The 54,937-nt window shown below is 46.3% G+C and overlaps 3 protein-coding genes across 13 annotated transcripts; 2 read left to right on the forward strand and 1 right to left on the reverse strand.

Moving 5' to 3' along the window:
- Positions 1-302: 302 nt before the first annotated feature.
- atp11c (ATPase phospholipid transporting 11C) lies at positions 303-33,054 on the forward strand. 8 transcript variants are annotated; one of them, XM_037460506.2, is made up of 31 exons: positions 6,483-6,642; positions 11,027-11,146; positions 12,358-12,447; positions 16,390-16,470; positions 17,757-17,864; positions 18,731-18,859; positions 19,235-19,323; positions 19,819-19,869; positions 20,287-20,351; positions 20,453-20,534; positions 20,608-20,758; positions 21,086-21,283; positions 21,620-21,790; positions 22,762-22,958; positions 23,093-23,164; positions 23,259-23,332; positions 23,450-23,553; positions 23,692-23,873; positions 24,538-24,804; positions 24,891-25,068; positions 25,183-25,285; positions 25,632-25,777; positions 26,001-26,060; positions 26,706-26,833; positions 26,992-27,127; positions 27,219-27,284; positions 27,393-27,496; positions 27,602-27,758; positions 28,349-28,439; positions 30,415-30,446; positions 30,738-33,054. In XM_037460506.2, exons 1-29 carry the CDS (start codon positions 6,634-6,636, stop codon positions 28,436-28,438), a joined length of 3,408 nt encoding a protein of 1,135 aa, XP_037316403.2. In that variant the 5' UTR covers positions 6,483-6,633; the 3' UTR covers position 28,439; positions 30,415-30,446; positions 30,738-33,054. The 8 variants fall into 8 exon arrangements, 7 of the variants coding, with proteins under 7 accessions (XP_062416538.1, XP_037316403.2, XP_037316400.2 ...); XM_037460503.2 differs by lacking the exon at positions 28,349-28,439 and adding an exon at positions 29,212-29,321; XR_009949814.1 differs by lacking the exon at positions 30,738-33,054 and having other exon boundaries at positions 28,349-29,321.
- A 473-nt stretch (positions 33,055-33,527) lies between these two features.
- mcf2a (MCF.2 cell line derived transforming sequence a) lies at positions 33,528-51,258 on the forward strand. Of its 4 annotated transcripts, XM_037460871.2 has the most exons (30): positions 33,532-34,047; positions 37,887-37,955; positions 38,042-38,156; positions 38,503-38,593; positions 39,843-39,962; positions 40,424-40,540; positions 40,838-40,987; positions 41,183-41,298; positions 41,383-41,497; positions 41,625-41,744; positions 41,905-42,096; positions 42,170-42,361; positions 42,531-42,705; positions 43,516-43,592; positions 43,888-43,973; positions 44,093-44,159; positions 44,308-44,423; positions 44,642-44,711; positions 44,817-44,909; positions 45,067-45,159; positions 45,444-45,569; positions 45,660-45,884; positions 46,844-46,936; positions 47,111-47,189; positions 47,546-47,609; positions 48,560-48,660; positions 48,813-48,925; positions 49,274-49,386; positions 49,533-49,633; positions 49,717-51,258. In XM_037460871.2, the coding sequence occupies exons 1-30, from the start codon at positions 33,933-33,935 to the stop codon at positions 49,749-49,751; spliced, it is 3,339 nt and encodes a 1,112-aa protein (XP_037316768.2). In that variant the 5' UTR covers positions 33,532-33,932; the 3' UTR covers positions 49,752-51,258. The 4 variants fall into 4 exon arrangements, 3 of the variants coding, with proteins under 3 accessions (XP_037316768.2, XP_037316769.2, XP_037316770.2); XR_005119673.2 differs by lacking the exons at positions 49,274-49,386; positions 49,533-49,633; positions 49,717-51,258 and adding an exon at positions 47,811-47,995 and having other exon boundaries at positions 33,528-34,047; positions 48,813-48,834; XM_037460872.2 differs by lacking the exons at positions 33,532-34,047; positions 37,887-37,955; positions 38,042-38,156; positions 38,503-38,593 and adding an exon at positions 38,631-39,157.
- Positions 51,259-51,366: 108 nt separating this feature from the next.
- On the reverse strand, positions 51,367-54,533 carry f9a (coagulation factor IXa). The gene is made up of 8 exons (XM_037460874.2): positions 54,389-54,533; positions 54,082-54,263; positions 53,976-54,000; positions 53,734-53,847; positions 53,119-53,253; positions 52,748-53,043; positions 52,526-52,649; positions 51,367-52,155 (listed from the first exon to the last, which is right to left on the reverse strand). The coding sequence occupies exons 1-8, from the start codon at positions 54,450-54,452 to the stop codon at positions 51,560-51,562; spliced, it is 1,536 nt and encodes a 511-aa protein (XP_037316771.2). The 5' UTR covers positions 54,453-54,533; the 3' UTR covers positions 51,367-51,559.
- Between the last annotated feature and the right edge of the window lie 404 nt (positions 54,534-54,937).

Here is a 54,937-nt window from a genome sequence, read left to right on the forward strand (position 1 = left end):
TTGGTAAATAATCAGAGCCCTGTAATATTAAAAGTGTATTGCTATATGTTTTCTATATATTATGGATTAAAGAGGATCTGTTGCTTGCTGTTGCTGTGCTTTTGTCCACCACGCTGCGTTGAGTTCACAATCCTAGAGAATAACTTCATAAGACGCCTTTATTCAACGCTCACCGGTCCCCCAAACCGCCAGTTTCTCCGCAGAACGCGCAGCGACAGATCGAAGGCGATAGGTGGAAGTTAACCACCCAGACTACATTTCCCACAATGCACCGCTAGCCGAGACTCGCCGCACCTTCGCCGGGTGGAGCTTGTGAACGTGGGGACGTCGGTGGGTTGCCGCTGGAGTGAGAATTGTTTGACAGGGAGCCGAGGCGACTTGTGCCGAGAGGAGGAGGGACGGAATTAAGAGAGAAGTTAGTTGTTGGTTTTCCGCCTGAGCGCGTGTCTCTTTTTTTTTTTTTTTCGACCGATAGTCTCAGCGAGGCAACCGGCAGAGCGCCACAGATGATTCGTAGTAGCCTAAGCAACAGGGCGACGAGAGCAATCTCAGGGACCGTTCCAGCCTTCCGCGGAGTAGAAGGCGGCAACCGCAACGCGGAAAAATAATTCAAGGGGGGGGGTTGTGGGGGGAGAGAGAGAGAGAGAGAGAATGCGAATGGTGACAGGATACCGAAATCAAACAAAATGGAAACGATGTAGCGCCGCTGCGACGTTTCGTGTAGCTAGAACTAACGGTAGAGTAGAGAGCAGGTAGCTAAGGGGCTAGCAGGTTAAACTAACGCAATACATGTGAAGTTATCACCGGGAAAAGGAGCCCAAGCAGAGCCCGGAGGCGGCCGGGAGAGAGCGAGAAAGAGCGAGCCAGAGCGAGCGAGAGAGTTCATCGGCGTTGCGAAATCAAGGAAGAGGACGCAGAGGAAGATGCTACGGAGAAGACTGAACCGCTTGGTATGTTTGCGTGTCATCAACGCCACGCGCGCGCGCGCGCACACACACACACACACGAAATTGTTAGCGTCTGCCGTCCAGCGGCTTTAACTGCAGTGTGTCCTGAAATAATGTAAATGCTCTTAACCTCACTTCATTGCTCTAAACCAGTTACCTAACGTTAACTGCCAGGTAAAGTTCTCTGCCGAGAAGTCACGACTTTTTAGTATATATTTTTTAAGAGTCACATCTCTGGAATCGTTCTCTTACGAGTGGAATAGTACAGGGATTGTGACCCATAAAGATGTGACTATGTAAAAGAGGAGGCTCTCTCTCATCTTCCTGTCTCCATGGCCCTGGACTCCTTTTCTCTGGGGGACCCCACGGCTAAAAATATGCTCTCTATTAAAAGGCACTATGCCCTGCATCCAAAGATAGGCCTTTCTCTGTGTGGCCTCTATAAGACTGATCCCATGAATGGATCCATAGGTCAGATGAGATGATCGCTCTCATTATTCCATCCATAACATTTGCAGAAATGCCACTGGATGTGGATTCTATACATTTGAGGATCATGTTTTTATACCTTTTTGGATTTTAGACTCCTGCTCATTCAATATAAGAACACAAAACAATATGCAGTCCTGCTTGAGTAGATGGAAAACACCTGTTTCTAAATGCTCCACACTGTCGTGGGTGTCTCCAACGTTGCTCTGCAACCTGCTTTGAACGTCATGTTTTCCAATTGTTCAATTTAAAGCTTAACCTTTTTAAGTTCCCCCCACTGGTTTCACTGCCTGTTCTAATCCATGAATCTGCCATGAGTGGGCTGGTTGAAAAGTGGAGTAGCTATCCTCAAGGCCGGGTTTCTAAATGCTAACCCCCCCTCTTACTGCCTTTTTATAGTGGTCCTGTGATCCGCTAACCTGTTGTCGGCGGTGGTTTGAATCCCCCACAGGCTCCGTGAGCGGTATAGATAGCAGCGGTGAATAAGGGGAAGCAATATAATAATTCTAGTGCCTGACCCTCCTCCTGGCCTCGCTCTTCGCCAGGTCAGCTGATTTTTCTCCTGGAGAGGATTGCTGCTGTAATTTCTCTCCCGTGTGAGCTGTAAATAATATTTTGTGCGCGGCAGCCCGGCCACCTGATCCACACTGCCCTCCACTTTCCCGGGGGGGCGTAGTACCTGTGCATCATGAAGAAGGGGAACAGATAGAGACGGGAAAGTGTGATTGCTCATACCAAAAAAAAAAAAAAAAAACTCCTTTGACTCTTTCACTGTGATGCACTGTGCCACTAAACTCTGCGTGTGTCAGGAACGATGTGTGGGAGCAAGTGCGTCTGGGCTTTTCATGGTGGTGGCTAGGGGAGGAGGAGGAGGAGGAAGCGGAGGGGGCGGAAGAGGTTGTAATGCTCAAACAGGAATGCGAAATCACACAGTTACCTTTGATGTTCTCTCAAGCCCTTGAAGGCAGCCGTATGATCTGCAAGGTTGAGCCTGGCGGAAACGTGATAGTATTCATTGAGGGAGCCCCCTGCCGTGAATGCAAGGAGAACGGCATCGCCGCATGGAAACGCCGTCGCCCGGCCCCAAGTACCTCGGTGTCTGTTTTTTTGGCACCATGGTAACCAGAAGACCTCCTCTTACGCTCTTGCTTGGTTGAAGCCACACAGGGGACGTTTCTGCGTCACCATCTGACTGTTGTAGTACTCTCGCGAGTATTCCTCCGCCTGTTGATGAAGTACACTGAAGCCCGACGGGGGCTCTTACCCTGTCCACAAAGACTAGGAACGGGCAGGGTGAAACAAATGGAATTGCTTTAGGTTAATGAAATTATAGACTTTAGTGCGGAAGCAATTAGCTCTGCAGCCACTTAACTAAACAAGCCTTTCGGTAATTGGTTAATAATAGATTTTTACCACGTACGATGGCACTCTCTTATAGCACTTCTTTTAGTTTGGCTTTCTTAAAAAAATTGTATTGTAAAATTGTACTCATTGATTTGAGTTTTTCTGGGTCTGTACCCTGTGGCTTGAATGCACTTATTGTAAGTCCCTTTGGACAAAAGGCAAATCGTATCAAAAGTTTATTTGCTCCCGTCATCGGGAAAAGAATATCTTTTAACTGAGGACTATTTAATCCAAGGCTGGTGAGGAGATTCCAGCCGTTTTTCTTGTGGTTTTGACGCTCCAGTGATGTCTTGACAGTTGACCCATTTTTTTTCTTCCTGTCCCACAAGAGTTCTTCTCTGTGGCCTGATAGGGCTTTAAAGCACACCTTTTGCACGGTGCAGTACAGTTGTGTTTTAAGGGTTGTGTTGTGGTCTCAAATATTTACTACCTCTGCGCAGGAAGCAGCACAACGCTGGTCCTGCTCTTTCTCAGTAGCCCCCCCCCCCCCCCCTCCGCTCACTAGTCTCAGTGTCGTATCGGTCCCTTCCTGACTGTGACCCCTGCCCGAGTAAACGGGCCCTAGCAGGTCAGGAGATGTTGTTGTGTATGTTGAAGTGTTTCACATCAAATAGGTTTGCGAGCCTCAGGGCTCTGCCGACCGGTTTCTCAACCAAGAGCACTGGCACGTTTGAGGTATGCACACAAACCTGTACACACACACACCTGCATCAACACACTAACACGACATTGAGGCGATTTAATGCTCGTGTTTTGTTCAGCAATCTAAGAGGATTTCTTTTCTTTTTTGTACCCGGTGCTGAACAGTACAGTAATTACCTCTGACCTGCAAGGGTTGGGGTACCCAGGGTATTTCCTAACATTACAAGAACAATTTAATGTACCTGTTGCTTCCTTTGAGTACCTTGGTTTTGTCTGCATGACTTACGCTGCTTCAGAATGGTTCACATTTGATGAAATACAGCTAGAAGCACCTGTTGGAAAAAAGAGCTTTAGGGAGCAGTTGTGTTAAGAGTTGTGTACAAGGCTTCCTCGGACCATTTGAGTTATCAGGTCTCTTTTGATTAGGAGTGATGCGTATTGATTAGAGCTGCGCTCAGTTTTGCCGCCATTAGTCCGGCGCCGGTTATTTGCTCGCAAAGAGAATTGCTTACTCTGATTTTTTTCTCTTCCTTCCCCTTTCCATCTGGTCTCCTGCACGCCGCTCAGTGATGGAAACCCAGCCAGAGGAGTTGATCTGCAACACACAGCAGGATAATAAATATATGTAGTGCGAGGCGGGGTGGGGGCAGTGTGGAGGAGTGGGATAGCGTGCTGATGAAATGTAGCGGGGGAGTAAAGAAAGCCCTTCGTGACTCAGACTGGAGTGAAACCACGGGGTGTACCTGTGGCCTCTTTGCATCCTCTCCATCTCTTTCTCCACCTAATGGACACTCTTTTCAGCTCCCCGCGGCGCTTCACGTTGGAGTGAGCGGGTCGAGTTGGATACAAGGGGACCGTGGATGCCTCTTTATGGTCATTTTCCACTTCTTCTTTTTTTTTTTTTTTTAAAGGCAGGAGAAATTCTCAGTTTGTACCTCTAAATAATTCAAGTGGCTTCATTTATTTTGAATTCTCCTCGCATCGCTTATCTATTTCCTGACCCACGGACCCTCGCCAGGCTTGCGGCACTCCAAATGCATGCTCGCCATCCATATATGTATAGATGCTCGTCCAGAGAGCCTCCGTGCCAGGCTCCAGCTCTAGCACTACCCAGAGAGCATTCGCAGTGGGATGTGAAGAGAATGCTGAAACGCCTGTATGTGGGGGATTTTTTTGTTGTTGTCTGTAGCTCACTCTGTGTCTGAGCACGCAGGGAAGGAGGTGAGACGGCAGCATCTATGATGTTTTCTAATCCCGTTTTTTTTTCCCCTCTTCATTTTTATGCGTTTTTGTCACAGTAAAGCATTCGAACATGTGTGGCAATCTACAGACATACGAACGCGCTCCCTCCCACACTCGCTCGAATGAACACCCAGGTTAATCAACAGCCCACAATTATCGCCGTGCCATCCCCCCCAGCCATGCCGGCACTATTGCTCAGCCACTGGGAGACATATGTGGTCACAATTCAGTGGGAGAAAACCCAACCATCCGAGCAGCAAAGAGCCACATTGATTTTTGTGATCAGACCTCCTATGCAGTGTCTACGGATAATTAATTGAATAGCAATTACAGCTAGTGTAGCTGAGGACATTATTAAAGATAATGTCATCAGAAGGGCTGCAGCTGAGATGGAGATTTTTTTTCAATCTTGTCAGCAGCATTAGGATGCACTGTAAAATCCTTTTTGTTGGTGTTGCATGGCTCTCTGCCAGACATGTCGGGGGGAGGGAGGGAGGGGGGGGGGTGAAGGTGAAGCCGTTGTTTTTTTGCAGTTTAGTTAAGTTACAACCAATACACTACATCGAAATAGCAGCTGGATCAAGCACCTTCATTTGGAGGAGCAGAATCTGGCGATTTGTCGCACAGAGCGAATGTTCACTTGGCTGGAAAAAAACATACTCCATTTATGGCTACACCACTTTAAATTCCCCTTAATTATGGATTAGAGTGTGACTAGGCCGCCGCTCAAGATTTGCTCACTTTGCTCGGTCTTAAAGCACAAAGCATTGCGCTTTTTTCTTTTTTGCATGAGAGCCCTATTTGCTTATGTCATTCTCTCCAGGACTAACTGAGCTAACTTGTCCAGATGGATGGTAGCGACGGGGACAAAGATTCAAGCTGCAGGAGCATGTCATTTCTAAACCAAAGCCTTAGTAAATGAATGCCTTACTACCGTGAACCAGTAAGAAAATCACCTGCCTATACTGAGAACTATACTAGTGAATTTCAGGCTGCCTTCTATTTGGTGTTTGCGTACGGTTCTAATTTGAGGAACCAGTGTACCTCAGATACACAAGTTACCACAGACCTCTGTGAGAAATGTGTGACTTGCTTAAACATTTCCTTCTGTTTCGGCTACAGGCTGTTTTTTTGTGCTCCGCCAACATTTCTCAATCGCCTCTCTCTCTGGTGGCAAAAACTACGTAAGGTAGATTTCCCAGAGCGCAGACATGTTTCCCAACAGCAGTTTGCAAAATTTGTGTTCAGACTTTTATGTTTCTATACTACATTTTACCTCTATATTAAATAGCCACACATTAAAGACTGAATTAAAAACGTATAGAAATGTATTCACAATTTATTCACACAAGAAAAGAATGAATAAATAATCTAAGCTACTAACTATTAATGAGCACAAATGCATAGTAATCATATCCAGAATATGCTTGAAACGATTGAGACAACACTGGGTCATTGTACTTCTATATGATCCCCTCGCCATACGATTCTATTGAAAGTCGATAAGTGATCAGATTATGTTAATCGAACCCAGTCTCTGCTGGTCACTAAATGTTAACGCTCACACTGTGAACCTTTTTATGCATCGCCAAATGCCCCAAAGGATTGAGGCAGCAGCTCCCAGTTGGTGGTCTACATGCGTTTCCCCTCCTCCCCATTGTCGAGGGACCCAGTGAAATGTAGGCCAGTACCAGCCCGTGGTACAGTACGCGCTGTGTCTTGTACAGCTGCAGGGTTGTTCGTAGAACAATGGCCCTTTGCCTTTCCACGGCAGCTCCTCAGGCTCGGCCCTCAGCTTGAGTTGGACCTTTATTGCTCCGCGGGGCCGTTCGCCGCTGAGTGCAAACAGCGGAGCGAGGAGGAGAGCAGTTGCTGGCATGGGCTCTGTAGACCCCGCCCTGGTGGAGCCATGATGGAGGTAACCCTTTTCCTTCACTTGGGGGCAAAGTATGGCCAACCAAGTTGCTCGTTTTAAGATGTGCTGATGACGTGCACCCACTCGTAGTTATAGAAATGGAAGCAAATATCCAACATGTTTTGAGAAGCAATGTAATAATGTTGAATTGTTTATTCAAATTGTCCTGAGGTACTTTGTTTAGTTGTTGTTGTAGTGACACACTCTTCACTTTTGTTTCGATGTTGATGTGTCTTCAAAAGATGATGTAGCATCTCTAAATGCTCTGCGGCCCGGACAATGAGCGCTCTGATGTGCGAGCAAATCTGAGAGCGTTGCAATTAGTGAGACGGAGCGATCGCGTGCTGGAAGAAGAGCGACAAGGAAGCGGATGAAAAGGGAGGCGAATGCACGGATTGAGTAGCGCGGCATTGACTCGACGAGTGCATCTTTCCCCCTCGCCTTCAAACAATCGTCACTTAACTCCGTTCGCCCTGTCGTAAAAGCCACCTGATGTTGCCGTCGGTCCGTTTTCACTCTTGTCAATAACATTTCTTGCTAAGGTTAGGCGGTATTTATCCAGCCATTACTGTGGGGGCACATTCTGATGTTTATCCCTAGACTTACTCCAATGGCAGGCACCTTATCTCGGGACTTCCCCTTTTCTCCTTTTCTTGTGGTGAAGAGGAAACTGCTAATGTGCACCACATCAAGTGGCAGATAAGGTTGACTTGTGACGATTCCACTTAAGAGCGACACCATAAAACCTGATGGGGAAGATAAGGCGCAGCGGAGGCCCGATGTCGTTACGCAGTGGAATACGATAAAGGACTCGTCTCATGGTACGACCTAATGAGACATTAGGCTGCGTGCAGTTCAGTTCTGTGCGGAGAATGACATAAGATGGCAGCTAAGGTCAAAATGGAACAGGGACTTAACAGTGACTGTCTGTCTCGGTGTTATTAGGACACGTGCAGGAGGCAAAGCAGTACAAGCTCAGGGTCCCCCACTGCGCTCTTTTACACACAGCTCCCTCACACCTCATTAAATGTGTTTGAGTAGATTTTCTGAGTGGATTTCTTTTTTCTTTTTTTAAGCTTAATGCCTAAAGCTCCCGCATTCCGTACCGGACCAGCTTGTGTGCGTTTCCGTCTTGTACCCGAGTGACAAAACCACCACCAATACGGCAGGCGAGCTCTGACCCCGCGTATTCTTTTCCACTTGCGTCCGCACTTTTGGGAGAACAAGTTGATGATGACCGTCATGATTGATTTTATTTGACCTCAATATTGTGTGTGTAACAACCACCTGTGCCACATGTCCCACCTGCTGTCCACCCGGCCCCCCTCTGCACGCTGCGGCAGCCCCTCCATTCGCTGGTTGCTCAGAGATTCTTAACTACAAACAAACTTTGCTGGCGAATAGAGATGCAGGCGTTAAAACGCAGCCCCGAGAGCCAGGACCACTCACTCGGTGCTATATGACAGCCCATGAACATGTACAACAATAATTTGTCCCCTGAGGGTTACGCCTGACGACGTGTGAGCAACTTATTTGGATGAGTGGTGATCCTTATCAATAAAACCAGTAGGCCGTGTTCCTTTTTTCTGTGCTTTTAGACTTCAGCTGTTCTTACACCTCTACATCTGAGTCACTTTTGAATATTATATTATAATAAGCCGCGGCTTCATCCATGAAGAAAATATTTGCCAGTCGCAGCCCTTGTTTGTATTTCTTTGAGTTTTATTCCACCATCACTACCTTGCTCATTGTTGAGTTAAATAAAAAATGCTGATTTAAAAGGTTTGGCATGGTGGATCGTCTGCACAGCCTTGTACTAGCCTCTTTATACAGTGTGTGATTGTGGCAAAGCGGGATAGTCTCTGAATAGTGAGATGGTGTGACAGGACGCGCTGTCATCATTGGGAGCTTGACAGTAGTCTTATAGTGCCCCCCCCCCTTCCCGGGCCAATTACACTATTTATACATAATTATATTTCCTGTGTAATCAAATTTTAAGTTTCTGAGTCACCTAATTCGCTAATGCACCATCTGAGCGTTGACCTTATCGATCTTCATCCACAGGGCCTTTTTTTTGTTCGTGGCCGATGCTTTTCCATCGAGGAAGACTCTGGGCAGCACTTTACTTTTGGACACTTTTCCTTTACTTGCTCGTCGGTGGCATTGAATTGCCGTGTTTGACCTTTGACGGTGAGGTATGGATAATGCTATCACCACCCCCCACCCTTCTCTCTACACTCCATATTTCTGAGGTGTGCATTGCGATCACGTAGCTGCCATGCAGGCCTCCGGCTTCAACTCTCGTTCCGCTTTACAGCAAATTTGCCCCTGAATCAATGGCCATTCAGTAGTTCTTACCTTCACGACCCCAGGGCTTGGTCTACTCTACCATTTCTTTTAGAGCATGATCTCCGAGGCCCAAAGATGGCTAATGCCGGTGCCTGCGACAAAGATTCCAGTGTTCCAAGTGGCCCGGACCCTTGAAAGTGATCATTAGCCTAGCTCTCGTGTATAATCGATCCCCGATGGGCACAGGTGATTGGCACTAGCAGAAGCCAGCCAACTTCTACTGTAGACTCTCTGAACTGTAACCCTGCAGGTAGGCGCCACAGCACTTCGAAGGTCCTTTATCTCCTGATTTGTTTTGTAAATAGCTCCTTGCTTGCATTTTGCCTGCACAGCCTTCTTTCTTTTCTTTTTTTCATACCGTCTCCTCTTGTTACATGCGTGTTCGCCATAGCCTAGCATATCTGGATTGCTGGTACATTTGTGGAATAATTCGCGAGTACACAGAGGAGAGATAACTGGCAGAGACACTGCGTCTGATTGGAGCCCATGAGCATGGAGGTGTTGATACAGAAAAAAAGCGTGCATGGTGTCCTTGGATACCGTTGCACTTCCTTCATCCCACTCTCTCTCCCTTCGTTCTCTGGCAGCCAGGTCCGTCCGGCCTCGCTGAAGCAGTGTGCGTGTGTGCCGAGCGGGTAGGGGATGGTGGACCTGATAGCAATGCTGAGGATCATGTCTGCTCATGCATAGGGGAGCATTATGTAAGCCCTCGGGTTCCTTGGGTCTTTGTTTAAGATCTTTGTAATCCATTCCCTCAACCCACATGTTGGTGGTCTTTGTATGAAATGAAGTACACCCCCTGCCTGCATAACCGTGATAATTTCTAGGCACAGTAATAGCTACACGACTTGTACCTGAGCGACTGTAATTGGAGGGAAAAGGCTTTGGCAGTTTGGAACATGCACAAGCTTGTTTACAGTTTCAGTTTAACAATAAATAATTCATTTGATTGAATTTAAAATTCTAGTGAATTATTTAGTGTGATAATTGACCATACAAATAATGTATGTTGGTACAAATATGTTTGAACTCGGTAAAAATCAAAATATTAAAGTCACATTACATGAAATGCCCTTCGATGATTTTGGAAGGCGTGTCCCATTTCCCCAGCATATTTTAAACCTGCAACAAGAGGAAAAGTGGAATACGAGTTAATATCACCAGATTCATTGTATACATTATTGTTAAAACATCTGTCTGTAAAATAAAAACATAATTTCTCCTCCTGGGGAATCTAAAAGTGTAACCACGTTTTATTAAGTTAATGTCTATGTATGAATGTCTCTACTTTTAAGTTAGGGAGCAATGTGCAGCCTCAGGATGTTTCACACACATACGGAGGAACCAGCCCGATCAGAGAGAATGAAGACCTACCTGACACTTTGTTTTCACCGCCAGCACTTTTTGTGAGGTTTGGTTTAAGGCGAGACCGCCGCTCGGTTCTCCCGTCTTGCTCTGTGATTCAACCTGCCTGCCTTTTGATGGGAGAGGATTTTCCCCTGTCCACCTTGTGTCTCTGGCTCCTCCTTCTCCTTCTCCTGGCTGTCCACATCCCTAACTCATTCATCATCGGCGACTGACCACCTGGGAGGGTAGAGAATTAAGATATATTCACCATTTTGGCCTGTTGACCCCCGTCACACTGTTGGCCGGCCGCTCTCTGAGTTATGGGCCGGGGCTCGGCAGTAGAGTGCTTTTCAAGTCTTTAATTTGCTGCACCACTGCAGCAACTCTAATCTCTTAATACCTGACCTCTGGGTGGAATTAAGGCCTCCACAGGCTTTAAAACATTTATGGCCACAACAACTTCTATGTGATCACTGTAGCTTTTCTGCACCTGAAATAAACAAGCTGTTTATTTATCGGAATGTGTTGAGTAATTCTTGTTTCTAGCCTTTTTTATATTTCAGTTTAACTGGGCCTGTTCGCTGCTTAATCTCTGAAATGGAAATACGTCCCTTGAATGCCTAACACCCTTTCTCTGCTTCTCCTTATATCTCTTCTTGTTTCTACCCACCTCTGCTGCTCGGCCCTCCAGCTTGGCGGCGATGAGAGAAGAGTAGACAGTAGGACTATCTACGTTGGTCATCGGTCATCTTCCCCCGGTGAGGCGATCATCCCACTCAAGTTCTGCGATAACAGGATAGTGTCTTCCAAGGTAAGAAACGCACACTTGTCTCGCCTTGACCCTTTACGTATACCTTTTTGCTCGGCAACTTCTCTCTGTATTCTGTTCACCTGCCTTCAAGCATTTTTCTTTCTTATCCGACAAGCTGAATGAATTCTGTGCCGTCCCTTCTTTATTCCTCCTCCCCACTTTCTCTCCACGCGCTTCTCCTCCCTCCGAACGGAAGTCGATTATTTGTGTGTCCCTCTGGCCTCCGATAGACCATGCTCCGCCCCCCCCTCACCCCGCCCCAACCCAACCACAGTACCTCGCTGTGCACTGCAGGCTCGGGCCGACTCGCTTACGGATATGAGGAAAGCGATGAGGAGGGTGGAAGCGGTGTGAGAGTAGGACGGCAGTGGGGATTTATAGTGGTGCAGAGCGGCCCATTGAGGATGGGCCAATCAATTTGCTCCTGCCAGCATGTCAGGGTAAACAGCCTTTAATTACCCCGGCTGTAGTGTTGATGCCCCCGCATGCCTCTGCGCTCCTCAATCATCCTGTTGCTTTTTGCAATACGGCCCCCCCTTTTCCCCCCCCCCATTACTTTCACTCTCTCTTCCATCTTGTAAAATGAGATGGGCCCTTCTGCTGCTGCTGCATTTCAACGCTGTGCCCATGCAGATGTTTCCTCTTATAAACGGTGCTGTTTCCTCTGCAGGTGTGTGTGTAAGTGCACACTCTTGTGTTTGTTGGGGAAGGGGGGGGCAGCATATTGCCGAGCCGTCTCTCAGGGATTTAAGGAGATAATAGTGTTGCTTCAGCCCCGATGGTATCGGCAGTCATGCCCACTTATAACAGAATAAAACGCTCTGTAGTCGCCAACATGATAAGTTCTGTGTTCATGAGTGGCCGGACTTGGGAGATAAATTGCTAATCTGAATCAATAGAATACCTGTGATCCCCCAAAGGCCTTCTGCCTCAGCAGAAGAAAGAATTGAGTCTCGGAGCGATTGAAGTTGCCTTTAGTCTCCCCCCCCCCCCCCCTCCCGCGCGGCTCAGACAGAACATACATACGCAAGAGTCTGTAAATATTCAATGGCTCTAATCTCTCTTCCCTTCCCAAGCTTTTTGTTAACCTCTTGAGATTCTCTATGCCTGAAATGATGCAGAAAAGAGCCTCAAAAGGCAACCCACAAATTGTAATACCTGTTTTATTTTTCTGTGACCTATATGCATGTTTTTTCTTTCTCCTCCCACAGTATACGGTTTGGAACTTTCTACCAAAGAACCTGTTTGAGCAGTTTAGAAGAATTGCCAATTTCTACTTCCTCATCATTTTCCTGGTGCAGGTAAGGACAATTTTACTTGTAATCATTGTTGAATCACGTTTTTGCTGACAACCCTTAAAGGCACCTGTCGCTGATTAATCACGATTGGTTAATGTGTCCGACTTGGCTTCACTACCTGTTGTCACAATGTGTTAGCCCCCTTGTGTGCGTAGGAGTGTGCGAAATGGTGGACATTTGCATACGGGCACAGCAGGTGTGAAACAGATACTGGATGTGTGAACTGTGGGTTCATCATAGCAGCTTACGCAGATGGCTCTCTGTAACTACTGTCTCACAAGGCCCTTCGTTTGGAGGAGGAAATTACGCCATGGTACTGCAGTAACATGCAAAGACATTCCTGCATAAACTGAAATTAACCGTGTCTAGTTTGTGTGAAGTGAGCCATCCCAGATGTAAGTTAGCTGTATGGAACTCAACTCTTCCAACATTTACCTCCATTATTCCAGAATTGTGAAATCGTGTGTTAAAATTCAAAGTGTGTATTTCTATCCTTGTGAGAAGCTGACTGACTGACAGCTGGTCGGGAGCGCCGGCCAAAAGGCTTTGACTGGCATCCTTATTCCCTTGCTCTGTGATCTTAAGTGACCTCTCCTCTCTCCTACCCGGCAGTTGTCAGTTGCTTGCATTTGCAGTTGCTCTTCTATCATCTCTGTACCTTTTTCAAATCCTTGTGGATGGAAACTAGCGTCCCTCCTGTTAGCAGTAACCCCAAACTACGAGGGTCTGTAGTGTAAACAGGTGCTGGCGTTGGGTCTGCTCTGGAGGGATGTGCTCTATCTAGTCGTATGCTGACTGAATGAGCTCACAGTCACTGCTCCCTGTGCTCCAGCAATGTGAGAAATATCCTCTGTCCCAAATCCCATCATTCAAGTCAAAAGCAGATCAAATCCAGACTTTATTTTTCCTCCCGGCCGGTGTCTCCACTTTTATTTACAGTTGACAGCCTTTTATTTTGTTCTGTTTGTTTACTTTAACTCCCTGGGATCCTCCGCTAATGGATAATGGTTCTGGGTTTTTTGACGGCTGTGAACTAATGTGTGAAGTTATCGTGAGCAAATGCAGTTCACTTATGTGGGAGTAAACCGCCGAGCATGTTTGCGTCACTCTCGCAAACAAGCAAGGATTATCAGTGTGCAGTGCCATGTGTGTTTGTGTGTGAATACGTTGTGTGTGTGTGTGTGTGTGTGTGTGTGTGTGTGTGTGTGTGTGTGTGTGTGTGTGTGTGTGTGTGTGTGTGTGTGTGTGTGTGTGTGTGTGTGTGTGTGTGTGTGTGTGTGTGTGTGTGTGTGTGTGCATGCGGTTGTTTGCCTCGGTGGGTGTCCTGGGTTCGCTGAGGGTGTTTACCCAAGCTGCAGCGTGGTTGGTGTGTCTCCGCTAATCCAGAGTCCCTTAAGGGGCTCCTCATCCCAGCCACTGAGTTTTCCCATGCATCCTGCTATTATATGAGGGGGGGGAGAGAAACAGGTACGCACTCCTTCTACAGCCACATCTCAGAGACGGAAACAAACCCTCTCACTTTCCCTGAGAGCCTTCAATGCTCCACCAATAACCCAATGTCCTGCATCCTCCCCGTCACTCGTCGCCTTTCTTTGTGTCGTTCTTTCTCCCTTATTCTCTCGCTCGTTCCACCCGTCCCTCTGCAGCGCTTCCCGGCTGCTGACGTCAGCAGCCGGGAAGCCCTCTGTACGTCTCAGTGCCACAAATAGACACATGCAGGCTGATAAAAAAGCACCACTCTGCTATAAATAGCCCGGTGTGTCTTGGCGTGAATTAGATCGAGTGAGAACAGAGTGCAGCGAAAGAGTAAGCGAAACTGGGGTAAGAGAGAAAGGGGGAGAGCAAGAGGCGGGAGGCAAAAAGACCAAAATAGGGGGTAGTCGTCAGGGCCCACAGCGCCGCCGCGCCAACTCGGGAACCCGCTGCCCGTCGGTCGCTATGACACACCTCCCTGCCCGGGTGAGAGGCTTTGTGCCGCTCTGATATCACACCAGCGCAGCAGCAGCACACAGTTCACTCGTACTGCTCAGATGTTTGGGCTTTGCATTTGGTGCAGAGGAGGAAAGGGTATCGGGCCATCTGGAAGTTTTGGGGTGAGGGGGGGTCGTTGCCAATCGGTGCATATGAACAATGGAAGAGTCGTGTGTTATTTGACCCGAGTACAGTTGATGAAGGTTTTAGTTTTCTCACGAGGTTGCTGTTGCAGTATTTCCATTGCGTCAATGATAATATTGACGCATTAGAGGCAAGTTTTCACCCTGTTCCCAAATTGATGACCGTCCCTGATACAGTTATGTCGGTGAGGCTCAAGTTTGAAATGAAAGGTGCTTTTTTAGAATCGTTGTTTATGAACTAATACTAAAAACAGACAAGTGTGAAATGAAAGAAAGCGCTTTTTTAGAATCATTGTTTATGAACTGATACTAAAAACAGACACTGTCATTTATCTCTTTTTATAGTCCTCCACTGTACGGTTGAGAAGCAAAAATGAATAACTGGAGCGAGATTTCTGCTGAACGTTGGCGTTGTCAAGCATCCGTTGCTGTGGTCGCCCTTTGTCGAGCTCGGCCATCTGGCTGATGCATCACAGGGGCGAGCTGCTGCTCACTTAAACCCCAATCCAATCACACCCGTACCTGGGCAAGGGTTCACCTCTGAGGAGCTGGTCACGACAAAGGGCTACAATGACCGGAGTACACTGAGCAAATCGATGTTCCACTCGCAACCCGAGTAAAGGGTCTTTAACACAGAGCCCCCTCTGCCTCCCTCTTGTGCACACACGCACTGTTTTTTGAAGCATTGAGCGCTCTCACCTCGGGCTCGCCACACCTGAGGCTTCTGCTGCAGAATCATTACTTTTGCCTCCGTCCCGCCACAATCGGCAACCTCGACAAATATAACGCAGACTCGTATGAATCCGCGCCCGTCCAAAGGGGCGATGTGCACTGGTCCGTCTCTGATCCTCGGGTTAACTGTAGTCGCGGTAAAGCACTGGTGGGACAGTAGCTCACTGGCTTTTGTACTTGTACCTGTGTGTGTGTGTGTGTGTGTGTGTGTGTGTGTGTGTGTGTGTGTGTGTGTGTGCACGTGGTTGGTTATGGGCTCAATGTGGCTGTGTTTTTTGCTTTATTTTGAATTCTCAGTTCACGCACAAGTGATCAATCACCAGATACCTCTTCAAAACGCATCTGCTGCTCTCTCTCTCTGTCTGTCTGACAGCTCGTGATGCTCCTGGTTAGAATACCAACGAGCTGGGTGCGTTCAACGACTTCGGGGGGGGCGGGGGCGAAGAGCCCGGCATTCTGCGGGATCAGAAATTCCCGGGTAAATCCATCTTATGATGGCTTTAAGGGACACAAAAAAACACACAAGGCCGTTTGTGCGTTGGGGCTGAAGCTGTCAGGTGGGGCTCGTGAACCAATCGTTTGGGATTACCCGACCACGCGTGTTAGGAGTACACGCACCAATAGATCACGGGCCGTACTGTCGGAGTCCCTCGCGTACACCTTGGGTGAACCCAGCGGCGCTTTGCGTTGGCCCCTCTCACAGGCCTTGGCAGAGACACCGAGGTGCTGTCACGCCTGCAGATGAGGCACGCTGCCCCTGGCCCACTTGATTAAAAATTCTTTGGTCCAGAACACTTGCTCGCTCCATTTCAAAATGTAAATGTCCCCCGTTTCCTGCTGATGAAGACATTTTGGGGGTAGTAGAATGGAAACAGTGGACACCCTGCATTTAGAGGACTCGTCCTTTCCTCTCATAGCATCGCCACGCACTCCGTCCTGCGGAACCGCACACTGCAGTGGCGCTTTGTACTCGTGTCCAGTAGTTAATGCAGAGCTTTTCAGTTGGAAGGCTGTGTGTGTTTGTCTGTGTGTTATCATGTGGTAATGTTAAGCCTCTCTCTGAATTTCCTTTTTTTGTTGTCTCCCCCGCAACAAAAAGGTGATAGTGGACACCCCCACCAGCCCAGTCACCAGTGGCCTACCCCTATTTTTTGTGATCACAGTAACCGCTATCAAGCAGGTAAGAAGCTGCCTAATGATGCTAAGTGTTGATTTCCTTTTTATTGGCATTTTATTGCCATGTTATTTCCTCATAATGCTCCTCGGTGCATTTTAAACCTCTCTCTCTCTCTCTCTCTCTCTCTCTCTCTCTCTCTCTCCAACACAATAAGTCCCCCTGCCTTCATAACCCCCTGCTGTGATTGTTGTATGAAGTACGTGACTAATGCTTTCTTGGTTTTGTAATAATGTGCTCTGCTGGTGAATTTTGATTTTGGGCAGAGACCAAATGGGCTCTCTGGGAATGTGAGCAGAGAGACAGAGAGACTATTAAAGAGGTCAGGGTCCATTTCTTTGACTCTTGCTTCCATGTCCCAGCTTTTAGATGTATTGTTCTGAACATTGGCTTTTTAGATTGTCTGCTCCGAGAACTTTGAAATGCACAATAGTGGGTGTGCTTCCCTATGAAAATATACATGTGACTCACTGATAACGCTGGACTGCAGTCAGCCAGGCTTTGAAGTGGGACACCAAGGCGCTCGGCCCGACTCTATTAGTCAGCCAGAGGTGAACAGTACAGTTCAAGTGACCATCCGTGGAATGCCTCCCCTCTCCCTTTTCATCCCCCTGGCATCGTTTCTCTCTGCATCACTCAACCAGACTCTCTATGTCTCTCTCCCCCTCCTGCCTTTTCCTGGTAATTCTACTATCTGGCTCGGGCACCACCTTGGCACACACTCTGGTCTATCTGTCTATATCTATCTCTCTTTCTCTCTCTGCCCATCTTGCACCATCTCTCCAACACCATCTGAGAATTCCTCTGCTGGCATTGATTACCTCCTAAAAAGTGTTCAGCAAATATTAATGTATTTATTAACTCTTATCCGTGTAAATGGGCCTAATGGAGGCAACCAGGCAGACCTGTTTGAGTCAGATATAATATAATTAAAGTAGAACCGGAGGATGTTGATAGAAAAAAGCTGTTTCTTAGCTGGTTGTAAAGAGGGAGAGAAAGCTTGCTGTAAAGCAAATCAGTAATATTGGCCTTTTTTTAACTTCTATGCATATCACCTCCCCTGTGGGACTTGTACTTATCTTATGCGATCGTTTTGAAAGTAGGTCTTATCTTATGATAGAAAAACAAAATAATTAAGTTAAACACCAAATGTAAAGATTCTACTGTACACACAGACCTTCTTCTCTACCAGATCTTTCCTTCTCTTGGTGAGATGTCCTGTCTCATATTTAGGCAGCTGCTTTGTTGTATCAAGCAAATAACTACATTCTGATTTTGATATGTTGATGTAGGGCTATGAAGACTGGCTGCGGCACAAAGCGGACAATGAGGTGAACAAGTACCCAGTGACAGTGCTGGAGCAAGGCGAGAGGACACGGAAGGATAGTGAGAAGATCAAGGTACCTTTTCCACTGGGATATGCATGGCCAGTATGAAACTGCTGTTTGCACACACACACACACACACACACACACACACACACACACACACACACACACACACACACACACACACACACACACACACACACACACACACACACACACACACACACACACACACACACACACACACACAAGGGAGAAAATGCTCTGCATGACAAACTGATTAGATGTTCAAACATGGGTGTGATGGTAATTAATTTATCCAGGTTGTTGTGTGCAGCTTAGTTCTGTATGTAATGTATTCCTACCTGTTGCTCTAGGAAAAGGTGTTTTCAAATATGTATGGATATGCAAAAAGTTAAACATGCATTGCATGCATGCAACAATATTCAGGTGTGTGTGTGTGTGTGTGTGTGTGCGTTTTGACTCCTGGTTTGGTAAAGGCCCGCTGGTGCTGCTGAGAATCTACATCCAGCTGTAGAGGCCGAAACACTGTTGTTTTGTGAGAAACTTTGTACAGCTGTTTCCTGCACAGCAGCTCACACACACGCTGAGTGTGGGCTACCTCCCAGTGCTAACTGGACAACAGCTAAAGTAAACAATTAACAAGCCAGGGCAAGAAGGAGAATGTTGATCAGTTTTCACACCCCTGGACATTGTGCGTGCTGTTTCTTTAAGTAGGCATGCTAACAAATTAGCCACAACAAGTTGAAAGGAAACTGACGGCGGGGTGTTTATTTTGGAGGGCCTCATCTTCCTCAGGCTAAAGCGGTTATCTTTTAAACTTCTGTCACTCTTCCTGTGCCAATTCCTACTGATCTGGGGCTCAGGAAGGAGAAAACAAACTGAAAAGTAGTGTTTGGTTGTTTTGCTTTGATCAGGTTGGAGATGTTGTGGAGGTGGAGGAAGATGAGACCTTTCCCTGTGATTTAATACTGCTGCAGTCCAGCCGTGATGACGACACGTGTTACGTAACCACAGCAAGTCTGGATGGGGAGTCCAACCACAAAGTAAGACGGGCCCTTCTGCTTTCAACTTATTCCGGCTAGATTATAAAAGTATTTTTTATCGAAATGTTAATTTAGAAGAATAAACTTCCAAATTGTTTTTATGAATTTATATAGTTTTTAGTTATGTTGTTTTTATAAACGTGAAGCTGCTTATGCGATGGAAAGTGGTTAGATTTGTATCTTAACTTAATAGTGTAGTTTTGATAATTAATTGGGATTTTCATTTTGTATTGTTACCAACGTTGCTTTGTAGAACAGTCTAACTTCCTCTCTTGACTAGTTTCTCAAAAATGTGTGTTGACAAAAATGATCCTGAGCCAATTCTGTCTTCTCTCCCTGTGTCTCACTCTCTCTCTCTGTCTCTTTCTCTCGTAGACACATTACACAGTGTCAGACACAGAGAAGGATCTGGAAACTCTCAACGCCACCATCGAGTGTGAACAGCCACAGCCTGACCTTTACAAGTAGGAACTCACTATGCGGCCCCTACAGATTTACACCACGAGCATTTGTGCCTTGTGTTTGTTGGACAATGAGTTCCCACAAAGCCAGTTGAAAAGGTCCTGAATGGCTCTATTGTCAATACGTCAAATGTTTAAGTGGAGAGGTCCTGGCCAGCTTCAGAGGGCGCTTCACATTAGGTTTGGCGATGGTGGGCGTGGTGTCTTCAGTAATCTTAGGACTGAGTCAACAGACAGCCTTTGGCTCCAACTCGGGGCAAAGGGATGGACTGTTGTCGTTTAGCCAGGCATCCGGGTGGCAAATGCATGCTATTCATAGTCAATAAAACTGACGGCATGCTGATTGCTAGCTTCCACTAATAAGCCGGCTCTTGAACCTCCGCACCGGAGTACTGAATTCTTTCTAAAGTAAATGTCCTCTGGATAATTTAGGATACCTTGAGACCTTCTATCACACTGAGAAATATAAACAAATAGTCTACATGTATTTTTTTCCAGGTTTGTTGGCCGAATGCACATCTACAAAAACAACCAGGAGCCGGTCGTGAGGTGAGAGAACTCATGCACAGCAACCTCAGCCCACTTTAAGTGGGAGCAAAATCCCCAAAAGCTGGTGCTTAAGCACCCATTAGTTTCCCTTCGTATCACCAGCAAATCATTATTCCGTTGACTCTTCATCGCCGGCAAACATTAAAATCAAACCGGGCCTGGCTCTAGCCACTGCTTCCAGAGCACTCCCGCAGGTATTTATCATTGACTGCTTTGTAATGACCATACAAACAAAAGCCAATGTCCTTCTCAAGAACACTGGATACGGTGTTGGCTCGGACTCCAGTCCCACTGTGAGTTGTCACTGCATATTTTAGAGCGGAGGCCAGCTTGCTCGACAGGTTTCCATTTGGAGAATAGAGGAGTGTGCGGATTGCACAGCCTCTGTAACGTTGATCTACTGATGTGATCGTTCAGGTCTTTGGGCCCAGAAAACCTGCTGCTGAAAGGGGCGACTTTAAAGAACACTCAGAGAATTTATGGTGAGTCGAGTGATATTGACTCTATAGCAATACAGTTTTTCTTTACTGTGGAGATAGCCTGAAGGGCCAATCTTTCCTCTCCCCTCCTTTCCTCTCACAAGGTGTTGCCCTTTACACTGGCATGGAGACAAAGATGGCTCTCAACTACCAGGGAAAGTCTCAGAAACGCTCTGCTGTGGAAAAGTATGTTTAGAGGGAATTAATAAATTACAAATTTGTGACATTTGTGTAGTTATTAACTTTTTTTTTTCTTCAGGTCAATCAATGCCTTCCTACTGGTTTACCTTTGCATATTAGTGAGCAAGGCCCTAGTGTGCACCACACTTAAGTATGTGTGGCAGAGCAAGCCAGGACAGGATGAGCCTTGGTACAACGAGAAAACCCAGAGAGAGAAGGAAACCAATCTGGTGAGTCCTTGTTTTAGCGAACCTGCCTGTCCTTGTTTTCAAAAACCGAGCCGTGCAGAAACAACCACTTGGGGAAGACTGAGGCACGCTGATAAAACTCAACGAAGTGCCCCCCTGCGGACCTACATTGTTAAACGGTTCATTTTTTTGACTGATATCACCCCCCCCCCCCCCCCACCTCTTTGCCATCGGTGAACTATGAAAATGTTGATCGTCACAATTGTTTTTCTTTTGGATAATCCAGGACAATTTAAGCACATGATGCATTTTAAGCACAATGTGATGAAGTTACGATATGCGTTTAAATATGTGTTTTCTTTACAACAGTACCTAAAGATGTTCACCGACTTCTTGTCCTTCATGGTGCTCTTCAACTTCATCATTCCCGTATCCATGTATGTGACGGTTGAGATGCAAAAGTTTTTGGGATCCTTTTTCATCACATGGGACAAAGACTTCTTCGATCCGGAAATCAAGGAGGGAGCACTGGTCAACACTTCTGACCTCAATGAGGAGCTGGGACAGGTGAGGCACCAAGATAGAGTTGAGTCCATTAAAATGTGGTCTACAGACTTAGAACAGAGCAACCGTGAAATATAAACGGCTTATAATAACACCAGATTGGTCGGGCTGTCCTTACTTCTCCCTTTTTATGGCACCTCTAACTCAAACAGTGCTGCCGTAGATTAGTCACACTTGGTTTGCCAGATGATTACTTCAATTAAAGTTGATGCATCGTTAAACTGATAAATGCACTGTTATTCTTTCCAGGAGTAATTGCCTAATCTTATTGTTGGCAACTGCTAAATTGTACAACTGAATCTTTATTTTTTTTTTAAATTTGTATCACGTTGCCTGCAGGTGGAGTACGTCTTTACAGACAAGACGGGCACCCTCACTCAGAACAACATGGAGTTCATCGAGTGCTGCATCGATGGCTTCCAGTACAAGTACCGGGACGCCAGCTCAGAGTTGGACGGGTTCTGTGTCACAGATGGACCTGTGAACAAAGTGCAGGAGAAAGCTGGCAGGGTGAGTGTTGTGGTGTCCCTCCATCTGTTGTGAAAGTCCCACTCGCAACAACATATGGCCGCTGCATAGCTCGCTGCTCAGAAAAGACCCTTCGCAGGTCAGCCACAAAACCGCCTCCTCGACATGTCAAGCACTCGACTCGCAGGGGAAGAAAAGTGTCTCTTTGCTCTCGGCGTGAGCGCCTGATAACACTTTACGGACTGGGGCACTTCAACAAGCATGCTGATAAGAAGCCCATTAATACCAATGGTTGTAGATTCCTGGGTTTATCTATCGCTGGCTTCTGTATATGGCTCCATTTATGGCTGCAGGTTGATCAATTTTTACTCAGCAATGCAAATCACATTAAGAAATATAAAGTAGATGTTAGTGTGTGGTAGAAACGTGTAATGGCTTGTATACAAAATAAATAAATGAACAGCAGAAAGAATTTAGAGAACTGTGCATAAATGACTCAGTACAAGTACAGTAACTGCTTTTAAGAATAATATTTTAATTCCATATCAAATGTTTTTTAAGAAAAGCTTTTCTCTTTTGGTGTAAAAGATACGTGCAACAAAAGGCTTTTTTTAAGTGCCATTTTGCTAAATAACAAACAAAACAAAACAATCACGTATGTGTAGGAGGGAGAACAAATTATGCAGATTCACAGCTTGAAGATGTTGCTCTGTCGGTGCTGTAGCTATTCAGTAGTAACATGACTACACAAAATGTAACCGTTTGGGCTAAACTCACTAATATGTATTGAAGTGTATAACTCCACAAAATTTGATGTATAATGATCACCACACCAGTATATTAAATATTTTTCACAGAAATTTGACCTTACTGCAGACGCAATATAAAAGAACCATTTTATAAGAATATATGTGTGGAGGGGGAATTGTTAAATATTGTTTGTACCTACACTACAACGCCATCCACTTCATCTCATTTAATTGCGTTACGCCACGTTGACGTCGTGTTATCAGGCGAAGGAGGAGCTGTTTCTGCGGGCCCTGTGTCTGTGCCACACAGTCCAGGTGAAGGAGCCCACAGAGCAGGGCGGAGGCCCAGCGGACGGACTGATGGATCAGGTGGACGCCGGGGTGCCCCATCCACCGCAGGAGCAGAGAGGCTTCATTGCCTCCTCACCTGATGAGGTTGCGCTAGTCAAGGGTGCCATGAGGTGAGCGACGAGCCGTCATGACTCGATGATATTGTCCAGTAGTTCAAAGAGCAAGTGTACATGCTATGCATTCCATTCGTGGAGGGCACGGGTGCAAAAGAAGCTCATTTGAGATGATTTGTCTCCACCTGCAGGTATGGCTTCACATTTCTGGGACTGGAAAGTAGAAACATGAAAATTCTCAACAGGAATAACGATGTTGAAATGTAAGTCAGCAATTTCACAAAAAATGTCTTTAGATTCATGATATTTGTTTAATTTTCATATGCGCGGCTTCTTTTATTTACCCACCTCCCATAGGTATGAACTGCTTCACGTGTTGAACTTTGACCCGGTGAGAAGGCGAATGAGTGTAATAGTCAGATCCAAATCAGGTGAGCTGGAGATTGCGGTTAGGTTTACTGCATCGGCTGTAATTCGAATGTTGACCCACAGCCCTCACTCTGCTTTGGGTTTGTCTGTCCGTATGTTTGTTTTTCTGTAATATCCAGGTGATACATTGCTCTTCTGCAAGGGAGCCGACTCCTCCATCTTTCCTCGCGTCCGACGGGAGGAGGTCGAAAGGATACGCATGCATGTGGAGCGCAACGCCACAGTAGGTGACATGAGCACATTTCTGTTGTGTTCAAAATGATTTACTCTGTGATTCAAGGTTTGGACAGGTTTTATTTGATTAGTAAAATGACCAACAGATGACAGATGGGTTTTCTTGTTGTTTGGTTTCGCTCTTCAGGAGGGCTACCGGACACTGTGCGTGGCCTACAAACATCTCAGTGCAGAGGAGTACGCCCAGGCAGATGCAGGACTGAGGGAAGCCAGACTGGCTCTGCAGGAAAGAGAGGAGAAGCTCATGGCTGTTTACAACCAAGTGGAGACTGGCATGAGTCTAATAGGAGCCACTGCTGTAGAAGATCGGTGGGTGCTCGCGCTACACAACCAGACAGCGGTGGCAGCTGTAGCTGCTCACGTTTGAAGTCGACTAATGTCTTTAGTTATCTCGGACGCGCTTGTTGTTCTTCCCCTCTCACAAGATCAGTGGCAAGAATTAGGGGGCGCTTTATCTCAGACCACACTTAAAATTGTCAGAAGGCAGATGACAGCAATAAACGTACCACAAACGTCCTATTCTTACTCACTATTTTAGAAAAGGCCCTTTGATGTTTTTCTGAATCTGACACATTCCTTCTTTTTATGATGCTTTTCATTTTCTTTTCCTAAATAACTCTTCACAGTAGTGGTGTCACAAGATCCCTTGTTTAAATGCTCTGAATTGGCTTATCTAAGAGAAAAACTGACAGCCAAAAGTCTCCTTTTATTCTTAACTTTTTAATGTAAGCCCAGAGCGCCATCTTGTGGTTAAATTTGGCTGCTCTTTCATAATCCAATTTTTAAATTGTAATAATCATCTGATTCTTGAGGGGGAAAAGAATAGTAGTTCTTATCCTTGTGACATCTGTCTGAGGCAGATCTCATTTAAGTTCCATTTGTTCATTCCTCTGCTGTCATTCGTGGACGTTTGTCTTTTAACACTATTTCTCTGACTTTGTGTAATAATATTTCACTCATCTCATTCCCACAGGCTTCAAGAGGAGGCTGCAGAGACCATGGAGGCTCTGCAGGGTGCAGGCATTAAGGTCTGGGTCCTAACGGGGGACAAGATGGAGACGGCAAAGTCCACGTGCTATGCTTGTCGATTGTTCCAGAGAAATACGGAGCTGTTAGAGCTTACTGTGCGTACTCTGGAGGATGGAGTGAGGAAGCGGGAGGAACGACTTCATGAGCTCTTGCTCGAATACTACAAGAAAGCTGTGCAGGATGCACCACCGTTGAAGGCAGGCGTCACCAGGTGATTTTATGCATCTTTGTTCTTGCATTACGGTGATTATTCCACCAATCTCATGCATATATTGATGGGTACATTTATTTTTTAAGGACCTGGTCTTCAGCAAACCAGGACTACGGTTTTATCATAGACGGAGCCACTCTATCGATGGTGCTCAACTCCTCCTCGGAATCCAACTCGAATCGCTACAAGAGCCTGTTCCTGCAGATCTGTCAAAACTGCACGTCCGTGCTCTGCTGCCGCATGGCCCCTCTGCAGAAGGCCCAGGTCAGAGCAGCCGGGGAACAGTGTGGCCAATATGTGTTCATTAAATACTTTAAATAATTGCTTTCACTCGGTATCAGGTTTTTAAAAGGTTTTCCCTGGGGTTTTTTTTGTTAGATTGTTAAGATGGTGAAGAACTCTAAAGGCAGCCCCATCACTCTTTCCATTGGAGATGGGGCCAATGACGTCAGCATGATTTTGGAAGCCCATGTTGGCATTGGTAAGAAGTTTCATTCGTGGTCTCTTAACTATTGTTCCAAATGGTGAAGCTGGTGTTGCAAGGCTCGAGCTTGAGGGCAAACGAAAAAGATGAAGAATGATTTAAGAACCACTGGCAGGTGTACACACAGCGAGAGGCTGAACTCATGAATGCTATAAGGCAGTTACAATTGCGTCCCAAAGCACTGGTTGTATTATCTGCTGTCGCCGCCTCCTAGCTGCAGAACTTAACAAATAAGTACATTTCTGGTTGTTTTATTAAGTTGTCATGGGACTTGTGTTGGATGGACACGGTACTAAATGTGTGACTGGTGTAGAGTAGTGTGTGATTTCTGTTGCTGTTCCAGGTATCAAGGGGAAAGAGGGTCGTCAGGCAGTGAGGAACAGTGACTACGCCATTCCCAAACTCAAGCACCTCAAGAAACTTTTATTGGCTCATGGGCATCTCTACTATGTACGCATTGCACACCTGGTGCAATATTTCTTTTACAAGGTAGGGGCAACAGTGACTTGACATCTAATGTTCTTCTGCCTAATAATTAATAATAGTTGTTTCAGCAACCCCAAACAAGACTGTGACTTGATTAGAGAATTACATGTTTGAAACAATCCATCCTCTCTGAATAATTCATCATGGTTAACCTATTGAATTATTGTACTAACGTTATAAGCACATGGTAACTTATGAATGAATTTGCATCCTTTTTTTTCTGCAGAATCTTTGCTTCATCTTACCTCAGTTTTTGTACCAGTTCTTCTGCGGCTATTCCCAGCAAGTGAGTATTACCTGAGACGCCTTGAGGTTCAAAGAGGAACATGAAAGGAGGCGGTAACCCTTGAAACCACACATCAGATTCTCTCCTCAGACTGGTCCTCCTCCTTCCCCCACAGCTCCCCTCCCTCTTGTTCTGATTGATATGTTTACCGGCTCTGTAGTACATCACATGTGGATATTACTTAATCATAGTGGCATGTAGGTGTGTGTGTTGTCACACACATAATGCATCATAGAAATGCAGGTATGGATTAGATAACCTCATGGCAAATTGGATCACATTTATGAGTTCATATTGTTAATCAAATTGCTAATATATAAAGTAAATTTATGTTATAAATGTTTTATTGTATCGGACAAAGAAATATGTGTCCATTGATGGATTTTAGATTTCTTTATTTGGAGATTAGTGATTTGCTTTGTTTTTCAGAATTAATATTTCATTCTTACTCATGCCACATGACCCCTGACCAAAATATTCCATAACTAAATGAAATATGTATATAAGCTTGCTTATATGATTCGCTGTATGAATGTGTGTTTGAGCTGGTCCTCTCCACGATATTAACCCCCAGTTGCCCCGTCCCCCTTCCTCCTCCTCCTCATCCCGTCCCCCGTCCTACTCCCGTCCTCCCATCCTCCCCAGCCCCTGTATGACGCGGCCTATCTGACGATGTACAACATCTGCTTCACCTCTATGCCCATCCTGGCTTACAGTCTCCTGGAGCAGCACATCTGCATTGAGGTTCTGCTGGACAATGCTGCCCTCTACAGGTGAACCTGGGAACCTTTGCTACGTTATTTTGTTGTTTCCCTTTTGATAAATTAGATTCTATGCAAACAGTGATAGATATATCTAGATAGATATATTATAGTGGGACTTTTATAAGGACTCTACAAATGTTCTTTTTTTTTTTTGTGACTTCCTTTAGAGAGATAGCTAAGAACGGCATGCTGCGGTGGAGACCGTTCCTCTACTGGACTTTACTGGGAGTGTTCCACGGCTTGCTCTTCTTCTTTGGTGTTCGGTATTTGTTCAGTAACCCAGCACTGCAGGATAATGGCCAGGTATGATTCTATTCACCTTCACAATGAAATCACTTGGATGAAGGCATTGTTTCCGACGTAGACCGGCTCATTTTTCATTATTTGTTTCTAGGTTTTTGGCAACTGGTCCTATGGAACAATTGTCTTCACCGTCCTCGTCTTCACAGTCACCCTGAAGGTAAACTTTTTTTTTAAGAGTTTGAAGATGATTTATTGTCTTAATGAACACAAGCAGTGTGTTGGATATTTAACATGCGCATGTAGTGACTTTTCTCTGCTCTTCCAGCTCGCGTTGGACACCCGGCACTGGACATGGATCAACCACTTTGTAATCTGGGGCTCCCTGCTTTTCTACGTCTTTTTCAGCTTTTTCTGGGGAGGAATAATATGGTACGTAGACAACAGGGCATAAGATGACCCACATAGCCGTTGTTGGCTGAACTGTCCCTGTTGCTCTGTCAGCGAGCTTAAACCAAAGTGTCCTCTCTCCTGCAGGCCCTTCCTCAAGCAGCAGCGTTTGTACTTTGTGTTCGCCAACATGCTGAGCTCCGTGTCGGCCTGGCTGGTCATCATCTTGCTCATCCTGCTCAGCCTCCTGCCAGAGATCCTGCTTGTGGTATTCCGCAAGCCACGCGGGCCCAACTCTCGACAGGTAGAGCCCAGACACACACACGCACTCTACTACTTCTCTACGGATCTCTGTGTGTCGCTGTCTTCCAGGTTATGTTAAAAGTAACACAATTTAACAATGTCCCCCCCCCCCACGGGTTCAATCATTGTTAATGAAGCTCATCAACACTGTCAGGGTAGAGTTACCAGAGGGATTTAAAGTAAATCTGTCACTATTAAAATCAGGTTTTAACGTTTTTAGCAGCAGTTTTTAACTTGTTTTGAGAGGGATTTCCCTCCCATTTCCTCCTGTAGACTACTTTCCCAGAAATTATGTTTTCGAATAGCTCCACGTAAGGCAAATGTGTTTCCACGCTGGTGTTCCGCACTTTAAATTGTATCTAGAGTTTTATTTGGGAAAAGGGAAAAACCCAACCAAATGTTTTGCACATATGTGGTTAATAGTGTTTGTTACCATTGCGTTCAAATGACAGTTGCTGCTTGAGGTGGTACAGTGTAACTATTAGAGTACTTTTTAACATTGTTTTCCTAATTGGGGCCCTCGCTTTCCCTTTTTCTCTGTCTCACCTCTTATTTCCTTCTCTCTTCCTCTCTGGACTTGCCTCCCTAAAGATGAAACATCGCCTTCCTTCCTCGGGGACATCTACTATCTTCATGTTGTCGCAGACCGCTAGCACTCACAGCTTCTCATGGAGTGACTGAGGTCTCTTTTTTTTCCTTCCGTCAGCTCTTAACCTTTAGTCACCTCGTGTAGCATTTCTTTGTCCGCCAGTCTTGCTCGTTTCCTACCTGTTGTGTCCTTCCTCTCTCGCCCTGTTTGACTGCTTCCTTACCCTAAAGTAAAGAAAGCAGGGCTTCCTTTGACCCTTTACCCAGTCTCCACTTCTGTTACATCGGGACATCTTTCATAATTTATATGTATGTAGGTATATAAACTCGTCTGTGTTTATCAAATTGGGAGGAATGTTCTCTGGCGCCTGTGTGCCCGGGTGGAGTAGGACCTGGTGTCCTGACGTGCTGTCACTCTTCCATTCTTGTCTGTCCGGTTGTACCAGTCAGCGTTTCCTCCCAGCTGCCTGTGCTGCTCCAACGCCTGCTGCCTCCGCATGTCGAGTCGGGTGAATGCAGCACGTCAAAGCACTCTAACGTGTGTATATATATGTATATATCTGCATGAGGCTTAGGACAACGACCTCATCCTGGACCCTGCACCGCCACTTTGTCTGTGTGTTATAACATACATGCTTTTAAAGAACTGTGGAAGAATACAAACCCCCTTAATGAAATGGAGCCGTTTCATAGAAAGGAAAGGTGTCTTAACAAGGCACCAGTCCACCTGTCCAGTGTTGTGTGTGTGTGTGTGTGTGAACATGTTCGTTCTGTGTGTATGAATGTCTGTCCGTGTGCAAGAGAGCGCACAAGGTGGAGAGAGCAGCGTAGTGATGTCATCGGTGTCTCTTGCCTCACCCTTCTAGAAGAAGCCGGTTCATTCGAACGTGGGGGGCCACCAGTCTCCCCCGTCCTCAGCGCGGCCCCTGCTCGTGAGAACCTTTTCAGATGAGTCCAATACTGTCATTTAAACCAGGTACCAGACCACCTGCAGGCCACTTAAGCCAATCAAAGACCAGATATCCCTCTCACCTCCTCCCCCTCAGCCAACCTCTCCAGCCTCTCTGGTCACTAACACGAGAATCAAAGGCATATTGGCCTACAGGCCTGGTGTGTTCCTCTGTTCTATAAGCTGATATCGGCTGGCTGAAGAGACGCACGTTTTTCATGTCCAATTCAACATTTTTTCAGATGCTGCACCTTTTGTGCCAAGTCTAGCATCTCTAAGCCTAATGTTGCAAGACCTGAAAACATGCTCCTTTCAGCCTCCCTTTTGATGCCCTGCTTTTATAACCGTCTGCATGTGCTTTTAATGGTGTGAGTGTGAGGTATTTGTTTGTTTGCTTGGTTTATGAAAGTGTTTTTCCCTCCGAGCCGCTCTGTGGACTGTAACGTCCTCGGTCCGACGTGTACCGTTTGCTCCGCCGGTGTTTGGCTTTGGCCGGTTCGTACAAACCCGTCTTGGTGGTCGCCGGCTGCTCACTTACCCTGGCAAAAAAAAGATGGATGCATTTGTAAATGCTGAGCTCAACTCACTGCATGATGTGACGATGCCTTAACCTTGACAATGGCGCCGCGTTACTTAAAGGGGGAGACAAAATTAACGGATATAAGTGCAAATGATCATATACGTTTCTAAAACTCAGATTATTTCTAACAATTCCTAATGTAGTAGTATAGTAGTAGTAATATAATGGTGTTCTGGTTTAAAAGCTAAATAAAATAAAATAAAAACTGTTTATAATGGGCTGAGTTTTTAAATGTGGTGGATTATTTCAGTTTTGTGGTTTATGATGCATTAGGTGTGTATTATTGTACATGTCAAAGACAAGGTAGAGTGTCAAATATTGGACTTGTGGTAGCGATTTGAAGAGCGTTGTGAGGTGTGACAGGCATCTTACACATCTTTGTATACATCGTGTTAAATGTTGGAACGTCTTTGTGGGTCTGTCTGTCACACCTTCCCATCACTGTTGACCGGGGGTCACTAACATCTGTTGCATAACCACAACATCAGGCCGTTTGGAACGTCGTTCACAGTTTAACTTCCATTTCTATTCTCCCAATAGCATTCAAGGGACGTTCTCCTACAAACATCCAGGTAATCTACAGCGAGACAAACCCTGCCTAAACCTCCCCCTCCGTCCACTGTCCCTCAATGAGATCGGGCGCACGTCCTTTTCCTGATTTTGTATTTGTCTGTGGTGGCGGGAAAGGTGTTGTTGTGTTTTGTGGCACGTGGCCCCGGCCTAACTCATTCTCTCAATTAACTTGATTTATTTGCTGTTGATTTGTGTCTGTCTCGTCCCCCCCACCCCAGCCCTCCCCCGTGTGGCCACCAGCTCAGAACGAAACCACTGAAGTGAAATCTGTCTGCTTGTGCTTTTTCCAGACCGCAGCTGTCACACCACTCTCCTATAAGCACCTGAAGGAGGGCCAGTGAAGGGCAGCAAGGGCCGTGCCCCGTCCCCTGCAGGTCCGCTGTCATGTCCGGTCTTAAATGATGATGATGAAGAAGAAGAAAAGGAGGATAAATTAACTGGGGGAAAGGATGCGAGGGGTTTAGCAGTCTTTTGACCTGCGTCTCTCTGTCTCTCTCTGCCCAAAGCCAACAGCGTGTAACCCTCCAACGCATGCCTGCAGAGCAGCGCCCTGCATTATTCAAAAGGAGTATCTGCTTACATGACAAGCATGAGTTTGGTTTTTCTTTTCTTTCTTTTTTTATATATATATACTAGCATACAAACGAATGCAAACATGGCTGCCTTGTCAGTAGCTCTATTCTACTGCTGTGTTGTAACAAGCAGTTGGAATAATGTCCACTTTGAGAATGGTTCCCCCGCATGAAAGGAGGCCCAAAGCAATGCTTCACTCCACTAAAGTTCTGCAAAGTTTCTTTTTTTTAAAATATATATATATCTCATTCTCTCCAGTGGTTCCACTTGAAATGGTTGTTTTACTTTATGCCTATTGTGCTTTTCAACAGTTGTTCTTTAAATGGTTATATATTTCAGTACTTGCACTCATGTACGGGTCTAAATTCTTTATGGGAAAAAAGCTATTGAAGGTGATTTCAGACTGTTTATAGAGGATTATTTGTTTCCGATGATAAATCTGCGTTCCCCTTTGAACGCAGAGCTATTAGAGGAGCTTACAGAGGCCATGTTCACCACTCGATCCAAAGTTTTGTGTGAGTGTGCTGATGCGCACGATTGAGAGATAGATTAGAGATGACAAGCAATAAGACATTGCTCAGCGCGAGACCTAAATCGCCCAACCTCAGAGATAATTTAAAAGTTAATTTAAGATGAGTATTAATATATGTGCTGTACTGTGTTTATTTAGCTTAGATATGTATAAGAGCATCTGCTCAAAGCCAAAAAGATGAGCGTAATGCGATCAGATTCTTTTCACACTAGTGTGACCTAAAAGTGAGGTATGTGTGAGAGCGAGAACAGCTAGAAACGCCCATGTGTCAAGAAAAAACGAATAAACAGATCACTTGAACCTAAAAGTCCCGAACCAAAAGTGCTTAGATGGTTACTGAGTCACACAAACTCACACACACATCGCACACAACACGTACACACTAACGCGTACCTGCACTAAAGCCTGAATGAGGTATATATGTTCATTATCTAGTTTGACACCATTTATCTCAGGCTGGAGTGTAATGACCCCCCCTCAGTCCTGCAGAGTCTACATCGTTAACACCACTCCGGTCTCCCGTCTCCTTGTGGTCGCGTTTTGTGACCAACGGGACGACAGGTGAACCCTTTTGTTCCTTCCTTTATCTTCTTGTGTGCTTCATACATTCCATTTAAACACGCCATGATTTCCAACACTTTTAAATACTGTTTTCTGATTATTCGCTTTTTGTTAATTCCACAAACCTGTACTGTGTATTTGACATATTTATTGTGTACTTTTACTCACAAATGTTCTACTTTTATTACAGCTTTTTTTTTGTATAGTGAAGCTCGGTCAGCTTTGTGCTAGTTGACTCGGCGTGTTACTCCAGCCCCCTTTTGTCATACATGCACCCCCCCCCCCCCCCTCCACGCCCCCCCCCCCCCACCACCGCACACTTCCCAGTGTCCCACCAATGAACCAGTGCCCGTCCTTTTACCAGATATTCGCAACTCTTGGTTTAAACCTACGAGCCTGACATCTGCTGGCTGTCATGGCGCCGGTTGCAAGTTCATCTTAATTTGTTCTTTTATGGAACGATTGAGGAGCTTTTAGGCGTCGTTTTGTTTTCTGGTTTTTTATGTAAGGGGGACATGAAAAAGGCTGCTCCTTACTCCAGGCTTTGCTTTATCGGACGTAAGAGGAGAGAACACACGGGGGCTGTCTGCTTTGTTACACATTATTACAACCTTATGAAACCTTTAAGTGACATCAGAGATGCTATTTTCAGAGCTTAGAAATATCTTGTAATCTAATGTATTGCCTGTCTAAATGAAAAGTATAAAAAGAACGGATTGTATTTTTAATGCAACCTTTTTCCAGCCACTTTTGTAATAAAACGTCCCTAAAAATGAAAAATACAAAGAAGCACGAGAGGCTCTGTGGTTGTGGACACCTTCAGGCACCTGGGACGCCTCGACCCTCCAGACCTCCACGCTGAATGTACCTCTTTGAAACCCGGATTTTGTTCAAAAACCCTGAAGTTTGTCTGAAATAAAGCAGAATGTTTTGAAGTTAAACGTCTCGTGGCGCTTCCTTACACCGTCTGGTGTGTCGGCGGGTGATCCGTGACGTAATGGGCCGTGATGGGATGGCTCAGGGGCTAAAGCTGGATCGGCTGAGTGTCCAGTCGCTGACCACACACACACACACACACACACTTCTATATTGCTTTCTCTATCCTGAGTAGCCGTGGGTTCGGCAGCGAGGAGTCGAGTTGAGAGGCCCTGTGTGTGTGTGTGTGTCCGTGTGCGCACAATGACACCCTTTCACATGAGCTCTGTTTGAATGTGATTGTTGTGTATTAAAAGCTGGTCGGCCGAGGGTGTGGTGGGATTTTTTTCTTTTCCATTTTCATTTTCTCCCCCTACAATGGGTCCATTATCCACGTGGACGCGTCTGCACCACAGCATGCGGCCGCACGGCTTAACAATCCAGGTTCCTTCAGCACAGTCGGGGTTACTCGGGAGGCATCGGACGCCGCAAAAAGGGAGCGCGATGGAGGGGAGGGAGTTGGCACCGTGACAGGAGCTGACTCCTGAGCTCTGCTCCGTGCAAAGCTGATCGAGATAGAGAGAGAGAGAGAGGGAATTACGCACAGCCGGGGCAACAACCAGTCGTTCTGCTCATTTGGACGGGTCACCTCTTCCGTTGCAACCGTGCAGCTCAGGGTGGAGGAGCTCCGTGCAGCTCAGGGTGGAGGAGCTCCATGCGGCTGAAGGTCAGCAGGATCCAGCGGCAGCGCGTCCCGTCTGGATCCGTCCGGAGACCCGCTCGGGCCTTCGTTTCCCTGCTTTGCAGCTGCCTGATGTCCCCGCGGGCATAGGGAGCCCCGAGGAGGGATGTGAGTCGGCGTCACCTCTTCCAGCCTGATCCCGTGATCGGAGGAAGAAGGGGAATGGGCCCGGCCTCGCTGCAGGAGGAGGGGGAGCCCGAGGAAGAGTCCAAGGGGGCGATGGAGGGCTACCGCTGCCTCCTGCAGGCGGGCTCCCAGCTGGAGAGCACCCTGCAGCGTGAGTACACACCATGCCGGCTGGCCTAGTTCACGACATAATCCTGCATTTGCTCTGAAACCTGTTTTTTTGGTTTCCCTGAATGTGGCATCGCTGTTTGTTAGTGCGGTTCTACAGAATGACGTCCATTGGGTTTGATTTACGGTGTTCACTTGTAACTCCTGAGTTCCATTGCGCTAAGTGGAGCGCTGCACTCTGTGTCTTAGTTTATGAGGTCGTATTGATTGCTCCTGTAGCTTTACTCAAACAACCCAATGTGTCAGCTATTTTAAGCCCAAATGCACTGCTATTTATTTACAGTGATGATTTGTGGCCTGACTATTGATAGAATGTGGGTTGGAGGAGACACATGCTGACAAATCGGACGTTAAGTGCATAATTCAGCTTTTTCATACCAATGGTATGTTGTGGTGTCGTCTATTGAGTTACAAGGCCACTGTTTATCTTAAAGCAGTAACATTTAATACATGAAACCAAAAAGTTTATGGGGCTGTTGGTTTAACAATGTATTCAACTTCAAAACATTTCTACCCAAAAGACTATTTTCAAAAACATCCCAAACAACAGGACCCTCCCTCCGTTTTGTAAACTGCAGACATAAAATCGGAGAATGATGATGACAGAAATAGCACCTGACGTGATTGACAGCTCAGCGGAGCAGCTTCCTTCCACCGAGCTAATGGGATTACTTTTGGATCGTAGCCGCCATGAGTAATTGTTTAATTGATGGGCCTTTACTTATTTTATGGCTCCGGTTCTGTGGCCTGTAGGTAACCGAGACCTGCCTACAGGGAGTTTCTATTTATACCACGCAACGTTTTCCCATGAAATTTGACCTCTGTCCGAGTGTACCTCCTAATAGGCTTACCCGGTGATGAGCATGAGGAGCACACTGCTGTATTTCACAATAACCATCCATTACTTTCAATATATCTCGCCATACACAATACTCATGACACTCAGCCTTACACACACACACACACACACACAAAAGTATTCTTTCTTCCACTGACAATTCAACTCCTTGAACTTACTCACATACCCGATCTAAAACTCCAGCCTTCACAGAGCACAAACTTCTACTTTAACTGAAGTGTGTTGCTCACTTCTCAAATAACACTTGTGTGGTCTTTTTTGTGTACTCTTCAACTGACGGTTTCACTGCTTTCAGTGCATTAGCTAGTGTTTCAGGTTCCTTTCATCTCATACTTTAGCTTCAACAGTTTGACTGCTTTTCACCTTTAATTCAGTGGCCTACGGGGCTTTAATGAAACAGAGACTTCAAATGCTTCCATAAAAATGTCAGGGGAACTCGTTTTAGTGCATGAACGTCAACTGACAACTAAAGTTTAAAGAAGTATTACCGTTTTACACTGAGCAAAAATGTAACATGAGTAATATTTGTTTTTTTCATCAGTATGATGAACACCAGGCATGCAACAATATATGACAGCATACGCTACATGGATCAGGATAAAGAACAAAATACTACAAAGATCTGCAGCCCGCATTGGAAAAGCTAAAATAACACTCACACCTGAATATTTTGATATATTTGTGTCAAATCAATGCAAAAAAAAACACCACAACTCCTCCAACCTCATACAAACATTCCCTTCGTAAGGGCTGCCTGGGTCAAAGACGCGATGAGAGGGGTCTCTACCTGAGCCTCTTCGGCCTTGAACCAATTTAGTTTTTGTGTTCCCAGCGAGGAATACACAACTTTCTTCGACCCTTTTCCATCCGAATGAAGCCGCCCACCACTCTAATCCCTTTCAGCATCGAGAGCTTTGTTTAGCCAAACATCCCGTGACCTAAAAGCAGCACGAGGCTCGGCCTCTGTATACTGTGAACGTGTCTGTATGTGCAAGAGGGGATTTCTTTCTCAGCAAGGGATTACGTGTTCTGCTTTTCCGGGTCTCTATATAATCAGACGTCCACGCCGTGCGTGTGTCCTCTTGAATACGGCTTCTTCCTGCTGTATGAGTCCCTAACATTTACTGTCGTATGTAATGTGTCCGTGACAAATCTGCACAGAACCCTGACGTGGATTTCCCCAGCTGTTAATTGTCAAATAGAATTCCCTTTGTTCCAATGTTGTAAAAGAATACAACCTAAAAAGAAGGTGGGTGAGCTGATTGCTGTGTAATAAAATCAGTGGAGGCAGTAATCATTTTGTGGACTGTAAAGGTGAGCTTTGCATGCAGCCTGAAGGCTTTGATCCGTCTAATCTCTGTTTCCGTCCACACTGGCAGACGTTCCTCTTTCTCTTTGTGTGCGCCGAGGAGCAAACAGAGGCCTATTTGACTTTAGCCCGTGCAAACCCTCCTGCGTGCACACCTGGACGGGGAATGAACGCCAGCTCAAAGAGAAGCGCCACGTTTTCCCACTTTCCAAAGCCTTTGTCTGTTTGAAATGTGCGCTTTGAAAAGGGAACGTATCGGTGCTTAAACTTCCTTCTCATTGCTTTGTTTAGATTGACAGACTTCGAACCATTTCATGTGGCAGTGGCCTCAGAATGACTCTGTGGGGAGAAGGGAGAGCACAATACCACAAGACCACACGTTTCACCTCACAGCATTGCAGTTTGCAGCTCTTCCTGTGAGGCCAACACAGCAGAGGTCCTCAGTGTGTGTGTGTGTGTGTGTGTGAGTGTGTGTTTATGGTAACAGCGCTCATAACGTGCATATCAAAATTCCTCCTGGTCTCAAACATTGTTTTATATGTACACGATCCACAGCATAAAATACCAGTTTATTACAGTTAGATGACATAATATTTGTCTCCCCTTCCCGAGGGTCACAGGCAGTAGACGCTGGTGTAACGTGGCGGTAACTGTACCCTGCGTCCGTGAGCGTTGTGTCCGGCTCCTCTCGGTTACAGACGCACATCAAATATTCAGCGCTGCCAGTGGAGCTCATTGCTGTCACTGACACGCAGTCCAACGCACGGAAAAGAACACCTCCCCTCGCTCTCCTTTTCCCTCTGTCCTCTTTTTACGAGTCTGTTTTTCTATTTGTCTTCCCCCAGGTTCATTTGTGATGTCTCTATTAATTATGGCTGATGAAACGACTGACTGGGAACACATTGATTGATGTGTTGCATTGCCTGAATGGATTGAGGGAACGTCAGCGACTCAATGCTGTTGAATTTCTGTTGATGATGATTTTTGATGAGAGAAAGCCGGAAAGCCATGTTGACGTACTCGGGATGAGATAATCCACCACAGGCGTGCACGTATAAGTATTTATCTGACGGCTTCGGTGGATTTAATCTACTATAAATGAGACCATGTGTTGATAGTCGCGACATGTCGTTGAGTCCGTCCTCCTCACCTCTGGCAGAGTGATTCCTGGCTGCACCAAAGAGCAGATGAAAGCCGACAGCTTTATAAGAGACAGTATTCGTTTATTGGCCGCTCAGAACTCTAATGGCACCGAACATGAGACGCCGTGCTGCACCAACACCCCTCCAGATGCTTTACAGTAAATGAGCTAATGCATTTTAATGAGGTCATTGTCTAATTTAAACTCCGATGCAGGATCTACATGCAGCATAGCCGAGTAATGCCATCGCATGTTAGTTATCAATGAAGATCTCCATTGTCATGTGATTCTGTCTTTAAATGGGAGCACTGTGGTGTTAAGGCTTCAGACTTTAGTGTGAACTTCTCTGTTAAAAAGCCTATGAAGTGTCTCACAGACCTATGAAGATGCCCAGTATTCCTTTATTTTCCTTGGACAGGACTGATTCCTTGATTAAAGAATAGGACCGGTTTGTAGAATCTCAGTTTTCAGTATACATCCCTCAAGCCTTAACCTGTGTTTATCTTCTTCCAGAGGTGACCGTCCCTGTAAGCTTGAAGGAGGTAGGGGGCTACATAGAGAAACAGGTGGCGTACCTGTCCGGTGAGGCCTCCTTTTGGTCACGTATTCATCAGTGTGTCCCGCCTGTATTTTCCCGCCTCAAAATCAGATGATATTTTCTTTCTCAGGGGGCCGCGGGGAAGACTCCAGTGTCATCATCACCCTGCCGGAGTGCTCTGCCTTCAGTGACATACCAGAGGAAGCTTTAGCCAAAGTCTTTACATACCTCACTCTCATCCCTCGGTACGTGCTTCTTCTTCTTCATCTTCATCTATTCCTGTCTGATTCTCTCCCTCTCTTCTTCTGCAGTGCACCAAAAGCACAGTGCTTGTATTCTTAGCACAGCTGGGGTCGCACGTCATACTGAGATTAGTAGAGTTTACATTGAATGGTTGCAGTGAATGTTGAACGATATTAAACTAATGCAGGTTTCATATAAAGCACCAATAGATTACATTATTTCACTAATCCACTTGGTCCCGACTGGTTATCTTTTCTCGTTTTCCTTTCTGATGGCTTTAAAATAAGCAAATCATCAAGGATAGAGTGACCATACAGCCATGTACGATTTCCTCTTTTTTACTTGCAGCACAAGGCAACCCGGGGTAAAGTTTATCGTCATTTTAGACCGAAGATTGGACACCTGGGCCTCAATCAAAACTGCACTTGCCAGGATAGCAGTGAGTTTCATTGTTTTTTCTCCATTTCATTTAATAATCAAGGATGTTTATAACTATAATATAAGGTGAATCATTGCATGGGAGCTGCAATATAACAGTGTGCATGGGCTGCTGTTTTATTAATGAGTCTCTGTCCATGGTGCTACAATACCTGGACACCACCCATCAGAAACAATTTTTTTTTTGCACACACACATGTTTATACTTCTGCGCGGTTTGAAGGGGAAGCGTGAACAATCTGTACTCTCTAGTGTTCACTGCTGCAAATGAATGAGTAAGCAAAAACTGTGAGATGACGCGGGCTGCTGAGGGGAGCAGAGGATAAGAAGGGAGGCGGGACGGGGAGGGCAAACACTGCAGTCAGCTACCGGCTACCCTCCGCCTGAGAGGAGGCAGCAGCAGCAGCAGCAGCAGCAGCAGCAGCAGCGGCGGCGGCGGCGGCCGAGGCGCCGCGGGGGCTCTGGGGTCCCACGGGAGCTTACATCCAGCCCCGAGATGGCTTCTGACACCATGACTGATTGCTTTCACCGGCGGGGGATGAAGGCGAAGATGCGCCGGAGCCCGGTAATGAGCTGCTCGTTAGGTCGCAGTCGCAGCGTGAAGGAGTCTGGGTCGGAATGCGGCAGCCTGCGCCCCGCTGTGCGCACTGCGGGGGGGGGGAGCTTCGCACCTCTGCTTAGTCATGCTACTGGCGGAGTGGGTGTGTGTGTGTGTGTGTGTCTGCGGAACCTAAGCTGACAGACGTGCGGCTTTGTGGTGGGTGCGGAGGATGCTGGTTTGAGCGGTGGACCCTTCTTGGTCCCGTTGGGACAAATGAATGTCAGGGGTTGTGTCACCTTCGAATGCATGCACCGCTGATACATTAATAAGAGAAAAAACTAAAGGGCCATGTTGCAAATGAATCCTGCTGCAGGGAATGCTTTTGGTCCCAGTTTTTTTTTAACCTTGGATAAAATATGAAATTTTAATGTGTTATGCTTTGCTTTGTTTTTACTATGAGTCATGCCGGTAGTTACAGTCTTTATAAAGTCGTTGCAGATGCATGCAAAGGAAACGACCTCAAACGACCTGAAGATGAGTTGCAGCATATGACATGTGTGTAAATGGCGGAGTGACTAAACCTGAAGTTTCTCCTGTCAGACGTGGCGAAGGAGAGCTTGCGTTGCTTCTCATAATAATAATAACATTACAAGTTTTACACCAAATCCTCATCATGAACATGACAGCTAACCTCTTATCCGTCCTCAAGGCATCTTTTCCCGGGAACCTCCACCTGGTCTTGGTGCTCCGACCCACCAGCTTCTTCCACCGCACTGTTACTGACATTGGCTTTCGCTTCAGCCAAGAGGACTTCATGCTCAAGATGCCAGTAAGGCAGCTCCTCCTCAGTTACCAAACATGTCCCACATCACAACCAGGTACACCTCGTTCTTGATCCAACCCTGATCTCCATGAATCAAAAATGTTCTGTGGTGGAAACGACCAAGAACACGTGTTGATTTCAGTTCTAGAACAACAAAAATGAAGCCAGTTATGTTCGGAGGATTCTAATGGTTACAGTAACCTACCTTAATTTAGTGAAATATCAGTGGTAACGATATCTGGTGTTTGTCATGCCATTAGACTGTGGCTGATGAGGACAGCCTTGGGGTTTAGTGACTCTTTATGTGACCAATCACACCTCCCTCTGAATGCCCCAACTACCTTTTCTATTAAAGGGAAATCTGTCTTTTCCAAAACACTAAAGATATACATAAGCTCAACTTTCAGAACGTCTCTTGGTGTACAAAGTGTTCCTTGGGAAGTCTCAGATTTGGTCTGCACCTTTAGGTGGTGATGCTGAGCTCTGTCACCGACCTGCTGCGCTACATTGATGAAAACCAGCTTACTTCAGAGTTTGGAGGAACTTTGGACTATTGTCATAGCGACTGGATTGTTTTACGAACAGTAAGATACAAACACACCAGGATTAAACAATAGATTGTGTATTTCTTTATCATCTTGTTGTTTTATTTCATTTGTATCATTACACATACAATATATTGTATGTGTTTGATTAAGCCGCTGCATATATAACCATGAAATACAAAATGCCCTTATCGCTTCCTCCTCCATATGTCTGAGGACACTGACCGAAATCCACCAATGGTTCTCTTTCTTCTGTCTGTGAGGACTTGGGAGCCAACGCTAGTTCCCACTTCACTGCCCTGTGTGTTTTTAGCGTGCGTTCTGCTTCCCCTGCAGGCCATTGAGAGTTTTGCCGTGACAGTCAAAGACATTGCACAGATGTTACAGGGGTTTGGCACTGAGCTGGCAGAGACAGAGCTTTGTGATGAGGGGAAAACCATCGAGTTTCTCCTTGAGTCCCACACTGACAAGTACAGGAAACTCAAGGCAAGGTTGCACCTACATTTATAATCACATATATAAAAAAATAAATGTATTATATATATATAAACACACACACACACACACACACACATATATATATATATATATATATATATATATATATATATATATATATATATATATGTATTTTTAAGTACTATTTTGAATGCTGTTTATTTATGATGTTATTTTTGACAGGATGCAATTCGGTCGGTGTCAAAGGAAGGTCGCCATCTTCTGGCGAGCTTGGAGACCTCCGGAAAGGAGGATGACTCCCAGTGGGATGTGAGGCTGGACTGGGAGACAGTGCAGAGGTGAAAAAGACAAAATGTATAGTTTAATACTTTACTCAGTGCTTTGAAGGTTTGTTCAAAGCCCCCCCCACCCTGTTTTTTTAGGCTGCTTGCTCAGCTCAGAGACATGGAGTCAGCGTTCGATGGTTTCTTCGAGAAGCATCACCTGAAACTCCATCAGTACCTGCAGCTGCTTAGATACGAACAAAGCTTCCACGAGGTGCGGCTCTAATATGTTTTTCACGTTTGTGTGCTTGCATTTCCATTCGAGATATTGTCTCGTGCTCAAGTTTTCCTGTCAGCTGGCTCTAGGGCCGCCGTTTGTTTCACGTGTGCCCGATTTATAGATGGAGCTGTGTCTGGAGCACCTGGCGGGTCAGGAGAGGGAGCTCTCCACATCCGTTGACACCCTGGCTCAAACCGAACAGGCTCTCAAAAGGTTGGACAGCCTGGAATCAAGTGCACAGGTCGATGTAACCAACACCTGCAAATATCACTAACGGCGCTCACGAAGCACTTAACCTTAAGGACACGAGAGCCTCGGTGGCCGCAGTGTGTCCAGATGAATGGACCCCTCTTTTTTGTGTGTGTGTGTGTGTGTGTGTGTGTCTCTGCTGGCCGTATCAGGAGGTGACGTCTCGAGCTCAGATCATCGTCCTTCACGGACACCAGCTTTCGGCGGGTCACCACTACGCCGTGGCTCTCATAATGCAGCGCTGCAACGAGCTTCGCCACCACTGTGACACGCTCAATGCTGCTCTCAAGACCAAGCACACGGTTCTTCTGCTCACACACCAGCTGCTGCTTTGTGTTGGACAGGTATTAAGACATCTACACACATCTACACACACATCAGAACACACCGATTTCTTTACTGTCATACCACCTTCAGGCCCAGAGTTGGTGTGACGATGGAGCGTATCTGCTGGCCAATCAGCTGTTAGAGAAGTACCAGTCCAAGGAGGGGGCCCAGGCGGCTTTGAGGGACATTGACAGGTTCCTGGAGTTGGCGCCGTCTTTGTTGAGCTCCGGACCGGACGTCCTGGCCATCGAGTACGAAGCTGTCATCACACCTCAGCTGCAGGTCAGTGAGGGAGGCGCCGTGTTTGCAGTCTTGACTCAAGGATGAATTGTCGAAGCTGAGGTTGTAACTCAGCATTGACCTCCTGCTGTCATATGGACCTGTTCGTAACCAGAATTATACAAATCACAAATCATCACAAATGCATTCATCCTAGCTTTGTGTCCCTTAGGCCCAGATTGGGAAAACGTTTGAGAAGCACGCAGCGGTGCAGCAGATGATCCAGAGCCGACAGGCTTGTCTAAGGAAGCTGGCCGATAAACACGTGCGACCCATCCAACTGGTGGCCCCCAGGGCGGAGAACCCACCCCGCACCTCCAAGTCCCCGCTCTTCTCCCCCAAACATGGTCAGCTCATTTGTTCACAGTCAAATAAACAGCCTTTTATCTTCAGTGAGCTGCACCGCCCCTCCCCCCCATGTGAAATGAACACATCACAAGGTCCCTGAGAGTAATCCTAAGATGCTTCAGGGTGAGTGGGCCACCTTTACAAACAAGCTCGAATGGGGCCAGAGGTTATAATCAGTCTGCTGGGAAATACCCGACTGCTCTATTAGGCAGGAAGGCTGATATGAAGCCATATGTGGTTCACATGTATTAAAGAACCTTCCATCTCCCTTTGTGTCTCGAGGGACGTAGCATAAAGCTAACAGTATACATACAGTGTTGCCCAATTAATTTAGTGTGTGTTTTTCTTGTCTGTTGTATCCAGCGAAAGCGCCTCTATCCCATAAAGTTTTTTTTAAATGTCCATTCACGTCGTTAATGCTCTGTTATCCGTGATATGAAGCAACACGAAAGAGAATACGAACTGATCATGAACCCTCTTTGATACAAGAGACAGCAGCCGTGTAAGGGAGGAAATGAACAGGACTGTATTCATCACATGCACACAGGTACTCGCACGTATGCGCATGCTCGCACACTGATTAATGCGACGTGCCGCAGTGCTCAGATGAGCTTGGATGACCATGTAAGGATTCAGCTGCAGGGCTCGAAAGGTGCATCTCCAGAGAAGGAAACCTATTAGCATCGATTTCCGGAGATGTTTTGTGTGTTTTTGGTTACTGAGAAATAGAAAAAAAGGTGGAATCATTAGATCACGTGATTGCAGCGGCTCAGTGCAGTGAGTTGCTGCTGACGATGTGACTTTTGCAGGTGATGGGTTGAAATTCACGTTCGACCTCTCTCTGCCCGGGAAGAGAACGTCCCGAAAGAGCCCCAACTCCAGAAAAGTGAGCAAATACCAGAGGCTTTTACTTCTTTGTCTTAGTTTGTTTTAAGACCAAAATGATTTTTCTTTTCTGTAGATATCTCCTTTTTTTTAATGAATACCTTTTTCCACAATAAACGTGTCGTGTGACGTCATGACAGCCCTAATTTCCTTCCACTATCGCAGCTTTGTTGAACCCCAAAATGTTTATTTTCTCATTCTTTTTCTCATCTCCAGTCCAATCATTTGTTCAGTTGATTACATTTTCTTCGAATCTGAACGGAGGTGTCAGCGTTGTCCGTCTGTGTTGCGTTCAGATTGAGGTGATACACGACTACCAGGAGAGCCGGAGCTGCGTGTCCTACGGTCTGGATGGAGAGGACAGCTCCGACATCTTGAAGCGGTGAGAAGACGGCGTCTTGCTGCCCTTGATGTTGTTTGGTTTGTGATTCTCTTTGTTCTCCGCTAATAACGGCCCCGGGGCGTGTGTGTGTGTGTGTGTGTTTGTGTGTTGCATCCCAGTCATGTGATGAGGGAACTAATAGAGACGGAGAGAATCTATGTGGAGGAGCTGCTGTCAGTTCTGCTGGTGAGAAAACACACATTCCCCTTTCTTTAAAAACGGCATAATAATAGAAAAGACCTTATGGTTTGTACTGGATGCCTGTTGTTGACTACATGTCTCCTGCATAAACCACATACTTCCTTGATTATATTGCTGCGATTTAATGCTGCAGGGGTACAGGGCTGAGATGGATAGTCCCTCTCTGTCAGGGCTCCTGCCTGCGATCCTGCGCAGCAAGAGGAACATCCTCTTTGGAAACACGCCTGAGATCTATAACTTTCACAGCAGGTAAGTTATCAAAGACAAATGTGGTTCCAATATATACTGAAGATTAGCAATATATTGATTTAGTGGATCCTTGGAGTGCAGCTTAACATCATTTCAGAGTATTTTTAACTTTTACTTTGAAGTGTTTTGCTTTGAGGGACGTCTTAATGTTCTGCTATTTAATCCTTGACCTTTGACTCCGTTTTCCTTTTTTTTCTTTTCTTTTTTTGCAAATGCAGGGTTTTCCTTCAGGACCTGGAGGGATGCCTGGAGGCTCCTGAGAGGGTGGGAGCCTGTTTCCTGAAACGGGTGAGATGACACATGTTATGTCGTGTGGCTGCTTTGCAGTTGACTCATTCTTGCATTGCTTCTTACCAAATGTGTCAAACAGATTTGTCTTTCCTGTCTCCCTAGAAAGACAGTTTCCAAATGTATGAATGCTACTGCCAGAATAAGCCACGCTCCGATGCGCTGTGGAAACAGTTCTCAGACTGCAGCTTCTTTCAGGTCAGTTTTACCACAATTTCATTTAAAAAAAATGTTTCCTGCCACAAGTACTGTACATTTTTGTGTTCTAGACCATAGCCTAGTTTTACAGTAACAACTAAAAAGCTGTGGACCAACATTGCATTTGTCGATCTTTGTATTCGTCTTCCTGGTGAAGGAGTGTCAGAAGAAGCTGGAGCACAAACTGGGCCTGGACTCCTACCTCCTGAAGCCAGTGCAGCGCCTCACCAAGTACCAGCTGCTGCTTAAGGTCAGTCGTGTGGCCTTTCACAAACATGCACACACCTGCATCATGTATGTGAAGCAGCTTTCTTTTTCATAAAATGTGACGTTAAATTTGAAAAAACACTCCATCCCGGGAGCAGGAAAATGCCTTTATGTCTTTGATAGTTATGCATAATGAAGCCAATAGATTTGATTGACACTTTACTGTTGTTATCACTAGAGTGCACTGTTCAGCACTGTGTTTGTCTGTTCTTTCTGTGTATTCGTGTGCATTCTTCTACCCGTGTGTTCTTTTGATTGTGTGCTCAGGAACTTCTCAAATACAGTGCAGATTGCGAGGGCTCTTCGGAGCTGCAGGAGGCCCTGACGGCGATGCTGGACCTGCTCAAATCAGTCAATGACTCCATGCATCAGATAGCCATCACAGGATATGAGGTGACACCGCGCGGACATCTTCCCACAGGGGGGGGAATGAACTCGCAGCAGAGGCTTCCCGCTGACGTCCTCTCTGTCCTCGCGTTGCAGGGGGACATTTGCGAGCTGGGCCGCGTGCTGATGCAGGGTTCTTTCAGCGTGTGGATCGGCCACAAGAAAGGTCCCACGCGCATGAAGGAGCTGGCTCGGTTCAAGCCGATGCAGAGACACCTCTTCCTGTACGAGAGAGCTCTGCTCTTCTGCAAGCGGAGGGAGGAGCACGGAGGAGGAGGAGGAGACAAGACCCCGCCGTACAGCTTCAAGCACTGTCTGAAGGTCGGTCTCTGTCTCCGTCCCGGGGGGGGGGGGGGGGGTGTACCGTGAATGTTTTTATTTGATACCCCTCTAAACAATAATCTCTTAACGCTCTAAATGTGTGAGCCCATAGCACACAGCGGAATAAATGGAATAAATGTTGTGCACTGCACTGACTCAGATGGGTGTAAACATATTTTTTCTAACCTGAAATATGTGACGATGATAATTGAATCATCCTGAAACACTATTAACTGCTTACTATAGATTATACAATTGGATAACATGTCTTGTGTGTAGTTTTAAAAAGGCTTTAGATACATTCTGAATCTGTTTTTCTTTTAAAAGTTACATTAAGGCGAGGAAAGGCCCATTTTGTACAGCTTATTTCCACTACGAGGCAATACGAAAAGGCTTAATATAAAACTATTTAAACATCAGGCAAAATAATTCAAACAAAACAATGAAGTAACAATACATTATTTTGAACAATAAACCAGATTAAAAGCTGCAGTGGACTTATGAACTAAACGAATCCACTTCATCATTGAATCTGAAAACCCCAGCCACACTAATCCTTTAGTAAAACATTATATTACCTCTGTTAAATGCAACCACTCGTGTTATTATCACTCACTTGACCTCAAATTAAGTTTTAGCGCTAAGTAATGAAGTGAATTATCTTCCGGAGACACCGGGAGTGTGAAGTCGTCCAGCTGCCCACTGAACCCCGTGGATTCCTGTGAGACGTCTTTTGTTGTGCGGGTGGACGTGTGTCACACCAGCAGCTGCCGCTCCTGCTCTTGATTTATTATTGAGGGTGTGGGGAGGAAGCAGTCGCACAGCGGAGGTGTGTGTCTGTGTGTGTGTGACAGGACAGATGTGTTACATGATGTAAGTCTGATGCACGACGCTCATCTTAGTGCCGTGTGTGTGTGTGTGTGTGTGTGGAGGTGTAAACAGTGTATGTCTCTTGGCAGATGTCTGCTGTGGGGATCACGGAGAACGTCAAGGGAGATGTGAAGAAGTTTGAGATCTGGTACAGTGGCAGGGAGGAAGTGTACGTGGTGCAGGTAACGTTGAATCTACAGCAGTTTAAATACACTACAACTGAAATCGTGATGCACATTTCATATTGCAACATTCTACATAAATGCTAGTAAAATGAGCTTGTTACCTAACTGAAATCCACATTGATAGATTGCACACTGCGCCTGGTAAATAAAGCCCGTTATGTTGTCTCTCAGGCTCCTACACTGCAGGTGAAGACCGTCTGGCTCAATGAGCTCCGCAGGATCCTGACCAACCAGCAGAAGCTATTGAGAGGTCTGTGTAAAACTGGTGTTAATGTGGGTCAAGGGATCTAAGGCCTAATCCCAATCCCAATCCCAATCCCAATCTCCACACTCACAGACCCGCAGGCGCTAATACGCATTCCTACAAAGTGCCTCTGTTTGAGGCTCTCTCACAGTCTTATTCTGCCTTTTTATGAACACTTCAATTCATTATGACGTTAAAAAGGATGAAATGAATGACGCATGTTTTGACGTTGGATTCAGGGTTCAAGGACTTTGGGAACATTGGGATTTGGCCAATGTGCAAACATCATGTGTTCATACATTGAAAAAAACATCTTGTCTTTAGATTTAAATACAATGCTTCCTTTTTCTCTCTCTTCATAGACGAAGCAAATCAACACGGCCAAACGGTTGGACACATGCAGCTTCCTCCACCACGGTCTGAGAGGTCAGTGTCTGACTGTTTTTTTTATGTTTTATCGCAGCTTGAGTGAATGTGATGGTATCATCTCTGCGTTGCCCCCCTCCCCCACCCCTCCAGTAGCAGCTTTTTGTGTTTATTGGTGTTTTGGGAAAGTGGGGCGGGCCCCTTTTCGTCCGCTGCTGTCCACTTGCCCACCTCGACTCCTCCTCCCCCCCCCACCTGCAGGGGCATGCGGCCGTCAGGAGGGGCCCCCAGGGGCTGTCTGCCGGGGCTGGACTCCGTCTCGCTGTCGGCCGACGCGTTTCTGTGCCTTCGTTCCCGGAGCCCCCGTCCCCGGAGCCCCCGGCAACGGCCCCAGCAGCGCCCTCGCCAACTCCCCCAGAGACACTGACCCGCCCAAATGCCCTGTGGTAAACGCAGCCGGGCTCGCTTCGCCCCGGCATGAACTGCCCGCCCCCCCCCCACCCCAGGGCCGCTGTGTTTGCACACATCACCGGCACGCTCTCGCTGTAACCTCCATTCTGGTTCATAACTGACCCCTTCACTTCCTCCCCCGCGTTGAAAGGCTTGTGTCTTAGCTGCCCCCCCCCCCCCCCCCCCCCACGGCGCCGTGAACATGCTCTCCATGAACACTCACTGCTGAACGGTTGCAATGTCGCATGTAAAAGAATTGGGGTTATCATTGCATACATTTTACAGCTTTCTGTGATGAATCTTGACCAGATGCGAAGGTCCAACTCCACACTTTCACAGATGTGCTTTGCACGAGGCTACTCTGGGCTGCTGTGTGTGGGGGCTGCCCGAGAGGACAGAGACAACAGGATGGATTTGTCCCTTTGACACTAATCTGGGGCCAGCTATAAAGCCAGAGGGGAGACCAGAGCGGACCCTGGATGGTGTGGCTGAGGACAACGTCCATCGTGACTGTATGAAGCGTTTGACGTGGCCTGTTTTTTGTTGTGTTGTTCCCCCAGCAAACAGCAGAGGGCGTCAGTGAGCTCGGAGGAAACTGAGTCAGGGAGGAGCAGTCCGGACCCCCAGACTCGCTCCTCTAAACACCTGCACAACCGCAAGAGTGAGGGGGATTGTATTGTATTTTGTGTTACACAATCAAGTTGATACTTTAATTTAGTAATAGTTTACTAAATACGTGCTTTAGAAACTGTTGAATAAATGTATTCATCAGTACCCGTACCAGCCCTAAGTGTAAATGTGTGTGTTCCTCAGGTTGGCCCGGAGCTCATGGTTCTGTCGACATGTGCGAGGGTCTGGAGGAGTGGTCTGGAGGTCGGGTTGCCTTCCACCGGTCTGACGTGCAGGGGGAGACGTTGGTGCACCTGGTGAGGACCACAGTGAAGACAGAGAACTCGTTGTTGACAAAAGAACAACTTTCATACTACGTTTATGACATTCTACACTTTTTTATATTCTATACTATACGTTTTTTATCACGTTTTGAACCTACTTCTTTTTCGTGACATATTTCGACATCATTATTTTAATTCCTTCCATACTATGACCCGGCTCTTTAAGCGGTTAGGAAACCACTTCACTTATTATACTTTTATTTTAATCATTTTAAATAATACAAATACTCTCTTAATGAATAATTCCTTTAAATTGTCATTTAAACTATATAGATACATCTCTAGTTGCTTTGCTCATGAACATGGTATTTTTGGGGTTAGTGCCCAGGTACATACAGGGCTTTGGCTGACTGCCTTCAAAATGGACCGGACAGCATCGCCATCAAATGTGGAGACGTTATCCAACTGCAGTTTGAAGACAACAAGGGACGCTGGTGAGTTTCCAGAACACACGTAACGTGGCGTGAAAATGGCCCCTTGGGAAAATACAGCTTTTGGCCAAAGTAGGTAGCAATGTGTTTTTTTTTTATTTTTATTTTTTATTTCTTACCACCATTTCCCGGTTCTCTTCATCCTGCAGGCTGGTAAAGAATGTGAGCGGGCAGCAGGAGGGCTTCATAGCGGTTTCCAGCCTGCAGCTGGTTCTAGTGGACAGCAGTCAGGGAAACACCAGACTAAGGGGTGAAGAAAAGACCACAATATAAAGCCGAGCCAACCCTTTTTTCTTTTCTGTAACAGTCTGTGATATTTTCTTTTAAACCCAGTAAACCCGAAGGCGAGGAAGCTCAGCTCCCCGTAGAGGAGAAAGCACGGGATGTGAATCTGTCGGACCGTAGGTGTCTCGTCACCGATCCTCCCTCCCCGGCAACGTCTGCTTCCTCCAGCACAGAGCAACGGTCCAAGAGAAGAACGCGGGGGGCCCACGCAGCTTTTTGTCTTCCAGCTTGCGACGGAGCACCTCCGAGGGCCGCCGTCTTTTCGATGGCGGAGGTGTGATGTGGCACCGGTGCAAAGGCTCAGGGACTGTTTGGCCCCATCAGCCTGTTTTCAAAAGCTGAATCTTGGATCCTGATTGGTCTTCCTTCTTTCTGATTGGTGAGGAGAATCCAACCTGTATCTCAAACAGAGTCGGGATGTGAGGTCGAGGCACAATCAGCGGAGTCTTCCTCGTTCCAAGTAGTGGTTTGTGTTGTGGAAGCACCCCGGGATTTGCTTGAAACGTTTCTTAAAGCAGAGACTTTTGTACATAAACCTACTTTTTAACATTTGTTTTACCTTACCGTTTCCTCTTTGTGTAGCTACTTGATATTTGTCCATTGAATGACTTCATTGTATTAAATTCCTCCTCAAGGCACCGCTCTTCTGCACAGCCTCGGAGTCAGAATGCCAAAATGTGCCATGCCATAATGCCTTTTTTATTCTTGCTCTTACTTACTTGTACGCACTGTTTGCAAAATGAAACACTCTGTTATTGCTTTGACCTGACCTCACAAATATCCAAAAGGCACTTTAAAACGGTGGATGCACAGGAGAGACAAAACGAAAGAATCCACCTACTGTCTCCAGAATGTGTTTTCTTCTCTGCTTGGCCCCCGTTATTGTGTATTTTCTTCACAGCACCATTACAGCTGGGTTCATCTGGCGTTCCCTTTAAAAAGGGATCATACCACCAGCACGAAATGCACCCTCTGTGTTGAACGCTTAATTGAATATGGATTGCAGACTTCAAATGGAGACCCTGGCAGAGGGCTGCCTTTAAATTCACTCTGTTTGACATGTGAATAAGTACAGAAAGCAGCACATTTCCCATGTGGTTATTTATTTTACTGTCATCTTGTTCCTTCATATTGTGAGGTAACTATGCAGCTCTGAATGTAAATACGATTCCATTTTTTTAAAGGGAGCAAAAACCCATTTATTTATTCGTATCTTATTTAACACAATCAGATGGTTTCTTTGAAACTTTAATCCAAAATGCTGCAGACTTTGCACAGATTTTCCACTTGGAAAAACAAAAAAACTGGTTGAAATATTAACCTGAAGAGCCAATTACCCTCAGCGGGTTGGTGAATGTTTCTTTTAGAGGTAAAATGCATGGCAACTAAACACTGAGCAGCTGTTCTGAACTGGCTCGCTTTTGTATGGCTTCAGTTTCGGTAAAGAACTAAATCTTTTATTTCAATAATTGGTAGTAATGCGATACTGTTTGATAACTAAGACTGTGGTTTCTTTTTTCATGCACGCTTATTTCTGTATTTTTGTTTCAATGGGAGCTAACTTCTATAATAAAATCATGCAGCTTTTCACTGTTACTCTGTTACTGAGCACCACTACTTGCACAACATGTATGTAACATGTACCATGTATGTAACATACGATGGCAGCGCTGTGTTTTTCTATTTCACTTGACACAATCGGGTTTGATACATTTATTTGATACATAGACATATGTACATTGATTGTCTTAAACACACCTACATATGTGTACAAGTGCATTTTTTATAATGCAGACTTCTCCTGTAGATGATATACGTCTTTAGTTGTATGTACCTAATGAATATTCTGTGAAGCATTTTCTGAGCGTTCTATTCTTAAAATGTATAACATTTAAAAATCGAGGTCGGGGTCTTCAAGGTCAAATGGCACCCTTTGTTTAGTAGGTCTCATCACGTGGTTGATCCAGCGATAGTAAAGGGAAACCCGGGTGTACACGCCGTATTTGCCCCGCTTTGCACACTGCTCGCCCCAGCTCACGATGCCCGTGAGAAACCACGTGTCGTGAACGCTGTTGGCGTGAGGGCCACCGCTGTCGCCCTGGCAGGCGTCCTTGGCCTCGTCGTGGTACCCGGCGCAGAACATGCCCTGCGTGATCCTGGCCGCGCTGCTGCGCTTGCACTGGATCCGGTCGGCGAAGGGCACCTCGACCTTCTGCAGGGCGGCGGCCGTGAGCCCGAGGAAGCGCGTTCGGCCCCAGCCGCTGACCGTGGCCGGGGAGGACTCCTTCACCAGCGCCTCGCCGAAGGCCCCGGGCCCCAAGCAGATGGGCCGCACTGTCGCGGAGAACGCGATGGGGCTCCGGAGGCGGAGCAAGGCGACGTCGTGGTTGTACAGGCTGGCGCTGGCGTTGTAGCGAGGGTAAATGTGCCGCTCCGACACTTCGTGGTCCTGCTCCGTGCCCTCGTCCGTGTGGATGTTGTGCTCCCCTGCGCCGGTGGAGACATTGGAACTAAATCTTTAATCGATTTAACTTTGAATGTATAAAAGCAGATGGCAAAATAATTTTCCTTGTGCGACTGTACATCTGCAGATTCTTCTGTTTGTCTGTACACTGCTAAAAAAAACAAAATAAAAGATGGTTGTCCAAAACCTAGATCTTCATTTTTGTCTATCGAACAACCTGCGAATCCTCTGACTCAGCTAGAAGGCCAGAACCAGGTTTTGTCCTGTCTAGTTGACTCAATTGTAAAAATGGATGAGACATCAATGAAGCGACCTGCTCAACTTTGAGCTCCATCTGACCTTCGCCGGGATGAAACTCCAGCAGAGTCAGTCGTTGTTTGCAGCGAGTCTTACCCACTCTGACGAAGAAGGAGCCGGCCTCCCCCCCCAGGCAATGAGCAGCGGTGATGACCCACCACATGCTGAGAACGGAGCCCCCGCAAAACAACTCGCCGCTGGGCCGCCCTATCAAGGCCACCTGGGTAAACAAAAACAAGCGCGGGGGGAAAAGCTGTGGATGGATGCAGGAACACGCTGCAGTTGCATCATAACAAAGCCTCGCGTGCATACTCGTACCTGCCACGGGATCTCTCCCGGGATCACGGCCTCGCCGCCGACAATGCGCTTAAAAGGCCGCGGCTCCTCCTCGGTCTGGACGTCATCGTCGTCACCGTGAACCCACCGGGGCAATTTCTTTCGAGATTGGTTTTCCGCAGACTGATTCGCAGCGACGGGGGGCGTCGAGGGAGCCGAGGGAGGGGACGTCGTGGCGTGTGTGGTGTTCTGCAGGCTTTCATTGCCCCGGCCCAAAAGAGTCCTCCTGATTGGTGCGCTGGCCTTCGTGAGGGCAGTTCTGCCGCAGGGGAAATCGTCTGGCGACGCGAGAGAAAGGGAGGCGTCGTCGTGGTAAACAGGAGACTAAATTGAGGCCGAACGTACGTTGGTACCTTCTGGGTCACAGTTGAGCCCGTCCTGCAGAAGCTTGTATCCGCTCGCACAGGAGCATTTTGCTCCAAAGGTCCCCGTTGACTCGCAGAAGTGCATGCAGTCGCCATTGTCCACGTCACAGCGCTTTGCCAGACCTGGGGAGAGAAAAACACATATTTTTTCAGATTTAGTCTCAAAATGATGTCATTCATTGGATTAGAAATCCTTGAAAAGGATCTTCTGATGGCCAGCATGGACTAGAGGAATTATTACATGCACAATTTGTGCCTGTGAGTATAAAACTATTGTTTTATGACTTTGAACTGTGGATCCATCCCTTCAGGGCACTTATCACCTGTGGGTGCAGTCACTACTCACAGAGAGGGCACTTTGATGGCCATTTTCAGAATATCCCACAAGAAGAAAACAATCTAATTTTGGGAACTAAAACCAGACAGACGCTGCAAGTCATTGATTTAATTTACAAACAGAAGAAGGGTAAAAAATAGTTTCTGTCTGTTTTCCTTTGAGACTCAGATCTGAGCTCATATTCTTAGAAACACGGAATCATGTAACATAAAAATCTAATTTCTTTTGATGAAAGTTCTAAATCGAGCCACCTAACTTTCACTTACTGATCTCACAGGTCTGGCCGGTGAAGCCAGAGAGACATGCGCAGGTGAAGTAGCCGATGTGGTCTTTGCAGGACCCTTTGTTCAGACACGGGCTGGATTCACATTGATCGCCATCTGAAGGAATACACACACACACACACACACACACACACACACACACACACACACACACCTCAGGAGATGGTCACCACTCTTGACATTTAGAATTTCCGGGAGAATATTGTTAATAAAAAAGTTCTTACCTCTATATGTCGCCCAGAAGGCCCTCTGAGAACACAGAGTAATGTCTCTGTGAGGACAGCCAGTAGAAAACAAGAAGATGTACAAAATGAACAGATAAATACCCACCGTCTGTTCATCGTCCTCGAAGATCTCCCTGGCCTCTTCCCGGTCACATGCTTCCTCCATACACTCTCTCTCCAAGTTGCCTTTCAGCAGCTCCTCAAACAATCCCGTGTTGTAGCGCCTGTGTCTCCTCAGGACGGAGTCGGCTGTCCGGCCGGACAGGAACACCGGGCCGGAGGCTGGAGCTGGAGGGGGCGACACCAACAGAGGTACAGTGTCTTAGCAACGCTCTTCATCGTTGAAGACCAACTACGTGCAGTGTGGAGATGCTCTCTTCGGTGTACATTGAACGAAAGAAAACCCCAAATACCTCCATAGAGTGGCTGGAAGTCCAAAAGCAGCAGAGTCAAGTAAGATAAATAAACCGGTGCCATTCCCACAGCTCTGGTTTCCTGACACTGACACACAGTGGACCATTGCTCCAAAGTACAGAGCTCTGTTTGCACATCCTGTCTGATGCACCAGTGGGTCAACATGCACATGCACAGATTCCCGTGGGGGAAAACCACAACGGACCAATAACAGGTCAACCACACCTGTCTCCCATTAGGTTCCCAGCAAGCACTGGTCAGGTGCACAGCGCGTCTGTTACCATGACAACTTCTGTGCCGAAGTCCACCTCCGGAAATTACCATTTAACATCCTCTGAAAAGACCACAAAGGGAGTTGTGATAGTTTAGTTATTTACATAATGAACTTATAGTGCAATGTGACTTAGAACAAAACGAAAATGTTTCATTTTACAACATTTAAAGGAAAAAAAGTCCACGCACTGAGAAAACGAGAGAAAACGAGGTGAAATTCGTCTTTCCAAACCCTTTCCTGTGCCCACATAGTATGCGCATTAGACCTTTGGCCA

This window comes from Pungitius pungitius, chromosome 2 (genome assembly GCF_949316345.1).
Source record: "Pungitius pungitius chromosome 2, fPunPun2.1, whole genome shotgun sequence".
In the NCBI taxonomy this organism is placed as follows: domain Eukaryota; kingdom Metazoa; phylum Chordata; class Actinopteri; order Perciformes; family Gasterosteidae; genus Pungitius; species Pungitius pungitius.

Bases quoted from the DNA above. Each gene is read 5' to 3' on its own strand.
- atp11c (XM_062560554.1), top strand. From the start codon at position 924: ATGCTACGGAGAAGACTGAACCGCTTG. The intron at 19,870-20,286 runs GTGAGAGAACTC...GTGATCGTTCAG, and splicing joins AACCAGGAGCCGGTCGTGAG to GTCTTTGGGCCCAGAAAACC. The intron at 21,791-22,761 runs GTGAGTGTTGTG...TCGTGTTATCAG, and splicing joins TGCAGGAGAAAGCTGGCAGG to GCGAAGGAGGAGCTGTTTCT.
- mcf2a (XM_037460871.2), top strand. From the start codon at position 33,933: ATGGGCCCGGCCTCGCTGCAGGAGGAGGGGGAGCCCGAGGAAGAGTCC. The intron at 44,910-45,066 runs GTCAGTTTTACC...TTCCTGGTGAAG, and splicing joins CAGACTGCAGCTTCTTTCAG to GAGTGTCAGAAGAAGCTGGA. The intron at 45,885-46,843 runs GTCGGTCTCTGT...GTCTCTTGGCAG, and splicing joins GCTTCAAGCACTGTCTGAAG to ATGTCTGCTGTGGGGATCAC.
- f9a (XM_037460874.2), bottom strand. From the start codon at position 54,452: ATGGCACCGGTTTATTTATCTTACTTGACTCTGCTGCTTTTGGACTTC. The intron at 54,001-54,081 runs GTGGGTATTTAT...CTGTGTTCTCAG, and splicing joins TCGAGGACGATGAACAGACG to AGGGCCTTCTGGGCGACATA. The intron at 53,254-53,733 runs GTAAGTGAAAGT...TTCTCTCCCCAG, and splicing joins CGGCCAGACCTGTGAGATCA to GTCTGGCAAAGCGCTGTGAC.